Source organism: Maylandia zebra, linkage group LG7, assembly GCF_041146795.1.
Source record: "Maylandia zebra isolate NMK-2024a linkage group LG7, Mzebra_GT3a, whole genome shotgun sequence".
Lineage (NCBI taxonomy): Eukaryota > Metazoa > Chordata > Actinopteri > Cichliformes > Cichlidae > Maylandia > Maylandia zebra.
In genome coordinates this window covers 41,892,384-41,949,082 of record NC_135173.1, presented here as the reverse complement: position 1 = coordinate 41,949,082, position 56,699 = coordinate 41,892,384, and the positions used below count along the sequence as shown (strand labels likewise).

General features: G+C 39.5%; 2 protein-coding genes across 3 annotated transcripts; one reads left to right on the top strand and one right to left on the bottom strand.

Moving 5' to 3' along the window:
* Nucleotides 1-7,250: 7,250 nt before the first annotated feature.
* jak2a (Janus kinase 2a) lies at nt 7,251-48,517 on the top strand. Its single transcript, XM_004538312.6, has 24 exons — nt 7,251-7,627; nt 20,161-20,429; nt 25,763-25,886; nt 26,010-26,130; nt 27,626-27,771; nt 30,236-30,530; nt 30,691-30,810; nt 32,227-32,384; nt 32,483-32,594; nt 33,117-33,303; nt 34,888-35,012; nt 39,657-39,791; nt 39,894-39,981; nt 40,664-40,791; nt 40,977-41,115; nt 41,328-41,479; nt 41,775-41,925; nt 42,038-42,171; nt 43,570-43,759; nt 44,751-44,875; nt 44,981-45,153; nt 45,827-45,944; nt 46,206-46,319; nt 46,768-48,517. Exons 2-24 carry the CDS (start codon nt 20,165-20,167, stop codon nt 46,873-46,875), a joined length of 3,408 nt encoding a protein of 1,135 aa, XP_004538369.2. The 5' UTR covers nt 7,251-7,627; nt 20,161-20,164; the 3' UTR covers nt 46,876-48,517.
* Nucleotides 48,518-49,047: 530 nt separating this feature from the next.
* On the bottom strand, nt 49,048-55,204 carry rln1 (relaxin 1). 2 transcript variants are annotated; one of them, XM_004538315.2, is made up of 3 exons: nt 55,166-55,204; nt 50,059-50,207; nt 49,048-49,654 (listed from the first exon to the last, which is right to left on the bottom strand). In XM_004538315.2, exons 2-3 carry the CDS (start codon nt 50,204-50,206, stop codon nt 49,293-49,295), a joined length of 510 nt encoding a protein of 169 aa, XP_004538372.1. In that variant the 5' UTR covers nt 50,207; nt 55,166-55,204; the 3' UTR covers nt 49,048-49,292. The 2 variants fall into 2 exon arrangements, with proteins under 2 accessions (XP_004538372.1, XP_004538371.1); XM_004538314.2 differs by lacking the exon at nt 55,166-55,204 and having other exon boundaries at nt 50,059-50,465.
* Between the last annotated feature and the right edge of the window lie 1,495 nt (nt 55,205-56,699).

The following is a 56,699-nucleotide window of genomic DNA, read 5'->3' as shown; positions in this document are numbered from 1 at the left end:
CCCATTCCCACACTGGTGATGGCAAGCTACATTGTAGCCACAGCCACCCTGGGGCGCACTGACAGAGGCGAGGCTGCCGGACACTGGTGCCACCGGGCCCTCTGACCACCACCAGTAGGCAACGAGTGAAGTGTCTTGCCCAAGGACGGGGCTCGAACGGGCAACCTTCCGATTACAAGGCAAACTCCCAACTCTTGAGCCACATATGGATCCTGTATAATTTTAATTATAAGACCAAAGAAGCTACTTTTCCTTAATATAATTACTCTCCATCAATATCTCTGCCACTACTCATCCATCTTCCTCGTTGTCTTCATCCTCCCTGCTGTTTCTCTCTTAGCATCTCATCCATAATGGATGTGCTCCAAAACCTTACATACATGGATTTTATTTATGTGTGCAGTGGTGTGTGCAAACACACATGCCTGTATAAATTCTGACCTAGTTCATGGAAGCAGCACTGATTGCTGTTGAAGAGAATTTCAATCCCTTCTCAGTGAAACAATCACATGACTATTCATGTTATTACACTTTAAGATGTTTTCCTTATGTTCGCTTTCTGTTTTTGACCTATAACTCACAAGATTACTTCTTTATGTTGATGTTTTTTCGGACTAAGTTGCTTTATGCAAGTGCAAATAGGTAGATCAATGCTTGCTTAATTTTATCTTCAGCTATATTTATGTACATTCTCTGTCTTCCTTGGTCACACACAAACGCACATTTGCATGAATTTCTAAACTGAATACCTACACCAAAGCCATGCATTCACTGTTTGTCTGCACACAGTGCCAGTGGCATCTGAGGCGCCCACTGGCTAGTGTTCCATTCAGTAAGATGAGTGACAATGACATTTCTGGGCCAAAAGGATAGCTGAGGGATAAAAGCAGACATGTGTAGGGAAGGGATGGAGTGAGAGAGCATGGAAACCCACTTGCCGAGTCATGTTCAGTGAGCTGTACACAATTTCTAGAGGGTCAAATGGTGAAGCAGTTGCTTTTCTGTGAGCTCACTCTACTCATGTTTTTCAGAACAGTAAAGACTTTTATTTGCTCCAAGTTTGCTCTTCAGTTTGTTGCAATTGAATAATTTTGTTGCAATAAAAGGCAGAATGCAATGATTTGCATTTTCCAGAAACCCACATTGTATTCACCATAGAATGCAGAAAACATATCATATCATAATGTTTAAACTGAGAAAATGCCCGAGGACATTTTGAATTGGATGGCAGTGAATTCATCTCAAAACAGTTAGGGAGAGGGTCATATTTACTGCTGTGTAGAGCCCCCTCTTCTTTTTAAAAACAGCCCATAAACATTTGGGAACTGAGGAAACTAGTTGATTAACTTTTAAGAGAGAGATGCTGCCCCATTGTTGACTAATTGGCTTCTAGCTACTTGACAGTCCTGGGCCTTCTTTGTGTTTCTACAAACAAAAAACCTGTTTTGTTTTTTAAATAATTGCATTCTGCTTTTGGTTGCATTTTCCACAGCATTCTAACTTTTTTGGAATTGGGGTTGTAAATGAGCAGGGAAGATAATAATAATGGACAGAGATAAAAAATAAATAAATAAAAACATAATAACAATAACAATGAAAAATATAAGTAACTATAATTTGTGCAACCGTGCAATTAGTTTCAATTGTATTTTTGTACATTTAACAACATTTTCTATTGTGATGTATGTATTTCTTCATTTAATTTTTGGACCTCCAGGTCGTAAGCAATAATTAAATAACTATGCTAAATCTTCTATTTTAATGGCAAACTCACATTTTGCAGCTAACTGTTGCCATAACTCTCCCTTAGGTGGCACCAGAGGCCTGGCATTTGGTGCTGTAAGCACAACAATGTATACTCAAGGGGCTTCCTCCCATGTATGGAGATTGAAGTGGTGTTGCAGCATGGCCTTCTGGGTAAATGTCATGTGGCACAGAGGGCATCTGAAAGGCTTAAAACCAGTGTGGATACCAATGTGAGTCAGATTATTCTTCTGAGAAAAGACTTTTCCACAGACCAAACAGAAATACTGTCTGTGTTCCTTCAGGTGGCCCACATAGCTCTCAAAGTGCTGAAAGACTTTGTCACACTTTCTGCATAGGTATGGCTTTTGGAACACTACTGTATCCGAGTTATCTGCAGCAAAATGAATCTTGGACAGAGGTGTTTTAGGGTGGCAAAAAAGACTAGAGTTCCCTAGCTTTCCACTTTGTTGCAGTTGATTTGCCTTTGGCATGTACTTCTTTTCCTCTTTTGGTGAATCTTTAACATCTTGTTCGTGTTGGTTTTTGGAACTATTTACCAGTTCTGTGTCAGCTGCAGAACTGATCATGGTGGCTGTGGAAGACATTAGGTCATGTAAAACTGCAGAAGGGTGTGGATTACCTGCAGTGTGAGGAGCATGAGATAATGGGTTGCTTGTGTAACATGGCAGAGCATCTCCTTCTTTGCCCAACTTCAGCATGTCAAGGCAACATTCTGCATCTTGAGATAAGTCAATTTTGGCTTCTCTGGGTTCTCTCAGTCCTATAGTATCCACCTTGGCTTCTTGGCCGGCTGTCAACCTGGGGTTTACCACGACTGTTCCAACTTCCTTGCTATTTGTTTTGTGGATGATAGCGTCGGGCAGGGCTGCATCCCTTTCCTTCGGATTATCAAAGCTGGAACCAAGCCACCTGCTGCTGAGCTGCTGGGTTTCCTTCTCCTCTGAGAGTCTAGTCAGATTCAAGAAAGGCGTGGTGGGACTGAGGTACTGTGAAATAGCCTGGACACACTTCTCCACCACCTGGCTCATCTGGAGTACACTGGCTGCAGTCAAGTAGCTCACAAGTTCTCTCTGAGGGACCTGCATACCAGCAATGGATGAAGCAACAATGAATATTAAAGAAACAGCACCAACCGTAAGAAAAAGAGGACTTATTATACTTCTTTGTGAGCTTCTGAGACCGTGAGTCATGCAGAGCTACTATAATAGAATGTAAGAATAAAAATATGGATTGAAAAATTTGTACAATAGGTTCCCCTTTAAAATAATATTCCTCTTGTTCACTTTAAATATGGATCTATTATAAAACTATATCTAGAACCTTTCATTATAGTACAGAAATGAATGATTATACAGTAAAACAAACACCTCAGCTCAAAAGACTTTTGATATATGGCCATATTCAGCTCTGTGATTACAGAAACACTAGATCTTGCACCTCTAGGAACCCTGTGTAGCAGGACAGGAGTAGTGTCTTGGCAACCTTCACGTTGGAAACAACAGCCACACTCAGCTCTGATCGGCCTTTGTGAAGCAGGAACTGATCACGCAGGAAGTCTGAGGATGCTGCAAGCACCACTCTGTGACCTTGGAACTGGAGAGGATGGACAGTAGAGTCCTGTGGCCTGCCCAAGATGAGCGTGATGTCACAAAAGCGATGTTCTTCTCTAAGATCATTCATTTTGCTGAGGATGGAGTCCCCGTGGTTGGGCAAACTAAACTGCAGAGTCTCAGAACAGCCTGGCATGATGGTCTGTCTATAGTAAGAGCATAGTTCTGTTATCATATGGATGCAAGTGTGAGCTGCATAGATTACCCTAATTTTTCATGTTTATTAAAAGGCTCCAAAATGTGGATAACAACCATGTTTTCATTTTCATTTTTCAAATAGGTTTTGGGCCCTGTGTAGGAGTGAGTATACTGCATGTGTGACATTTAAACACTGTAAAGGTTTTGGCATTGTTGGAGATACCATAACATTAGCCCTAAATAACATGATTTACTGGCAAATTCAAACATGTCATAATCAGTCAAATCAATATCTAGCGATCCAGCCCCACCTTGTACTGCAGCGTCATGCCGTGGTAACGGTTCCTGGGTGAGGAATGGATGAGAACCCCAAATAACTTTGAGGAAACACTGGCCTCTCTATTCACCTGATCTCCTTACGGGTTCTGGCGTTCCTGAGGTTTAATTAACGCTCTGCAGATGTGGAAGGATTTATTTCGGTAAAGAAACAGGCATCCTGACTTGCAGTGGCTCTTTGCTGAGGAGGCTTGTGGCAGCAGTGTGTGTGTGGGTGCCTGCGTGCGTATCCACGTTATGCAAGAGGGCATGAAGTAATTAACCCCTTCAGTGCTTTTAGTTCAGCCTTTATATATATATATATATATATGTATATATGTATGTGTGTGTGTGTGTGCGTGCATGTCTATATATATATATATATATATATATATACACACATATGTGTGTGTGTATATATATGAAGAATTTGTTGTTCTGCAATGATGCTCAAAGCAAAACACAAACACACTTGGTTCATGTCCTCCTTGACTTCTCAGTGTACATACCTATAAGTAAGAGCTTTATATGGTCGGGACCTTGAAATTAAACACATTTGGTTTACTTAAAAAAACAAAACAGTTTTAATGGGCTGTGTTGGTATTCACTGGTATTCACTGTCCCACCACTTGCAGCCTTGGAGCAAATTGAACAGGTGGACTCAAATTGTAATGTGCAGCAGACTTATCATGCTTTTTTTATTTTCTGTAATATTTTCTCAGTTTGGTCACCTCAAACGTAGAGCTCTGGCCTTGTGCACGGAAGACCCTCCCACCTTCTGCACGTCAAAGAACTATTCTTTGCCTTTGAAAAACATGAAGCAATGATTTAGAGTAAACTGCAACTGAAATACACACTATCAAGGGTTTATGTATTTCAATAATCAATCATAAAGAGAAATATGGTTGGTATAAACTGAATGCATTTTAATCAAGTATTATTCAATTTCATTCGATCAAATTCCATTAAATTTTACATTTTAAATTGTACTTATGTTACGAAATTACATGGAAAATTAACATGTAATTAATTTATGTAAAGTCAGATATTAAATTTTTTTTGTGTGTATTCAAACCACCTTTTTGCCCGGGTTAGGCAATTAGATGAAAATCTGTCTTAAAGGGAGGGTGGCCTTAAAGTAAAAGGTGCTAAAACACCTTGTTTCAAACAGTGTAAGATAAACTTTGAGCAGAGATTAACTTGATAATTAGCACAATAGAAACCCTTTAAGGCAGAAAACTTCACTAATATAAATGAAGAGCTTTTACAGTCATAGTACATAAACATGTTCTATCATCATCATCTGTTTGTATAATGCACAAGCTTGAAGACCCAATATGATGATTGTCTTGTTTGTCTTGTTTGTTTTGCAAGTTTATTTTAGCACAAAATGTATCTCTATATATCTTGAAAAATATAGATAAATTGTGTGGTCAGCTGTGAAATGCATTTGACTTTTTTTTAATAATGTGTGGACAGAGTTTTGCATTCCAGTGGTCATATGATGGAAATAGATTGAAGTTGCTGATCTATGCGAACCACCTCAAGGCGTGGATTTGGGGCTGCACACAAAATGTGTATTTATTGAGTTAACTCAAAGAAAAAGCATGTGAGGATCATCAGTGGCAGGGTCAGGTCTAAAGAGCTAATAAATCTGAATGGTTGCTACACTGCTCCAATTTGTGCCAGAGGATAATATTTTGGAACTTTTAAAGTGTTCCAAAGGAGATGAGAAAAAGAAAGGATTTAATCCAAAACAGAATCTTGGAGAGACATCTCTCTTTTTTTGGTAACAGAATGTCTTTGTAATATCAACCATTCATCACAGAACATTTTGTTCAATCAGGTAGAATTTGAATTTTACGTATACATATGTTTCCCTGTTGCAAATGGGCCAAAAAGTGAGGCGCAACAAGGTTATTGCTTTCTGTTTGACCAAATCTTCCCAAAGTTCCTGTCACCTGTGGTTTTTAGGTCACCACTCATCCCGTGGTTATTTCAGTCAACTTTGTGGTGTAGAGAAATATTTCCTTGCACTTTTATTTATGTAACCATGTTGATTTAGACATAGACATGGACTTTATTTAAACTCACACTGGGGAAATGAACTTGTTGCAGCAGCACAAGTGACAGGAAAAAAAAAAGGCGAATTAGACATGGATTAGAAAACAATGTGTCATTTAGCTAAAAAAATAATGTGACTATGTGAGCTTTTGTAGCTGAAGTCTCTCTCTTATATCACTGCCCCCAGTATACTGAATAAAATTTAGCAAAATTTGCAGTGCCAATAAATCTAATAAAGCAGTGGTTCTCAAACTGTGGTATGTGTACCACATGGGTTCCCTCTAATGGTACGTGGGAGGACTCCCCCCAAATTTTTAAGATTAAATAATATACCATGTTCTTTTTGAGGGATTTCTGAAAATTTTAAATGTACAGCTCTGCTATCACTTCCGACATAAATGAAGACAGGAAACTAAACAGCAGTGGCGTTTGTAGGGCTATGTGGTGGCAACACAGTCATTAACATACTGCTGCATGGGCTGAGCTGTAGTTACATCGTAAGGTTTTAAAAACTGAGCTTTAAAAAAAACAGTGGTAATGAAAACCGAGAGAGGCCGACAGTGATCACCGACTGTTTTTAGGGGCTTGTTCAGATTAAATAGAAGAAGATACAAAGCTTTAAAACATGTTAAAAACACAACAGCCTTAATAAACGAAGAGTAGTTTGGACTCAGAAGCAGGGTTCATAAGTCATCATTTAAAGACCGGATTAAAGACCGGTGAATGTTTTAATGCAGTGCAGTTGTTATTATTATCACTTGTCACATCCTGTTTATGACAGTTAAAATAAATAACATTAATTTAAGAAATAAATAAAACATAATAAAAAATAATTATTTTTAATTAATTAAAAATATACAGATACATATTTTCTATAGTTGTTTGATTTAACTGGATATTAGGCTCATCCAGCAAGGGCATTTATACGTTTTCTGATTTTTTTTTTTTAATTATTATTTTGACGCTTTGGTCCTCCATACATGGCCAGAGTGGCACTCATCATGGAGAATGCCGTTTATTTTACTGAACACCATCGATCTATAATGCTTAAATGAGTAAAAACATTTTAATGTCGTGGCTGGGAGGGATTTTTAGGCTCATGACCTTAAAAAAGGTCAAAGCTATAAAAATGTGTTCAAGGAAAAGTAGCCCACAGTATTTTCATATGAACTGAAGCGAAGTAGACCTGTAAAGGGGCCAAAAGTAAACACTGTTGCTGATGGCTGATATATCAACATCGTTTTTATTTTTATTTTTTCTACGTCAAACGCGGAAGGAGCTAGGGCGAGGGCAGAGAGCCAGAAGCGAGCTTAAACAGAAAAAAAGGGGCATTCTGCTCCGCCCTCAAACCTCCATAATCTGTCGCTGTATCAGTGTGTCCGCACATAACAGGAGGTTTCTACGGTGGAGGTTTCAGTCCGTGCTCTATTTGACCTTAAAGCAAACATGTCGGGTTAAAAAAAAAGAAAATACGGAGAGCTGACCTACAGTGTAGTTAGTGTGGAGAGTAAAACGAAGCAGTCGCAGGGAAATATGTAAAGACCAACAGGATGGCGTTTGAGGGAGAAAATAACGAAGCAGCGGGTACTTTTATTGACAGCTATGGTGAACATTCAGGAGCCGTCGTAGCTTAGCTGTAGCGCGAAGTTGACCCAGCACTGGACTACACGCCGACCCGCAGACCCGAGCGGACGGAAGGGAAGCTGAAGCAGCCGTAACCTAAAGGAAGGAGAGTAAGTGCGAGCGTGTGCGGGTGATGCTGAGAGGAGTCATTGTTGCTATGAATTTAATCCTGCTTATGGTTAGCGCAGTAACTTAGCTAGTCGAGCCGGGCTTCATCAGTTGGTGTGTGGCAGTCAGACTTGCTAAACTTTGCTTTTTTACAGAAAGTTTTTGCTGAGCATGTGCCTGCCATACTTGTGTTTACGTGGTAAATATAGAAACGGCTGCACACAAGAAACTTACTAAGAAAATCCATTTAGTTAGATTTTCACTGCAGTCCACTCTCAGTTTATCAAACATGCCCGTGTAAAGAAAAAGACTCTAATGATCATTGATTTGGATCAGGATTTTATTACAGCCTATATGTACTGCTGTGCCCATCTGCCATCAGCAGTCCGTTATCAACCAGTAATTCGAGTTTTGAAAACCTGAAGAGGCAGCACTTTTACAGACCTTCAGAAAAAAGCTGACCTTCATGAAGACCCCCTCTGCAGAGCTTTGCATGTTTGTTGACGTGAATAAAGCGATGTCAACTCAGCGATGTCAACAGTTTACATTTATTTATAACTAGTTTAACCCTTTATTACCAGATTATATACCTACGTACATCATTAAAGTATGATGCTATAATACATTATATACTGGGACATGGCATTCTAATCTGGCATTCCATTCTATACCACGATATTCCACACCTTACTGTAATGTTCTGTTCAATATGACATTTCATTCTATGAAATTCCTTTCTATATTATGACAATCCAATCTTTACTATGACATTCCATTCTACACTACGACATTCTACACCTTACTATAACGTTCCTTCAATATGACATTGCTTCTATACTATGACATTCCATTCTACACTACGACATTCTACACCTTACTATAACGTTCCTTCAATATGACATTGCTTCTATACTATGACATTCCATTCTATACTACGACATTCTACACCTTACTATAACGTTCCTTCAATATGACATTGCTTCTATGCTATGACATTCCATTCTATACTACGACATTCTACACCTTACTATAACGTTCCTTCAATATGACATTGCTTCTATACTATGACATTCCATTCTACACTACGACATTCTACACCTTACTATAACGTTCCTTCAATATGACATTGCTTCTATGCTATGACATTCCATTCGGTGTACAGTCAAATTGTCTATTAAGCTGAACTGTACAAACATATTCGATTGTGGAATTGTATAAAATGTTTGTATATGCCATATACGCATCGGCACTCACAATGTCTCATCAAGATTGGTTCACTCGTATAGGAGGAGATAGGGAGCATACAAACATGTATAGTATGATTTCTCTATTTTGTTAAACTTTGGGTGTTCAGGAACTAATTCACTGGGGAGCTGCATCCTAGAATTATTAGTTTTCTATACTCTTACTTGTTTTTCCTTCTTACCTCTGAGCTTTATCTTAGGAATTTGATTTTTTTCAGTTAGCACCCAATGAGGATTTAGCATATTTCAGTTTTGTCTTTATGGTCTACAAGCGTGTAGTTTTAGTTTCGTTTTTATTACTTTCTTTCTTAGTTTTATTTATTTATTTATTTTTTGCCATTATTAGGATATAGAGACTATTCATTAGGAGCATGTATTTTAGAACTTGAGAATAATGCAATTTTTAATGGCACTTGATTGATGATCATATAGAATAGTAATCCCAAGTCTCACCAGGACACAAATGCATGTCTCATCAAGTGTGTTGTGATGTTGTTACTTCCCATTTTTCTCATAATTCTTGTCTTTATTTCTGTTAGTCTTGCTCATTTAGTTTTGTATTTTAGTTTATTCTTAGTTAACTCCACTAACCTCCCTGTTACTGGAGTTATAGCTTAAATACATAAGCTGTAAAATGTATTTATTTATGTAAATAAATACATAGCTCAAGATACGTCTATCTTGAGTGCAAACTACACAACAGGAACACAGTCTCTAAACCGATTTAAGGCTTACATTAGTGTGTCGTACAGTTCCTCATTACAGACTGTCTTTGATAAGGCTAATTATTATAGAGGCCTGTAGACTGAACTCATTGTCATGTTGGAAACGGCTTAATTGTATTGCATGACATATTCCTGGCACCACAGTACAGAACTCACTTTAAATTGGTGTGAATAGCATGTCTAACTAGTCTAACGATTCAAACAATGGGGATTTGTCCAGCTGCTTACTGCCTTCTTCCAAAGTCTCCCCTGCCTCTTTTAAATCAGTACTTTAGTGAAAATGTCTGGCAGCTCCTTCCATATTGTAACAGATTTTATTTGCTGAAGGTTTTTAGACAGTAATCATATACTGCTTTTAGATCACCAAGGAGAGGCTCCTTGGAAACCTTTGAATGAAAACCACTAAGAACAGGTTGCTTTATTTAATGCTTGCAAGAGCTCGCAGCATTCAACACATATAAATGCAAGGTACAAAAAATAAATCAACCATTATCTTAATCTAAATTCGTGTCCTCCCTGAAAAGGCATTTGTAACAGCTTACTCTGATTTTTATCAGTAAACGGGAATACTTTAATAACTGGAAATATTTGTTGCTCCAATTGAAAAGGATACAGACCAGTTGAACAGGAGAATGATCTTCTTTATGTCGTTGGAAAATGAGCTCAAGTATGAATAAACTCCAGCGATAAGGTCGGTTGCACAGTATTAGACCGTTTTGGTAAGATGTAATAAAAGGGGATTCCCTCATCCCTTTAATCAACAGCGCTCTCAAGAACCTTTGACAAAAACCCCAACTTTGAGTCTTCATGGGGGTAGGGTTTATTACAAACCTTTTACATTACAAAGCTGCTAGATTTATGATTTGAATGGATTCTTTATAGTAGTGATGATTAATTTTGCAAGCCTGTACTCTTGAGAGCAGTCAGTTTCCAGTTCAAGCTTTATAATTTTTGAAATGTTTGAATCATCTGTCATCAGTAATACTAAAAAGAATTCTTATTCTGACTGTATGCCATTTGAAGGAAAGTGCTGGTGATAGAATAAGGTCCACATTTATCACAACAAGGATATACTGAAGTAGTATAAGTATGTTAGGTTTAGATCTGACATATATACAGTTTGCCACTGCTGTCTTATTTTAGTTGTAAAATAACCACTAATAGCCTTGGTAATGTTTCAGTTGTGTATGTAGGCAGAGCTGGCACAGTTTTCAAAGACAAATAAACTGTTTTATTTACTGGAAGGACAACATCAGTGACACAGGCATTTTATGGGGAAAGTACATTATTCTTGCATCAGTGTGTGCAAGTTTTATCCAGGTCATGTACAAAGAACCGCACTGTCAGCTGTTGCAGTGGAGAAAAATTAGTTGAGTGGTTTAAAATGGAACAGCACGATAAGAGCTTCATGTTGTTTCATATCACAATTTTCTTTAAATAATGTTTATGACCCTTTTAGGAACCATCACAACACAGAGAGACTTGTGGCTAGATTAGAGCAAGGTCCAAGGAAGTAGGGTTTAGTGTGCAATGCAAATGTGAAATTGCTCAATTAATTCTGACCCTGAACTTTATTATTTTCAGACAGCTTAACAGCCTTCTTCACTTGTGACTGAAAGTCTGTGCCAGAATGCTTCACAGTTAGCAACTTGCTGTGTGTTGTTGTTTTTAAATAATGTACTCGATGATTTGCTCGTCACCTCTTATCTGCCTCTTATCTCTTGCTTACCACTGCATTCTTTATATTTTGGTTGATTGACCATCACTGACCATTCGCAGGAAACAGCACTGGTGTATTTTTAGCCAAAAAGTCACATTGGGTAAAGTTCCAGCTTACCTCTGTCTCTTTCTCTGTATCTGCTGCATTAGATAACCATAGATGCTATAAAAGATGGATGTAGTCACTGCGATGTCACCCACTTGTTTTCGACTTTCAGAGTTGAAGTCTTTATGCTAACATTTGGTGTAGGAAGTCATATTTGGCGTACACGTCAGCTTATTACTGTTTAGTAGCAGAGTAATAGCAGTCTAACAAAACAGCACAAGCTTATTGGCTTGGCTGCGTAACTCAGTGAGCCCTTATATTTGTCAAATGATCCATTAAAATGATCCAAAGGGCATAGAGTAACATAGATACAGTGAAGAGGTCCAGTTCATTAACTCCAGTTAGAAAATGTGAGGCACACCACAGCATCAAGGTGGATGAGTTATTAAAGCCTACCTCTTTACCCTCTTTTGAGTTGTTGTGAAAGAAGGGAACTCAAATCAGTTTGTACCAGCCTGTAAACAGGCGTTTTTTTAATCTTCTAAATGTATGCATTTCAACATAGGAAACTATGAAGGTGTCGCCTTCATTTTTCTGTTGCTTATGATGTTACTTGGCAACAGATCTGGGGTAAACAGCATTTTTCTACTTATGTACTTTGAATATGAAATAGCTAGTGTAAAGAACTAAACGTATACATGGTTATACCTATAATGTATATCAATACCTAAAGCATCATAAAGAATGTGCTGAAGGTGGTCATTGTCACTAGATGTTGTTGTTTTATGTGGTTACTACTTGATCCAAGAATCTTGTGTAAAAGAGCTGGTACTTTCTGATAAAATATAGTTATATATTAATCACGTAGGGAAATGCCTTGACTTTTTACAGTTTCTATTTAATATTAATACCATGACTTTGGGCTTTCTGGAAATATCGAGTACTGATCTGACACCAGTGTTAAATTAATTATATAGAATCCTTATTGTGAGATTGAAAATCCCTTTTAATGTATAACATTAGTGTAGACTTCTAACATGTATGATCATCTACTCTAAAGTCACTGACTCTGTTTTTAAAGTGCATTTTCCTTAAACAGTTTAGAGACGGTGTCCCTGTTGTGTAGTTTGCACTGATTCCAAATTACACATCATGCACTAACAATACAGTCCAGTCTTCTCCTCTTAATGCCAGAACAGTTCGTCTCGGGTATGTCCCCAGCTAATAATTTGATCAGCTAATGGTGAAAAAGAGCAGATCCTTGGTCCATTCAGTCCACCTCTCTGCATTCCTGCCACAGCTAGCAGCAGAGCTAACATAGCACAGAAGAAGCGAATAGCTGAGGGACCGTATTTTGGACGTATTTCACGCTTCTGCTTGTATGCTCGCAAAAGTTTTTAACATTGGTCAAAGTGACCTGATAAAGTGAGCCCTTCTCATCCTCGTCATGTTTGGTCAGTAATCTTATTTAAGAACATGGAAGGACGTGGGTTTTTGTGTAACTCTTAGTGGTGAGCCTTTATTATGCCAGGCACGATTATTTCTCTTCACCTGTTTACTGTCAGCTCCTTGTCTGTGAGTGAGGAATACATATTCCTAATTTCACCGATCTCCTATTGATACTGAGTATCAGCAGATAACCACAGCCAAGGTATTGGAACCGGAAAAAGCTGGATGATATTGGATCATGTCTAAATTCTGTAAGACAGCATCAGTACTGGTAATAGTATTTACGTAACCTTCACCAGTTGTGAGATGTCTCTTGCCCACCAGAGTCATTTGTTTTGGCTTCATATTTGCGGTGCTGTGCAGCTGCATTTCGCACATACCCCTGTAGCAAAGAAGCATTTTTTTACTCAGTGAGTCACAGTGCTCATTTGCAGCTGGTAAAATATCATGGACATGAGCAAAACTCTTCCAGTATGTATGGCAACTATTCCTATTCAGCAGGTCGACTAATCTCTTGCTGAAATCAGATTTTTTTTTCTGCTGTTTTCCTTATTTGCTGTTTTTTTTAGGGTTTTTTTCTCCTTATAATGAAGAGAATTGGGGTGGGGTGATAACTCTTGACGTTCTGGACCCTTTTGAAGCCTCATAACCCAAGTTATCAAATATCGTGCTGTGCTGATTACAGTGACTCAGCTGCTAATGATGAATATGTGATTCCAGCAGCCAACCTTCCATCTATCTTTTTTCTTTGGCTCATCAAGCTCAGGGTCACGGTGAGACTTGAGGCTTTCCCGCTGTCATCTGGCAAGATGGAGGATACACCCTGGAAATGTTGACAGTATAATTTCAGCTCCATGCGAGAGTCTTTGCCACATACAGTTATTATATGTGGTGACACTAGGTTTTTTTGCTCTTTTGAAGCTTTGAAGCTTCTCACAGTTTTACTAAAAGATGGGTAAATAATAATAATCGAGTTTACAATTTGTTGTGTTACTGCATGCGCAATATTAGCTTTTCAACAGAAGGAGAAGCCGACAAGGGAGGTGTTTCAGTCTTGTCTGCTCTCTTGATCACCATTTGTGTGTAACTCAGAAACTGTTGCAAACATATAAGTAAATGGTGTTGCAGTTGTTATTTCTCTTGGTTTGCTTTTGCTTTTGCTGTTGTGTGTTCTGGGTGTTTTCTTCGTAATGTAATGGGAATAGTGTTTTTTTTTTAAGATGTTAATTGTATAAGAAAGGGCAGTAATGTTTTATATAGCACAGCCTTGAGTGTGGGTTTTCATTCCTCCTCTTCACTGAGTTGGAGTATTTCTACATACATAGCAACAGAAGTAATGTAGGTAAACATGGACTGCTCTACTTCAGTAGAAAAAAAGTGTTTACTTATATTTTCCTTTCCACAGAGTATGTGCAATTTCTATGTTTTGTGCATGTTTTTGGGGAAGTGTCAACATGCTAAAACAAACACAGTGTTGTGTCAGTATATGGTAAATGGGTTGAATGTGTTTTTATGAACTTTAGCCACAACCCTGTTATGGCTCTGTTTGCTCAGTTACTAGTGAAACCAATCCTTTCCAGTTGCAGTCTGTTGGTCTCTATTCTGATGTTGTTTTCTTTTAATTAGTTTTCCTTTCTTCTGTGGGGGAAAAATCATTAAAATATTGTGATATTTTGTCAAAAGACAAAAGGGGGATTTTTACTTGTGACCTTTTGAGAGATAACAGCAGCGCAGGTTATTTTAACAGAGCAGCGTGTGTTGACTTGTCAGAACATAACGATATAGTTTCTTTATCTCCACTGTGCTGCAGGAGCCCAAACACTAAACACAACCGATTAAAAAGTACCTTAGATAAAGTGGATTAGCTCGGCAACATAAATATAATATGACAAAATTAAATAGTCCAGACAGTCAAGATAACACAAAAGATGGGGTCAGTGAGTAGAAATTTAATTATAATACGATAAGAAGCTTGATAAGTAAACATGTAAAGAGCTGATTGAGGACTTGGAAATAAAAAATTAAATACACCTCTAGGACCAAATAGTCAAGATTGTTACACAGGTCAAACAAGCCTCTGTATAGCTTGACATCAATAGTGATTCCAGAGTGTCATACAGCACCAACAGTGCATCAAGCAAGGAAGCAACCGTCTAATTGTGAAGCCAGATTAGTTTCTATAGATAGCATCGGTAATGGTAAGTAGGGACTTTTGCTTAACTAGATAGTTGTGCCGGTTAGTTGGTGTTTGTGAAATCATTAGATGTTTTCCTTTCATCAAAGTCATCAGTTTTTTTGTATCTGTCTGCAAAGCTCCTGAATAAAATTGACATTTTTACAACCTCTTCTAGAACTAGTGAAAGATTAGGATTGAGAGAAGTCCAGCTGGCCACTGTGATTTTATTTTCTTCTGTTTTATCCTTTTGCTGTGTATTTTATTATGAGGGTTTTTTTTGTTTTTCAGTTGAATTGGGGTGTGGTGCTAGCTGATAATGTTTTGGACCTGTGTGAAGCCTCATGAATAAAGTTAGCAAGGAAGTTGTTATACTGAATACTAGGAGTCTCTCAAGTGTTGCAGTAAACAATAGTGTAAGCCAATCCAGCTAACAGCTTTTTCTCATCCATCTGTTTTCTTTTGCTTATTCAATTTAGGATTGCAGTGAAACTGGAGCCTATCCAAGCTATATTACATTTCTAAGCCATTGTGGAAAGCCTTGGCAGGACCTAGAGCAGGGATGGACAACATTTTGAGCCACAGTAGACAGAACAAAGACAAGAACTTTCTGTTAGAAAATGATACATTGGTCAGGCAAAGTTCAACAGCTCCACTGTCCTGGCCTGCAGCTGTGCTTTGAAGATGCTCTGAAATGTGGAGTGCAGGTTCAAGTGTCACTACTCCAATCTCACCAAGACTGCAAAGACTACCATCTCATAGTGTGGTTTCTTGCTGAATTTAATGTGTAGCTGAGCCTCCTTTGTGTGATTTTTTATTTTTTTGGCAGGAAGTGGTTTAGTTTAACTTTCAGTACATTCAAGTCATGGTCAAAATTCTTAATGAATGGGAATTACTCTGTTATAAAGCTGTGAATGGTAACCACTAACGTTTTATGCTCTGTGTCTATAAATCGCCCCTCATTCTGAGTTGTGTTGACTTAACAGGGTCAGCTGAGGTCTCCATTGCTGTAGCCTGCTTCTGTGGTCCTGTCTGCACATAACTAATTACTTTTATGGTGTCAGAACTGTGTTAAGTTACTGCTGGAAGTCGTATCCTTTCCTGCTGTTTTTTTCCTCAAGTGAACTGGCACAATTGCAGCTTTTTCTTAATGTTTCAGCCATCAATCTGCTTTTCAGTTTTGTAGGGTTTTCTTTCTCACTTAAAATGTAACTTTGATGTATTTGCTGTGATAATGTCACTAGTCACTTATTAAAAAATATTACAATATATTTCATTCTGCAGCTGTTTAGCCAGAACATGTTTTCCTGTAGCTTCCAGTATTTTGTCAGTAAGTTTTGATACTATTTTTATTAAGATTGTTATTTAATAGTGTTGATTCTGCGTGGAGTAATTTTGTGCCTGCACACCTTTTTTGTAAGTCTATTTCCAATTTGTGTATAGTATTTAAAGCAGTGTAATTATATCTAGTCTACTTATGCTATAGCTGTTATACAGTAACTACTAATCCACTTCCAAAACAGCACATGCTAATTCTGTAATTGCTCTGCCAGTCCTTGTATAGATTACCCCCCCCTCCACCACTGTAGTACTAATTCTTCAACTTTTATCAGCTTCTACTAAGTCGAGATCTATGTAACATCTATGTAAAGAAAATACACAAAAATTAGAGTTTTGAAGTTGTTAAAGAGCAATGCAGACAAATAAAACAGTTTAGATAAAGGAGGAATTCATTTTAAAGCTGGATTTTACTGGCTCTGTCCAGTAGAATGAAACAATCTATTCTGAGATGTGTTTGAGTGAACCTGGAGAAGTTGGGACCAAAAACAAAAAAAAAATCCCAAACAGTCTGTTTTGTTTAATAAAATATAGAAATATATATAAGCATTAGTTAGTTTCAATAAAATAAGTTGCCAGAACAAGAACAATGATAGAATGGAGAAAGGGTTAGGCTTAGGTGTTACAGTAAAGGTTAGCTTTAGGTTAGAAGACCAAGGAAGGATGAGATAAGTGGTTTAGACAAGAGAATAAACTACTTAAAGACATTTACAATTAGATGAAACCGAAAGAAGGATTGCAGCGTAAGAGGAGGCTGCAGTAAAAGCAAAACTTAAAGAGCAGCTCAGATCACGAGGACCACCCCTGGAGAGCAACTGGGTGGATATCCACAGTTCACAGTGGAAAGAATATTTTAGTTTGCAGAAAAGTTGCTCAGACAGGACAACAGTCTGTACAGAAGGATCTGCAGATAGGAATGTCCACTGGAAATTTGCACGGTAGCCTCTGGCAGGCTTCCAGCCCAGATAGACTTTAGTCACACACAACTTTTTCTGTGGTCAGCTGGCACTGCAGCCAACAGTCTGAAACTCAGAACCATAACCTTGAAATGTACAACAGACATTCAGCTTATTTTAAGATCGACTGCTGATGGTTATTTTAATTGTACAAAAAGCACCTTTAATCCTGACTTTTAATGAAGTCCAGCAGTCCAGGCTGAATGAAGAGCTGGCGTTGTAACCAGAAGTGAAACCAAAAAGTCATAAAAAGTAAAATGTGTGAGAGCTGATAGCTCTGACCTCAACTTATACCAAGGCCCTGATAAGACGGAGCAAGGAACTGGTAAAACTCTGTGTGTGTGTGTCTGCTGCATGATAAACGTTTTGGGTGTGTAAACAGGGCTGTTTTTCTCTCTCTTCTTGTACAACATGTAGAATAGTCCCCAGCTATCGAACAATTATAATAACATCAATAGAGACCTGAAACAATTGGAAGAATATTATTACTGCAGCATTTAGTGAGCTGCTCTGCCTGGAACTGTAAAAACAAAATGTGCAAGTCTCTCTTTTGTCATCAACTTTATACCTACAGCTCCCATTGTTTTAATTAGCTTGACTTTATTATTGTTTTATTCTGCTTAAACTATTACCGGCTATTACTGTCGTTTAAAGTAAGACTTACATCGAGCCCCTGCTATGGTGAAGCATGTGCTGAAGGGCAGTGGCCAGAATACGAGTACCACTAGTAAACAACGCTTGTTCAGTTGTTTGATAAATTGAATCTGTATCATTAATTGGAGTAATCGGTTTAATCCAGAGCCGCTTACACCCCTGCTGGCACAATACTTTGACCCAGTAATAAAATAGGAAGTACCCATTAACTGAATTTAGGTCACCAAAGATTTAAACGTTAAACAACAATTTCAAAAACATTTTGAAAGCATGGCTACTCAAGTATTGTGAAAACACGCAATTCTCTTGTCTGCTGAGGTTTGTGCAGCAAATGAGCACTTAGTACTTGTACTCAATGTATTGGAAGCAGCTCTAAAGACCTCTGTAACCAGGCAGATATCCATGGCCAGACAGGGGTCAGCGCCTATCTGAAACAGGAAGGCTTATCTCAGTCAGTAATAATGCCTACCTACTGACGGTTGTCCAGAAATATTATCATAGTTTTATTTGTATTGCACTATTTTTCAAACACACGGCTAAACAATGGATCATAGTTTTAATAAAAAAGTTAAAAGAAATGATAATAAGCTTTGCCAAAAGGGAAAGCTCAACTATAAAAATGTTTTCAGAAGTCATTTAAAAGTTACCGCTGACTCAGCTGATTTAATAGGACCGACTTATTTAAGTTACATGACGGCGTTTCACCTCATCAGTGTCTTTCCCACGACGTTGGGAAAGACATTTAATTAATTTTCATGAAATCCATTTTTGTTATCTCTCCGCAGCACTTGTGCAGTTTTTTTATGTGTTGTTTGTTTTAATATTGTTGCACTTCCTCTTTGTTTTTATAAGTCAGTAATAACACCTTTGTTTGACACTGTTTTGTTGCTGCTGGCATTAAGTTGAGGGCGTAGAGTTTTTATTCTTTTGTTGGGATGACTGTAATTTCCAAGGAGAGAGGTTGAACGTTTAAGTCAAGAAGCTACACTTACCACTGTGCACTTCAATAGAGGTCATTCTTCACTTATGAGCTTCATCTGATGCTGTTTACCCCAGCACACATTGAAAATGCGAACTGATCAGAGTAGTCCTAAATGTGTATTCTAATGTTCCAGAGGAACAAGGCTCTCCAGAGGAAAATGCTAAACAGACACACACATGTTGCTATAAAACAAGAATAAGTCTTTCTACTGAATTCATCAGTGGAGTGCTTTCATGGCGTAATGGTTTATTATTGTGACCCCCCTGAGCCCGGGCTCAGTGGGTCACAAGCTTATATCTGCATCCTCAGTACAACCCGGATGTAGTAAATTGGAGGGCTGTTTGGGAAATGGCATCTGGCTTAAAGGTCTGTCCCAAACCAAACATACAGATCCTACCTAGCACTGAATTGGTCTGCAGTCTATCTAATGTTCTGGTATTACAAATATACACAAATCAGAGACTTCTGAGTGAGTCATTCCAAATACCTGTGGCTTCCATGTACCAGTGTAGTACACAACAATTAAAGTGCAGCTCTATTCACATTTAACTCTAGGTTTCTAGTTTGTGCACAGAAAGAAGAGCTCTTCTTAAATCAAGAACTCTGCAAGCAAAGGGCGTTTTAGCTGAGCTACACCACACAATGCTGACTACAGATATTACTGGTATATGGATATATTTTCAAATAAAGCACAGTGAGACAGTCTTGTTTTTATTAAGATCGTTCAGGTTGTTGTATTACATAAGCCGCTTCATTCATATAGTGTTTTTATTGCACATTTTTGCATCTCTCCTCTCTAAAAAGTTTTGTGCAACCGTGTCGCCACTAACTCAGAAGCTCACTTGCAACTAAAGTTCTTATCTATATACAGTACAGGTGCCGGAAGTGCTCAGTGTTGTCAAGTTAACAGAGGTCAGGATATTATTACAGACAATGACACTGCAAAGTTCTAGTTTTCACTGCTTGTAACTGTTACTGATGAAATGCAAAAACAAAACAATTCTAATATGCAGAACTCCCCCCCCCCTCCAAAAAACCCCCTCAAATCCTTAGCTTCTATCCAATGCAACATGTACTGAATGGTCAGTTGTAAAGTAGTATTTATTAGCAATTGCTGCAAAGCATAGGTTGAATACACCCCCGCCCCCACAAAAAATAAAAAATAAAAAAATATCCTTCTCTGCAGCAGTGCCTCCTTTCACTCTAAGTCGTTCCTTTCTCATTTTATCTCTTCTTTTTCACCTGACAGGTGCATGTCTTTTTTTAAGCGGCACATGGCTTGTATTCTGCTGACAAACATGGACCCGCCCACCACGGAAAATCAGAACGGCCTCCTGCCAAATCTAGACTTGGCCACTGGACCGAAGCAAGACAGTAAGGCCACCTGTCTGAGCGTCTACCAGTACTGCGAGAAGGAGGGAGGAGAGGGCGGGGCAAGTTATTCAGAAAGTGTCCTCACGTTTCCACCTGGAGAGTACGTAGCAGAGGAACTCTGCATCTCTGCAGCGAAAGCGTGTGGTGAGTCACAACTGTGTTTCAGTTCACGTGTTTACCCACACATGCAGTGTATAGTTTCATTTACACATCTGACATTTTTTGGTTGAGCCATTTTCTAACCTCAGCTTAACAAAAAACATTTGTATAAAGAAAACAACAGCTGTTAACTGTGCATTACAAATAATGCATACATTCACGCTGGAATCCTCTTAAAAGGTGACTGGTTTCTTTATAACACATTTCTTTCTGTAAGAAGCCACTTGAACTCTAAATAGGTCACAGTACAGTTAAGGATTTTTTTAATTAAGCGTTTATATCAATGAAATCTAAAGGTTCTTCTGTATCCACATATTCTGGCAGTGAAAGACCCACTCTTAACCAACAAGACATTTTTGGATTACAAATTTCACTTAGAAATGTCCCATAAAAACAGCACTGCTTTCACATTCAATGAAAATAAAAGGCTCCTTTTCGTTCAGCTAAACTTGGTGAAGCATTAAATCAGCAGGCACAGCTTTTAGTTTTACATTGTGCAACATTCCTGCTATTTAAAGCACATTTGCAGAAGATAGCAAAATATATCGTTTCACTGAATTCATTATACCTGAATAATGGATGTTATTTACATTATTTCAGGATGAATAGGCTGATGCATTGTACAGCACCTGAGTTGATGTTGGATATTCGTATTAGCAACCACTGTTTTGTTTTTCTTATCCATTTTAGGGTGTTTTAAGGCAGTTGAATAAGTTAGCTGTGTTGGCGTTTTTGGGGAAAACAAACTTGATGCACTCTTTGAATATGATTTGTTCTTGGTTAAAATTGCTCTAAATTGGAATTACTTCTGCTTTGAGATGAATACTCTTTGCCCTGCCAGAACAATGTGAGCCTGTAATCTGGTTTGTTAACCTTTTTTGGACTGTTGTTTCAGTGCATTTGTTTTAGACATTAAATACCATACCTTTTTCTTAATCTTTCATTTATTCTTTGTAAATGCAAGAAAACCCCCCCAAGAAACACCAACACAAAAACTGCCAGACAAAAAAAAACAAGACTGCATTTTGAACAGAATTTCCTAGGGAGGGGAACTTCATGCAGTAACTTTAACGCCATTCTGACAAGAAATTATTTGACTCTAAATTAAAGATGTCTACATTCCCAAACTACTCACAGATGATTGCGCATAATTATGGTAGACTAGTGATAATGGTTACTTGAACTGTCACAAAAAACAGCTTTTTAAAAATAAAACCTAGGCCCTAATTATGCAGGCCTCAAGATTGGTGAGTGACCTCCTGGCAGCCATCGGTCACTAAGAAAAAAAAATACACTCCCCAACGTTAACGATACATGAATAAAAATGTGAATTTCAGCTGTTTGGCAGATGTTGCAGATCACTAAGACACTGGGTTACTAAGGGCTAACTGACCAGTTTAATCCTCGTAAAGGTCGTAAAGGAGCATTCAAGCTCTGCAAGGTTTAGATGCACATTTTCTTAAACTGTCTTTTAAAGTAAGACCAGAATTAGATTGCTTAGGCCAGTTTTTAGTCGTGAAAACAGAACTAAGATAGTAAGGCCACTTTGTCATCGCCTCTTTCTAGAAAACTCAGATCAGGAAGTTGTCTCGCTGTGTGTCTGTTTTCCCCTATGTGCACCCTTCCTTCTGGAACGGTTGAATGAAGTCTTTTTACCATGAGCTGTTTTTATATTTCCCCATTTTTCAAAGTCTTTGTTTCATTTTTCATTTCCACCTCTTTGTCAATTCTTAAACTTGTACTTTACCTTCTGACTGTCTCTTAGACTGTTTCTTTTGTTGGTTAATTGCAGTTGAATTTAGCTGAATAAGTTGAGTAGTTTGTTACTAGGATATTATTTATTAGAGAATCATTAATATTCATTTAAATGGCTAGGGCAGGACAACTTGCTACCAGACTGAAGTTAATTATGGCCTCCTTCTTTGCAGTCATCCCTAGTACAATTTCTTCCTTTTAGTCCTCATGTAGAAATAAGTTAAAAAGTAAGACACAAGGATGTTCTGCTTGATTGTTCAGTTTCTAAAAAAAAAGCATACAAAGTTATTAAATCTAACATGCGGTACAAATCTCTTAAAATGTAGAACTACAGTATTTTAGTCTTCAGTGTATCTTGAACTTTTTATACTGTTTTGATTGTAATACATATCACACGGTAGGAGTTGTCTGTACATTAACCTTGTTAGCACTTTGACTTTACTTCCCTTGTTGTGGTTGAGCCCATTTCCTCCTCGGCAGCGCTTCTGTCCTCACTCTGTTGCTTCACATGTGTGAGGGCTTCCGCATGCGTGATGACATTTTATGCCCTTTAAGTTCAGTTCGAACACTGATAAAACACCAGTTGTTTTCTTCATGGCACTTTTTATGCCTCAGCATTGTAGACCGCCGTGGCCTGACCCAGTCCAATAAAGTTCATCACCCATGCCAAGGAGCTCAGTCAGGAACCCGCTATCTCAGGAGCATTCAAGGGAAAGTTTTTCAGATTTGGCAAAAACATTCATTTAAACTTAACTGGTTTTCCTAGTTCAAGTTTGGTCTAGGCCACTGTCCTGGTGTCCGCTGTGTTCTTGTAAACATGGCAGAGTACATCATCACCACGAAAAGCTGGAGAGGATTTCTTTACATGGGGCCCAGACATGAACAGGATTCAAGGATGAACTACAGGGAGTGCAGAATTATTAGGCAAATGAGTATTTTGTCCACATCATCCTCTTCATGCATGTTGTCTTACTCCAAGCTGTATAGGCTCGAAAGCCTACTACCAATTAAGCATATTAGGTGATGTGCATCTCTGTAATGAGAAGGGGTGTGGTCTAATGACATCAACACCCTATATCAGGTGTGCATAATTATTAGGCAACTTCCTTTCCTTTGGCAAAATGGGTCAAAAGAAGGACTTGACAGGCTCAGAAAAGTCAAAAATAGTGAGATATCTTGCAGAGGGATGCAGCAGTCTCAAAATTGCAAAGCTTCTGAAGCGTGATCATCGAACAATCAAGCGTTTCATTCAAAATAGTCAACGGGGTCGCAAGAAGCGTGTGGAAAAACTAAGGCGCAAAATAACTGCCCATGAACTGAGAAAAGTCAAGTGTGCAGCTGCCAAGATGCCACTTGCCACCAGTTTGGCCATATTTCAGAGCTGCAACATCACTGGAGTGCCCAAAAGCACAAGGTGTGCAATACTCAGAGACATGGCCAAGGTAAGAAAGGCTGAAAGACGACCACCACTGAACAAGACACACAAGCTGAAACGTCAAGACTGGGCCAAGAAATATCTCAAGACTGGTTTTTCTAAGGTTTTATGGACTGATGAAATGAGAGTGAGTCTTGATGGATGGGCCCGTGGCTGGATTGGTAAAGGGCAGAGAGCTCCAGTCCGACTCAGACGCCAGCAAGGTGGAGGTGGAGTACTGGTTTGGGCTGGTATCATCAGAGATGAGCTTGTGGGGCCTTTTCGGGTTGAGGATGGAGTCAAGCTCAACTCCCAGTCCTACTGCCAGTTTCTGGAAGACACCTTCTTCAAGCAGTGGTACAGGAAGAAGTCTGCATCCTTCAAGAAAAACATGATTTTCATGCAGGACAATGCTCCATCACACACGTCCAAGTACTCCACAGCGTGGCTGGCAAGAAAGGGTATAAAAGAAGAAAAACTAATGACATGGCCTCCTTGTTCACCTGATCTGAACCCCATTGAGAACCTGTGGTCCATCATCAAATGTGAGATTTACAAGGAGGGAAAACAGTACACCTCTCTGAACAGTGTCTGGGAGGCTGTGGTTGCTGCTGCACGCAATGTTGATGGTGAACAGATCAAAACACTGACAGAATCCATGGATGGCAGGCTTTTGAGTGTCCTTGCAAAGAAAGGTGGCTATATTGGTCGCTGATTTGTTTTTGTTTTGTTTTTGAATGTCAGAAATGTATATTTGTGAATGTGGAGATGTTATATTGGTTTCACTGGTAAAAATAAATAATTGAAATGGGTATATATTTGTTTTTGCCTAATAATTATGCACAGTAATAGTCACCTGCACACACAGATATCCCCCTAAAATAGCTAAAACTAAAAACAAACTAAAAACTACTTCCAAAAACATTCAGCTTTGATATTAATGAGTTTTTTGGCTTCATTGAGAACATGGTTGTTGTTCAATAATAAAATTATTCCTCAAAAATACAACTTGCCTAATAATTCTGCACTCCCTGTAGTTGGATGTGACAAAATACAGTATTGTACCAAATACAGTATTATTCTCTTAATATTTTGCTTCCATTGTGCCAGATTTGTTCTAATTTGTATTGACGTTTTGAGCAATACCTTGCCAAGCTTTCTGAAGGTCTTTCTGAGGTTTTCTTTGGACACTGGTGTCTTTCAGAGGAAGGTTTTCTTTTTCTTTTCTTTTTTTTTAAAAGACACTTAACACTGACCTGTGAATCATTCAAGCATAAAAAAAGCACCGAAGGAATGAACAAGTATTTGATCTACACATAGCAGGCAACTTACCAACAAAACAGAGCCTGCACTTCAACATCATCGAAGCAGTATAAGATCGTCTTGACAGAGATTTGGACAATAGGCAACCAACATCCAAAGAAAAGCTTTAGATTTCCTTGAAGAGGCCGGGAGAAATATTCTTGACGAATGCTTATAAACATTAAAAGAAAGTCTAAGAGTCATAGTAGTCATACTAAATACTGACCTTATTCGAGCTTTTTAGAATTTTACAAACTATATACTCTATTTCCATGTATATATATATATATATATACACGTTTCAACAAATTAATTTCACCATTTCCTACAAAAATATAAATACATGACGGGTTATCAAGCATTTTACGTAATACTGTACAAATGCTTATTACTACGGATGTATATGAAGTCGTCCATCCATTGTTAGCCTATATACATCATCATCATTATCATCAGACTTCTAGCACACAGGGACTTTCGATGTGGGGGGAAGCATATCGACCAGCGGTAACTGAAGATACACTACACGAGAATATTTGGTTGTTGTTGAGCATGTTAATGCAGTTGTTTGCAGGCTGCAGTGATGCCACAAAGCATCCTGCATGTGCGAAAAAAATTCTAAATATCAGCAGTTTGTTTAGTGAAATTGTTTTTTATATTTACGAACTGGTTATTGATGTGTGCAATTAAGTGTTTACTGAAGTGACCTTTAAATAGGGGATGATGTTAGACACTGTAGGACGAAGTGATTGGAAGATAGCTGCTAACGGAGTAAAACTAACAGCACCTTAAACATTTAAATGACTTAATTAATTTAAAACAATATGTATATTTATTCTTTTTCCAGGGATTGGTCCAGTGTACTGCAGCTTGTTTGGCCTAATGAGGGAAAGTGACCGAACATGGTTCGCCCCAAATCATGTCTTTAAAGTGGACCACTCATCCTGTGAGAAACTGCACTTCAGAATCAGGTAGACAGTTATACTTTTTAGTTTTTTTTTCTGATTTCCTTAATCTGTTTCAGATTTTTCAAACTTTTTTTTCTTCTCTTTTTCTCTTTTCTCTTCTTTTCCATGATCACCCCTCTTGTCCAGATACTATTTTCCTGGCTGGTACAACAGCAGCAATTTATCATACGCACATCGCTATGGTTTCTCTAAAGGGATGGAAAGCCCTGTGATGGATGACTGTGTCATGGCATACCAGTTTTTTCAGGTTAGTCTTAACGCTTTATACCTCATAAAGAACAGTAAGACGTCATTTTGTTTTTGTAGCGCCATAGAGTCTGCAGAGTCTGTTTAATGCCTTCACCCTTTCTTTATCGTCTGCGCATGTGGTTTCTTTCTCTTTTTTTTAGCACTGTTGGGTGGGAGATAAAATGTGCTTGTTTCTCTGTCTCTCTGACTGGCTGCCAGTCTGTCTGTCATGTCAGCCCATTCTTTGGTACAAATTAAGAAAACAGGAAGTGGGGTAGTGAGAGTGCTCAAGAAGCACAAAATGGGGAACAGGTCCAGGTTCTTTTTGTTTATGTGTATGCATGTTTTTAAAATAGCTTCTGACTTTTTTTTTTTTATCTTGTCATGTTTGTGCTAACCTCACTTGAAGACACTGTCTGTTGAGTTTTGTTTTCATCACCATTGCCACATTGACACCCCGAGCTGTGTGGCAAAACAGACGGGTTTGTTTTGGTGGACTTCTGCAAGAGTTCAGCCACGTAGTAGTTTGCTGATGAAATAATGGATAAAAAGAGTTGTGCATTAAAGTTGTGCATTTTCTGTCAATGCACAACTTTAATGCAGGCTTATGGAGGCTGCCCCTCCATAATCCTGCTTATGGAGGGGCAGCCTCTTCTTTATATTAACATTAAAATAGCTGTTCTCCTTAAAAGATGCCGTATTTTTCGGACCATAAAGCGCACCAGATTATAAGGCACACTGTCGATGAACGGGTCTGTTGTCATACAAAAGGCGCATTTAGCGAAACAAAACAGTCAAAAGTCAAACTTTACTCGACTCATCCTTCTTGCTTCCTCCACTTCCGTAACATTTATTCAGTAATGTTGAATTCACTTGCAGCTGCTCTATTCCCAGGTTGTTGCAGTATATTAATGACTAACCTCGTATTGCGGATGGATTATCTCAGCTGTTCTCCTGACTCAAGTTTGGTCCCTTTAGACCCTTTCCTGCCATATGATTGCATTTGTCCCTAACCATTGGGAACCCTCACCTGTCTTCATTTATTTTTTATGTATGTTTATATATATTTATGTACGTTTTAATTCTTTTAGAAATCTCTCAGTCAGAACATGGTATATCATGTTTAGGTGGAAACTAGCGAGCTAACTTCCTGGACCCATATTACTCTGCGAGGCTCCTGACTACGGTAGCCATAATGCTACCATCAAGTGGTGTGGCATTGTAGCTTACCGAAGTCGTACTAAAACGATTTTTGAGCGCTGTGTACCACTTAAAATCGGTTCGAGGTCAGTAAGCACAACCAGAATTCATATATAAGGCGCACCGGATTATAAGGTGCACTGCCGATTTTTGAGAAAATTAAAGGATTTTAAGTGCGCCTTATAGTGCGGAAAATACGGTACTTTCTGTTTACCCTGCTGCTCCTAATCTGATTAATTTTTAGCTTTAGTCATATTTACTTTTTTCTTTGTGTATTATTCATCAGTTTCCTTTTGTTCATTTTCTTTTGCCAGTGGCGTAGTGACTTTCTGAATGGCTGGGTTGATATTCCAGTTAGCCATGAAGCGCAGGAGGAGTGCCTGGGCATGGCTGTGCTGGACATGATGAGGCTCGCCAAAGAGAGCGGGCAATCAGCAGTGGACATCTACAATGACAAAAGGTAGCTTGCCGTCTGTTTCTTATTTTCCAATCTGCTCAAAAAAAATAAATTAGGAAACAAAATCTTAGCAGTCTTTTATAGTTTTACTTACCTAATACCTATTAAGACTTCCTGGATTGTTTTTTTAGGGCCTGAGGACACGAAGTGTGAATGCCCTGTTGTATCTGCTCCATTTATCATTATTATTATTATTATTTCATGTCTTTGATCACTTTTTTCAGATCTTTCATGAAATTTGGCACATTTTGCAATATTTGACTGGTCACAGTGTTACCTAGTGGGAACAGGAAATGTCATGTTTTACTGCTTCAAGGCAGTTGACCCCAGAAACCCCAGGAAGCCCTGAAGGAGTTGGTTTTAGGCTCAACTGAAAAAAGAGTTTTCATCAAAGGGCGTGACCCTGGTGGCATAGGGAATTTCGATGTTTTGTCATGAAGGATGAAATTGCTCTAACTCAAAGACATCTAAACTAATCTTCTGCAAAAAAAATTCCTAAACATTTAACCTTGGATCCTGTAGATCTGGCAATGTGTGAAGGAAAAGCCTTTCCTTGAGTGTTGCAGATAATGATATAATCAAGCTGTGTTAAGAAATAGAATCATAAAAAAAGGAAATGGAAATGAAAATGGGAAAATGTCCTGTAAAATGAAAAAATACTATCCACTGGAGTGGAGTGGATTTTTTTCCAAGTTGCTTAAGGTTTTAGACATTGTGGGGCTTTAGGGGTTAACTTGCCTCTGCAACATTGCATGGAAGCTGGCAACAGTGTCCTTGGATTGGCAAACTACGGTGGTGCTTTTTAGGCTGTGCTCCACCTAAAGGTTTATCACACCCCGTACCTGGCCAGAACCAGCCCGCCAGAGCCAACCTGAGGAAGGGCATCAAACAGGCCAAGGAGGCCTACAAGAGGTGGATAGAAGTAAGGAAGGATAGAGGGCTTCCTCACAGGCAACAACCTCTGCCAGGTATAGAGAGGCATCCAAGCCCTCACGAACTTTAAAGGCCAGAGCCCCCCAACCCCCGACAGCAGCTTCAAAGTTGCAGAGGAGTTCAACACCTTCTTTGCCTGGTTTGATTCTTGTGGTGCTGCGTTCCCGGTCCTTACTGTACGCCCGGTAAACACATGACTGTACACCAACCCAAACAACCAACGTCATGGTCAAGTATGAACCACCATAGTCGGTCTCATCTCTGATGGAGATGAGACAGCGTACAGGGTTGAGGTAGAGAACTTGTCCTGCTGGTGCTCAGAAACCTGAAGCTGAACGTCCTCAAACAAAAGAACTCAAAATAGACTTCAGGAGGCACAGACAGGTCCACTCCACTCTTATTATAAACAGAGAACAGGTGAAATCTGTCTCCACCTACAGGCTTCTGGGCACCCACATCTCAACTGATCTCACCTGGACTCACACACTGGTAAAGAAGGCCTAACAGCAGCTGCACTTCCTCCGTGTCCTGAGGAATAATAACCATGACCGAAAGCTGCTGCTGGCCTTTTACAGCTCCTCATAGGAGATTGTGCTCTCCTATTGTCTGGGTGTTTGGCATGCAGGGGCCACAACTGATTTTAATTAACACGGGCCCCAAAAAAGTGTTGGTTGCCCTCTGCCACCTTCGTCCTAGTCATGGGACACAGGACTGGGCCATCATCATCTTAAGGATAATCAAGGATTGTTGGTAGTTCGCTCAACTCAATTGGTGGACTTAGAGAAGGCATTCGAAGGTGTTCCTTGTGGTATCCTATCCAGATTTCTTAACAAGTATGGGTTGTTGGGTCTGTTGCTGTATGCTGTTCACTGTTACTGTAGTGAGAGCTTGCTTAACATTGCTGGCAATAATTCAGACTAATTCCCTGGTGGTATTGAACTGCCAGGGCTGCTTTTTATCACTAATTGTGTCCATAATCATAAACAGCCAAAGAGAATGTGAGGTAAGGTTCAGTGATCTGGTGAGCTGCTTAGGTCATTAGACTAGAATGTGCAACAGGAAAAAAGACCTTGGTTACACCCAGAACTTCCTGGAAAGAATCAGAATCAGAATCAGAATCAGAATCAGAATGGGTTTATTGCCAGATGTTGAGGTTTACAACATTAGGAAATTGCTGCGGTGCTTCAGTGCAGGTTATATATCTAGGCTAGCGTTCCACTAGAAGACCTGGAATAGGTGGTTGGGGAGACTGATCAACGCATGCTTAGACCTGTGGCCTTGCAACCCTTGTGGAAAACTGTAAAATAGGGCTGGATATCGTCACTGATTTCTAGAATCGATTCTGATTCACAAGGTCCTGAAACGATTCGATCCACAATTCGATTCAATTCGATTTAAATCTGGGGAATTTTGCAATATCTATATATATATAAATATATACATACATATATATTTCTGCCTAACTAATCATTAGGATGAATTATTTGTAAAGATTTTAGACAGATCCTCCTGAATGACCTCTCTGTTCTTTTAGCTACAAGTCCTTCCTCCCAGTGTCCATGCGAAGCCGCATCCAGGAATATAACATTTTGACTCGGAAGAGAATCCGCTATCGCTTCAGGAAGTTCATCCAGCAGTTCAGTGAGTGCAAGGCCACTGTGTGTAACCTCAAGCTCAAATACTTAATGAGCCTTGAGATGCTGTTGCCCTCTCTCTACTCCGAGCACTTCCAAGTCACAGACACCTCCTCAAATGAGGTTACCATCATTGTCATGGGAAATAAGGGCATCCAGTGGTCTAAAGGGAAAGAGGAGGACAGAGCAGAGGAGGTGAGAACAAATATATTACAAGTGTGTTGTTGTCATGGGTGTGTCCTATCATTGGTGCTTGTGTGCATTGATTTAAAAAAAAAAGAATACAAATAACTATTTTTAACTGTTCGTGTGTGTGTGTGTGTGTGTGTGTGTGTGTGTGTGTGTGTGTGTGTAGGAGCTGCAGACATACTGTGATTTTCCAGAGGTGATTGACATCAGTATCAAACAAGGCAATAAGGAAGGCTCTGCAGAGAGCCGCATAGTTACACTCACCAAACAGGATAACCAGATCATGGTATAGTAAACACGTCTGCTGTGTTATTGGTCATTCTCTGCTGTTACTGAGAAATTTTAATTACAGTTCACTTTGGTTTAAAACTATTTAACTTTCAGTCATGTCTGTTAACCATGTTGCAACATATGTTCTTTATTCATTTGAAAGAAGTATTTAAGGATATGAAGATAAATCGTTTCAATGGGGCCAACATGACTTGAACACATTATCCTCCTCCAGATGCCCCACATAATGAAACCATGCCACTACCAGAAATCTTAGGAGCTGACACAACAGACCAACAACTAGCTAAACATAACATCTAAACACACAAGCTAATTTGGATTTAGTTAAGAAAATGTGGAATTAAATTAAATGCAATGAAGCAGGATCCCCACACCCTAAGATAATACAGAGAAACTCCCGCAATCAAACATCCATCTATGAGCAAGCGCTTGGTTCCAGGGCGAAGGAAATACTCCCTTTTAACAGGAAGAAACCTCCAGCAAAACCAGGCTCATGGAGGGGCAGCCATCTGCTCCGACCTGTTAGGGGTGAGAGAAACAGGACAAAAGAAACACTGTGGAAAAATAAATTGTTTTCCTACCAGTTTGAAGTTCATTCTGCATCTCCACATCAGTTTAACGACCTCAACATCAGTTCCAGTACCATGATAGATGCTCAGCAGTTCAATAGATATGCTCTGTGGATAAAAGTACATGTCTACTCCTCTTAATCTTTGAGTACAGGTATTTTTAGTTCAATTGATACAGGTGTATAAAATCAAGCACCTCACCATGCAGTCTGCCTTTACAAACATTTGTGAAAGAAAGATGGGCTATTCTAAAGAAGACACTGAATTCATAATAGGTATCACCGTTTCAAGAAAGCAGTTCCCGAAATTTCTTCTTTTTTCCTACAGTCAGCTGCAAATAGTATTACTGCAAAGTGGGAACTTTTAGAAACTCATTTACCAAGTGGCAGACTACATAAAGTTACATGGTGAGTCACCGAGTACTCAAAGCTCTGCTGACTCAATATCTTTAGAGTTCCAGACCTCCTGTGACATTAACGGCAGCATAAACACTGCACCGGGAGCTTTGTGGCATGGGTTTTCATGGCGGAGCAGCTCCTGCAGGTGTAATGTACTTATATTTACTTAAATTATTTAGTAAATATAGTGTATGTATTCAGACAGTTGAATGAACGCTTAGTACTGGCAGCAGATAACAGGCACGTGTCACCAGTGGCAGCCATCATGGATCAAGATGGTAGCAGTATCAACTTGGAGACTCTGGGCTGAACTCTCACAACTAAATGATGTTAGGTTGTCCTCATTTGCTCGTGTATAAGATACTTTGTTGCTTCCAGCACGAGAAAATAAGTAAAATCCTGCATCTGTATTTCTGTATGCCTCTGCATTGACTCACAATGAAGGAGCTGGAATTTCGCTCGCTCTCAGTGGCCGTGTCATTCGTGTCACTGATCGATGGATACTACAGGCTGGTGGCCGATGCCCATCATTACCTGTGCAAAGAATTAGCGCCGCCACGGCTTCTGGAGTGCATTCAGAGCTACTGCCACGGCCCTGTGTCGTAAGTATCACACGCATGCATATCATGCATCACGTCCCACATGCACAGTCATGGACAGATGAAATCAGCAAAAAACATTCTGTCCCTTTTGATCGCAGGATGGAATTTACGGTCAGTAAATTGCGGCGCTCCGGTAACCATCAAGGCCTGTACATGCTTCGCTGCAGCCCCAGGGATTATGATAAATACTTCATGTCTTTTGTGGTGGGGGTAAGTAGTGTTAATGTTTGTGGGGAACACTCGATTTCCCACATTACTGCTATGCAATGTAACTCGCTTCTTCAGCTTATGACTGCATACATCCAAGCAGATATAAAATATGAAGTAAGATGTTTAAAGTCACTACGATGAAATTGCACAGCTGTTTCTCAAAGTAAACCATGTCCACTGGTTTTCAAAAACCGGAAACACACCTATCTGCACATGATTTTGATCACATTTTCAGCCACTAGAGGGAGCAATAAGGTTTGGTATCTACTTGCTGCAGGCGGTCTATATCTCCCAGCAGGTCACCATACTGTGACTTACTGGATGTGTGTTCTGTGTTTGACTTTAAGTGTAACTTAGACTGTTTCAAGTTTGTATGACTGAGGGAGGATTAAAACAAGTAAAAATGACCAGTTTTCAGACCGTGTATGGCTGACTGAAACGGCAGTAAGGAAGGGACACAAGGAGCATCCTTTGTAACATTCAGCACAACTCAGCTGTGGAAACTTTTCTTTTGATTTTCAGTATGAAACGATGGTGGACTATAAGCACTGTCAGATCACAAAGACGGAGTCAGGAGAGTACATTCTAAGTGGAGCCAAGAGGAGCTTTGGTTCACTCAGGGAACTTCTGAATTGCTACCAGAAGGAGGCGCTCCGCACTGATGGGTACACATTTCAGCTGATCAGGTGCTGCCCACCCAGCCACAAAGGTCAGTGTTCACATCCAGAACATGTATGTGATGAAAACGAAAATGAAAACGTGAAATACAAGCTATTTTCTCATTTCAGAATTGAAGGCACAGTAAAATGCATTTCCACATGCTTTGAGTTTTTTAAAAAATAAAAGCATTTTAACATTTAATGAAGCTATGAAAACAGTGAGCAGCGTGCGTTGTTTAGCTGTGAAACATTAGATGACAGTGATAAAATCAGCAAATAAAATGTGGTTTTCCAGTATCCTCAAACTTGTAAATTGTCATGGTCGCTGTGTGGCAGGCAGGATGGGGACCCAAAATGCAAACTCACGGACTCAGGGGATAAACTCAAAATGCAGCTTTATTGCTGACAGGTGACAAACGAAAGCAGTGATACCAAAGCAATACAAAACTAAACTAAACTACACTGGGAAAAGCTAATTGTAACATATACCAGAAGACACGGGGAGAACCACACACAGCATGAGGGAGAACGCGACGCCGAACAGAGGGAGACGCAGACAGAAATACACAGAGGGTTAACGAGGAAAGTGGGAACACACGGGGAACACAGATGACACAGATAACCATAACGAGACAGGGTGGGGTGAACATAACACTGACGGGAGACGGGCAGAGTCAAACAGGAAGTACGGAGGTTCAGACAGGAGGAGAGAGCACGGGGAGAACACAGACATAACGGGCAGGGGAAACATGGAATAAAACATAAGGAGAGACGAGGGCTCACAGATACACAGAGGGGCACACAGGGGGTAAAAGCCACGAAGGGAAAACACTTAGGGAACAACACAACAGGGCAACTCAGGAAACATGGCCTAAATAGGGAACAAAATACAAACATACAAGAAAACTAAGAATACTGGGCCAACATGGCCCAGGACCATGACATAAATCCTGTTTCAGTGGCACTGATGAATCCTATGTTAGCACTCCACAGAATTTCTGGGCACTTTTATGTCACTGTTATTTTAATTTTGTAACTGTTTATTGTTTACTGTTATTTTGTAACTGTTTATGTGTGAAATCCTTTGTGTCCCTGCTGCAGTCAATTAATCATCTTAAAGCTTCTGCTTTTATTAGATACTTTAAAAACATCTTAAGAAAATGTGTTTATTGGTACATGTGATTAGACTATAAGCCAAAGAACAGATCATACAAAGGTACTGTGTTGGTGTTACGAAGAAATGGTTACTGATAGTATGGTATCAATAATGATTTAGCTTTGCATGCATATAAGAAAAGAAATTAATGACATTTTTATTGGAACAAAAATAAGTTTTTATCGCCTCATAAAAAACAAAACAAAACATATGTGTGTGGAGAAGTTAGAGATGAAAGCCAATGATTCAGTAAACTATTCCAGGTTTTTAGGTACCAAAACTTTGATTTATGGTTTATGGTGAAAAATATAAAAACACACAACATAAAGTTTCATATCCACGATAAGAATTCTGAATGTAATAATCCAGGTTTATAATTGCTGATCAAATTCAATATTTAACAGTGTGAGTCATCAGTGTCATTGTCTAGTTTTGGTCAGGTGTAGTGTGAACCTTGTTAATCTCTACCTTTCTTCAGATAAGTCCAACCTGCTAGTGTGTAGAAGCAATCAAGGGGCCGAGATGCCCATATCTCCCACGCTCCACAAACACAACATCAGCCAGATGGTCTTTCACAAGATTCGAAAGGAGGATCTCATCATTGTAAGTAAACCTTCTCTGGCTCCTAACTTCAGCCTCTCCTTTGACATGAAAACGCCAGGATTGCACATGCTGTTTCTCAAACACACTGGAAATACCAAACAGTGTTGAAAGTCCTCTTTTCTTTCTCCTGAAGAGATATAATTTAGATTTAAGACTTCTGAACAAGGCAAGGCAAGTTTATTTGTATAGCACAATTCAACAACAAGGTGATTCAAAGTGCTTTACAGAGACATTAGAAACAAGAACAAATAAAAAGCATGATTTAAAATTGATTAAAACAAGCAAATAAACTAACTAACTAATTAACAAACAAACAAACAAACAAACAAACAAACAAACAACAGTATATAAAATCAAAACAGATAAAATCAGAGCAGTAGATAAAATCAGTAGTTAAATGTAAGTTTTGAAATTTAAGCTTAAAGTGTGGATTTGGTGCTTTATTCAAATGCAGCTGAGAACAGGTGAGTCTTCAACCTGGATTTAAATAAACTGAGTGTTTCAGCTGATCTGAGGCTTTCTGGGAGTTTGTTCCAGATATAAGGAGCATAAAAGCTGAATGCAGCTTCTCCGTGTCTGGTTCTGACTCTGGGAACTGATAAAAGACCGGATCCAGATGACCTGAGGGATCTGGATGGTTCATACTGGGTCAGGAGGTCATTGATGTATTTTGGTCCTAAACCATTCAGAGCTTTATAGGCCAGCATCAGAACTTTAAAGTCTATCCTCTGACAGACAGGCAGCCAGTGTAAGGACCTCAGAGCTGGACTGATGTGGTCCACTTTTTTGGTCTTAGTGAGGACTCGAGCAGCAGAGTTCTGAATGAGCTGTAGTTGTCTGACTGATTTTTTAGGTAGACCTGTAAAGATGCTGTTACAGTAATCAAGCCTACTAAAGATGAACGCATGGACTAGTTTTTCCAGGTCCTGTTGAGACATCAGATCTTTTATCCTTGATATATTCTTGAGGTGATAGTAAGCTGACTTTGTTATTGTCTTAATGTGTTTTTCTAAGTTTAGGTCTGCATCCATCACTACACCCAAATTTCTCGCCTGGTTTGTGGTTTTTAGATGTATAGATTGAAGTTCTCTGGTGACCTGTAATCGTTTTTCTTTGGCGCCAAAGACTATTACCTCAGTTTTGTTTTTGTTTAGCTGGAGAAAATTGTGGCACAACCAGTCATTGATTTCCTCAATGCATTTACCAAGAGCCTGTACAGGGCCTCGGTCTCCTGGTGACATTGTGATATATATTTGTGTGTCATCTGCATAGCTGTGATAGTTTATTTTGTTGTTGTTTATAATCTCGTATTTTAAAGGCTGGAGCCTTTGTGAATGTAAACTTGAGTGAGAACACCAGAGGCAAGAGAACTGTTGTGGGATCCGCCAGGATGAACAGTCTGAGCTGGAACAATGGAGTCGGTACAGACTACATAACTTTCTGCACCGACTCCATTGTTCCAGCTCAGACTGTTCATTGTTACCCAAATAACAAGCCGTGGGTGACTAAGGACATCAAAGCCCTCCTCAACAAGAAGAAGAGGGCTTTCAGAGGGGGCAACAAAGAGGAGGTGAGGAAGGTCCAGGTGTTACTAAAGGACAAGATCAGAGAGGCTAAGGACAATTACAGGAGGAAGCTGGAGTGGAAACTCCAGCAGAACAGCATGAGAGAGGTGTGGAGGGGCATGAAGACCATCACTGGATTCAGGCCAACCAACAGCAGGGGAGCTGAGGGAGGTGAGAATAGAGCCAATGAGCTGAATCTGTTTTTCAATAGGTTCGACACCACAGTGTCTGCTCCCACCCCCACAACCTCACCTGCAGTCAGCCTGGAATCCAGAGCCACACCACTGTGCCAGCCTCTCTCTTCACATGTTGCCTCCTGTGAGATTCCTGACACCCCTCCCCCACCCATCACCTTCACTCAATACCAGGTTGAGATGCAAATGAGGAGACTTCACTCAGGCAAGTCTGCTGGACCAGACGGAGTGAGTCCCCTTGTCCTCAAGGCCTGTGCCCCCCAGCTGTGTGGAGTCTTTCATAAACTGTTTATGCTGAGTCTGAGTCTGCAGAGGGTCCCGGTGATGTGGAAGACATCATGCCTCGTCCCTGTACCAAAGACGCCTCGTCCCAGTGGCCCCCAGGATTACAGGCCCGTGGCATTGACCTCCCACATCATGAAGACCCTGGAAAGGCTCATCCTGGACCAGCTGCGACCCATAGTAAGACCACATCTGGATCCCCTTCAGTTCGCTTATCAGCCTCGTCTCGGAACAGAGGACGCCATCATCTACCTGCTCAATCGTGTCTACACCCATCTGGACCAGCCGGCGAGCACTGTGAGGGTCATGTTTTTTGACTTTTCCAGTGCTTTCAACACCATCAGGCCGACCCTCCTGGGTGATAAGTTAGCAGCGATGCAGGTGGATGCTTCTCTGGTGTCCTGGATTGTTGATTACCTGACAGGAAGACCACAATATGTACGTCTCCCACAGTGTGTGTCTGACAAGGTGATTAGCAACACAGGGGCACCACAGGGGACTGTCCTCTCCCCCTTCCTCTTCACCCTCTACACCACAGACTTCAGCCACTGCACAGAGACCTGCCATCTTCAGAAGTTTTCTGATGACTCTGCGGTGGTTGGATGCATCAGCAGGGATGATGAGACAGAGTACCGGGCTGTGGTCGACTCCTTTGTCACGTGGTGTGAGCAGAATCATCTGCAGCTCAACGTGGCAAAGACCAAGGAACTGATCGTGGACTTCAGGAAGACCAGGAAACACTTGACCCCTGTTTCAATCCAGGGGGTCAGTGTTGACATTGTGGAGGACTATAAATACCTTGGAGTACACATTGACAATAAACTGGACTGGGCTAAAAACACCACAGCACTTTACAGGAAGGGCCAGAGTCGTCTCTATTTTTTGAGGCGACTGAGGTCCTTCAACATCTGCCAGAAAATGCTGAGGATTTTCTATGAGTCTGTGGTGGCCAGTGCGATCCTCTATGCTGTTGCATGCTGGGGGAGCAGGCTGAGGGTCGCAGATGCCAACAGACTTAATAAACTGATCCGTAAGGCCAGCAATGTTGTGGGGATAGAGCTGGACTCCCTCAAGGTGGTGTCGGAGAGGCGGATGCTGTCCAAGATAAAGACAATGTTGGATAACACCTCCCACCCACTCCATGACATGTTGGTCAGTCACAGGAGCTCGTTCAGTGAGAGACTGAGATTACCGAAAAGCACCACTGAACGACACAGGAAATCATTCCTGCCTGTGGCCATCTCCCTGTACAACGCATCCACTTAACACACTGTTTGCTGCTACAACTACACATGTTTCTTTTCCAAATATTTATTTATAAGTGACTTATGTATGTATGTATGTATATATATGTATATATTGTACTATTCTTAGTTAGCGTATTGTCTGTCTTGTCTTAATGTTGGTTTAAAATGGAGCACTGTAACAAAAAATAATTTCCCCCAGGGATCAATAAAGTATTCTGATTCTGATTCTGATTCTGATGCTAGATACGGTTAACAAAAAGACTCAATCTGCTGTCTCTGTTTTTATTTTATTTGAGCATTTAAAGTTTTGTTGGACAGAACTGTCATAGGAAAACCTCACGACTACAGGCTGTTTATTTAGCCAAGCTTTAACTGTAGCTTGCCATCACCAGTGTGTGAATGGGTGGATGACTGGTTGTGTAAAGCGCTTTGGGGTCCTTAGGGACTAGAAAAGCGCTATATAAATACAGGCCATTTACCATTTTACCATTTAACACTCCTCCTGCAGTATTGTGCTTGTGTTTGTGCTGATGTGCTGGGCAGTGCATTTGATTAGCAGCACCTGACTGCTAACCTCTTATTTCCTATGAAACTAAGTTGTGTGCTTAGTTTTTAGGGCTGTATAAACTGAATGTATTTTTTGACTTTCTGATTTGCACTTGATGTTTTTATTAAGTTAGTTAAGAGCTTTGCTAGCAGACCGCTTGAAACCCCAAAAGATTACTCTATCTTTCATTACAGAAGAAAAATATTATGTTCTGACAATTTGCCTGGAAATGATAAGGCCTGATGATATTGCCAATATATCTGATCTTCAATAAATCGGATCCAGGTGGTCGATAACGTTTAACTGCCTGGGTCACAGCTCAGCCAGACAAACATAATATTTCATTTAGTTCCCAGGATGAATGTGTGGAGGCTTGGAAATGTATTGATATAGTTCGTGACTCTTCACTTCAGAGAATCCAGAAGATCTCAGCTTTAACTACGAATAAAAAAAGGCAGGAGTAAAGATTTGGATAAACATCTGTGGCAACTTTGAGTTTTCATTAAGAAATGCTAAAGGAATTGGCTCTGATGGATGTTAAAAGTCAAAGTTTGTCATCTTTTTTGTTTCATGCGTCTTACTTTGGATGATAAACTATGTATTTGTCTGTAGTTTTGAGAATACTGCTCTAAACAAAAAACCCTGCATTTCGCTGTATAGGCTGTTTTGGTTGCATGACTGTATGACTCCTGCTATTCAAGCTAATATATTTTGAGGAGTTTATGAGGAGAGGACATTGCCTAGGGAACTGTTTAGAGTCAACTAAACAATGTGGTTTTTTTCAATAAACCAATAAAACTGTGTTTCAGAAAGAGAGTCTGGGTCAAGGAACGTTCACCAAGATCTTTTGCGGTGTGAGGAAGGAGCTTGGAGACTATGGGGAGACACATCAGATGGACGTTGTTATTAAGATTCTGGACAAGGCACATCGCAGCTATTCAGAGGTTAGCTTCTTAAGGAAGAATTTAGGTGACTGTTAATCTTATTGATTACTCATGTTCATGGACTCAAATTTAAATTCTCATCTCTCATTTTTTTCCTTGCAGTCATTTTTTGAAGCTGCAAGCATAATGAGCCAGCTCTCCCACAAACACTTACTTCTCACTTATGGCGTGTGTGTTTGTGCAGATGAAAGTAAGTGTACAACACAAGCACAACCTTTACTGGATGGTTTAAGATATTTAAGATGTAGACAAAATGAGCAGCAACACACTAATTATACCAGTCATGTGGTAGGTCCACGAGGAATAGGCTCCCAAAATAGAAAAAGAGACCATTCACACATTAAACGAGCACCAAATAATGTCAAACTGTGTTCCTGTGGGCAGCTGAGACGATCAAACAGAGAGGGCAGAAGGTTTCTGACCCTTCGTTCAGACTGGATTAAGCCCTTGGGATCAACAGGTCACTAAGGGGCCACTGTAGTCTTTAAAGCAGCACACACGTGAAGTAGTGTATCTGGGAGCTGTTGTCAAAGTCTTTCTTCTTTTACATGTAATGGATGCAAAAAGTCAAGTGTGTGCATGTGGGCTGAGGGAAGTGTTTAAGTGAAGAAATGTCCGTTCAGTTTTATGAAATATATATAAACACCCCAAAATCACTACAAGAGGTAATCTCTGAGAATTTTACATGGTAACAGGGGAAGACTTCTGGGTAAGCACATGTGTATTACTACTCAACACAATCTTCAGTGAACCACAAACTGGTTAATTTAGTGCTTCATTTCATAGAGCTTTGTTGAAAAGATTTTCTTCATGGATAGAAGTAAATAAACAGATGAGTAAGTGAAACGATCTAATCTCAATCTCCCGGTCAGACATGATGGTGCAGGAGTACGGTAAATTTGGTTCACTGGACACTTACCTGAAGAAGAACAAAGGCTGTGTTAACATCACCTGGAAGCTGGAAGTGGCCAAACAGCTGTCCTGGGCTATGCACTATCTGGTAAGACTTACCAACTTAATGCTGTGTGACCCATATAGATTTCTTTTTAAATGTAAAGATTATGGACACATTTACACATTTTGAAATGAAGGGAAAAAAGAAACCAACATGGAAATGAACCTTTCATTGGGACTTTCCTAATGCTACGTTGATATTTATGTTGTCCCTATTGTAACTGAACACAGGAGGATAAAAACGTCATTCATGGGAATGTTTGTGCCAAGAATGTCCTTCTGATTCGAGAGGAGGATCGGAAAACAGGCAGTCTTCCATTCATCAAGCTCAGTGACCCCGGTATCAGCATCACCGTGCTGCCCAGAGAAGGTGAGAACGCCGACATCGCGGTCCCGAGGCTTGCACCTCACACCTGTGTGATGTTGGAATGATGTTCACTGCATGGTTTTTCCTTGGTGTGATTGTCAGAGATACCTACGAGGACATAATTTAGTCACCTTTTGCTTCCCTTTTCTTCATCTTTGGTCTGCATTTCCAACATTTAGTATTTTCCTGCATCTCTTTACATGTCTGACCTGCAGTGCTAGTGGAGCGTATCCCATGGGTGCCTCCTGAGTGCATTGAAAACCCTCAAAACCTGAGTTTAGCTACAGACAAGTGGAGCTTTGGGACCACGCTTTGGGAGATCTGCAGCGGAGGAGACAAACCTCTCAGCACACTGGACAGCTCAAAGGTCCAAAAAAACCAAACATGCATTGATACATTTTGTAAAATATTTAACTTTGGTTTTGAGACATAATTAGATAAACGGGTTCATTAGAGCGGCTTAGATTTGAACTAATTAGCTGTACAGATGTGAGGCTGGTCAGTCTGTTACAAAAAAGATACATTTATATTCCTGAACATGTGAAACTCACTAATTTCTTTTGTGAAAAGACAGGTTTAAAATGTTAAACTTTTAAAAACATGTCTTCTTTTCCAAGACAAGAACAATCAGGTACTTAATTTTGTTCTTTCCTGTTCTGTAGAAAAACTTGTTCTATGAGGACAGACACCAGCTGCCGGCTCCTAAATGGACAGAGCTGGCCAATCTGATAAACAGCTGTATGGACTATGAGCCTTTACACCGGCCCTCCTTCAGAACAATAATCCGAGATCTCAACAGTCTCTTCACACCAGGTAGGAACATGAATGGAGTCATGTGTGTCAGAGAAAGACCACCATGCATCACTCCAGCACGCTCGTTATTTCACCCAGATGTTGTTGAAAGTGACACGGCCGTTTGTTGCAGACTATGAGCTGCTGGTGGAGAGTGACATGGTGCCCAACAGAGCACGAGGCTTCGGCTTCCCGTGGGCCTCTGAGAACCAAGATCCGTCACAGTTCGAGGAGCGGCACCTCATTTTTCTCAAGCAGCTGGGCAAAGTGAGACATGCTCTATGTACACATCACTTATTTTTAGAGTTTGACTACTGTAATTTCCGCACTATAAGGCTCACTTAAAGTCCTTTAATTTTCTTAAAAATTGGCAGTGCACCTTATGTGTGAATTCTGGTTGTGCTTACTGACCTCAAACCGATTTTTTGTGGTACACAGTGCGCAGAAATCTGTCAAAAATCTATTAGTACAACTTTTTTTTTTTTTTTTTTTTGTTAGTCCTTTATTTATCCAGGTAAAAAAAATCTCATTGAGATTAAAAATCTCAGTTCCAAGAGAGACCTAGCATCATGGCAAAAAAAGTCAAAATACACATACCACATAAATATATAACATTTAAAACAAATACAATATCCCATACCAACATCCCAACTTTGTTAAGCCATGAAGGCGCACGGCTTAATGGCTTACCGGAGCATTACGGCTACCGTAGTCAGGAGTCTTGTAGAGTAATCTGGGTCCAAAACTCCGTCCCTTCAGGTCCCAAAGTCAAACAAACACTGTGGCATCACTGAGAGTTAAACACTGTCTAAATTCTTTCATCTTTAATAAAATGATCACCTGAGGTGTAACGATTAAGTTTAACATCAAGGCATCCATGAAAACAGAATTTATTAAATTTAATGGCGTTAGAAGTTAGCAGGATGTTAGCTCACTAGTTTCCACCTAAATATGATATAGCATGTTCTGACTGAGATTTCTGAAAGAATTAAAAGGTACAGCTCTGCTATCACTTCCAACATAAATGAAGACAGGAAACTAAACGGCAGTAACTTTTGTAGGGTTACTGAAATTGGACTAGCTGGTATATAATGATGTGCTACGTGATCACTAGCGACACAGCTATGTTAGCATAACATAAACACAGTGAAGCTAGAGGATGAATGCTAACTTTTTTCCACTCGATAAAAGCTAACTTGAGGATTCCTGATGGTTAGCGACAAATGCAATCGCATGGCATGATGCTATAAACGGACCAAACTTCAGTCAGGAGAACAACAGAGATTATCCATCCGCAATACGAGGTTAGTCATTAATATACTGCAACAACATGGGAATAGAGCAGCTGCGAGAGAATTCAACATTACTGAATCAATGGTACAGAAGTGGAGGAAGCAAGAAGAATGAGTTGAGTGAAGTTTGACTTACCTGACTGAAAAATACAGTAACTTTTTCATGTCATTAGAAATGTAATGTATATAAACAAAATCATTTCTAAACAGCTTTTATAGTCAATTATTATTTTTCCACCGGCTCATCATTTCCTTGTTTCCATTGGTGAAGATCCAAAAATACTATTATGTGCTAATTATTTATTATAAATGGAAATGATAGCATTTCTCTTTTAAAATGTGTTTTTCTTGTCTGTTTCATCTCACACTTCAGGGGAACTTTGGCAGTGTGGAGATGTGCAGGTACGACCCGCTGCAGGACAGCACAGGGGAGGTGGTGGCTGTGAAGAAACTCCAGCACAGTACAGCTGAGCACCTCAGGGACTTTGAGCGGGAAATTGAGATCCTTAAATCACTTCAGCATGAAAACATTGTCAAATACAAGGGAGTGTGCTACAGTGCAGGTATGAGCACATTGTTTGATCTCTATGGTGCTGTGAAACATTAAGTAACCACTTTCTGATTTCTTAGATTTTATTCGTCACACTTAAATGTTTCAGATCATCCAACAAATGTAAATATTAGACAAAGATAACCGTGCACTCTTGGAGTAATTTTGATAAGTATGGCAGTCCTGGCGAGGTCCACCACTGATCCATTTCAACATCGATAGACGTCAGTGGTTTTGTTTCGTAGCTGTTTTTAAGGGACGTGTTGCTTTTTGAGCTGTTTCAGCCAACCTCAATTCATCTTCTCAGTGTTCCAAAAGATGTGGTTATTTAATTAATTAATAAATATTTCCACACAGGACCTGGTACTGTTGGATAGCTTTTCTTCCATAATCATTGAAATCATTATTTAAAAGCTGCTTTTTGTCTTTACTCAGGTTATTGTTGTGTAATATCAAAAAGTGTTTGATCATGTGGTTTTTTAAGTTTGACAAATATTGTAGGCAAAAACTTAAAGAAATCAGCCGTGTGCTTTTTCACATTACTGTGCACTTGAACTTGTATTGCTCGTCATCTCCTATGACTTGGATAAACTGGATTACAGTAAAAACATTAAATGCTGTTGGTCCTATTTCAGCTTATAATTAAAGTTACTAAATGTTGCTGTTTTGGTATAAAATATTGTTTCTTTTGTATATTTATGTTATGTAATTTTCCTTAATAATGTCAAGACGAGAGATTCACTTTTTTCTTTTTTTTCTCTTTTATTTAATGCAAACTTCCGTGAGCTGCTTGTTTCTTGATTTAATATTCCCACCCCGGCACATTTTCTAATGCATTATGCTGTTTTCCACACATTTGCTGCCTGGGGCGTCAGTGACCATGCCCAATGAAACAAATAAATCTGAATTAGCTCAGAAAACCCACTTTAGGCGAGGCCTCCGCTCCACCGCTCACATCGTATTCTCTTTCTCTAGTAGCGAACTCAACTCCCTTTTTTCTGCAGGACGAAGAAACCTACGGTTGATCATGGAATATCTCCCCTATGGCAGTTTGAGAGATTATCTCATCAAACACAAGGACAGATTTGATTCCAAGAAACTGTTGCACTACGCGTCACAGATTTGCAAGGTAACACAGTGCTATACAGAGATTCTTGCAAAACGCTTCTTCACAGTTCTTCTCGGAGCTGCTGCAAAATATATGCATTTGGTGTAACACATGAATTCCTTCCAGGGAATGGACTACCTTGGCACTAAGCGTTACATTCACAGAGATCTGGCCACAAGAAATATTCTGGTGGAGAGCGAGATGAGGGTTAAGATCGGTGACTTTGGTCTGACCAAGGTGCTTCCTCAGGACAAAGACTACTACACTGTCAGAGAGCCTGGGGAAAGCCCCATCTTCTGGTGAGGACCACGCTTAATCCTATCTTAATATCTTTTGCTTTTACTAGCTGTTACTTCCTTTCTTTAAATACTCTAACAGTTGTGAGATTTAAAAATTCGCAATTAAGTAAAATCATGATCCACACGGAGGCAAAGATTAGAACTCGTTTTTATGCATCCACTTTAAATGGTCTTCGGTCAGAACTTCATCTCCGTTTGATTGCGTTTAATAGACAGCTGTGTTTTTAAAAAATGTTTTTATGGATGTGACTTTCCGATCTGCCTTAATTGAACATAGTTTTTTTCCCGATAACTACCAGCTGGGGGCGACGCAGAATCAAGTCTGATTGTATAGAACTCTATGAGAAAACAACACTACTGCTCCTCCTGTATGACCTCAATAAACATTTTGCTCGTGGTTTAATGGTCTTTATTTAAAGTTTAACATCATATTGTGATATTAACTTTGGAAATTAACTGGAGTAAAAGACAAGATCAGAGAATCTCTATGGTTTGGCTACTTTTTGATTGGTTTGAGCTTTTGATTTGAGCCTGCAGTGTCCTCGGTTTCTGTTTCTAGCAACATCAAGTTGAGGCTTTAAATTTGGTATAATGTCCGTCTTTTATATGCAATCTGTGTATGGATTGCGTTATATATATGCTTGAGTCTTGAATGTGCTGCGGTGTCTTGCAGGTACGCTCCTGAGTCGCTGACAGAGAGCAAGTTCTCTGTGGCTTCAGACGTCTGGAGTTTTGGGGTCGTCCTCTATGAACTCTTCACTTACAGCGACAAGAACTGCAGCCCACCAGTGGTACTGTGTTTTTTTTTCTAGTTCTGCTAAGTGTTTCCCTCATTTTACTTTTAATTTCTTGGTCACTTGTCTCAATTGCTCAGTTGATTTGGAAAACAACTCACTGTAATTAGGCTGCAGCGTGGCTTAAAGAATCAGTTGATTGAGCACTCCTCTCTGCGTGATGTACTCAAAAACAGGAACCACTTCATTTTTCTTTCATGTTATTTGAAACATACTGCTTCTTCTTAACCAGACCAAATGAATTTTCTTCTGTTTTAGGTCTTTATGAATAAAATGGGCAATGAGAAGCAGGGCCAGATGATTGTCTACCATTTGATTGACCTCCTGAGAAATGGCTATAGGCTGCCTGCTCCTGATAAGTGTCCTACACAGGTCTGTTACTTTCTTCACCATAAGCTGCTCATTGTTTTGGTAAAATGTCTTGTGGTTCAAAGACAACAGAGATATAACTTGCTTATGATGTTTAACAACGTGAGTCTCACATAAGAAATTCATGTGGAGTAAAGAACCTATTAAACATAGTCCTCAGTGATCCTGAGAGGATTAAGATCAGCTAAGATGAAAATCATATATCTCAACAACACTGAACTAACCCAGATGACCGTGTAAAATGAAGCTTTGAGTAAGATGCACACACAGTTTAGCTTGTGTTCAACAGCCATTTTATTAGATACACATTGCTGGTAGTGTGTTGGAGCTTTTAGCTTCCATAGCTCACCCCTAAAACTGCTGGGTTCTTACAGAAGGCTTCATTAGTAACACTTAATCTCTTTTGTTTTCTTAGAACTGTGTAAATAATGCTGTCCTGATGCCTCCCCAGATTCACAAGATTATGATGGAGTGCTGGAGCAATGACCCTAAACTGCGGCCTACTTTCAAGACATTAATCCATAGTGTGGAGACTGTACGAGATAGCGAAGAAAGATGAGGAGCATCGATCCGTGAACCTTTGACCTTTAGGCGTTGACTCGCGTGAGTCAGTCCTCTCCGACCTGAGCAAAACAACAAAGCATCTGATTTACTGCAGTTTGGAGTTGAAGTGATGGTAAATGGTAAATGGCCTGTATTTGTATAGCGCTTTTACTAGTCCCCCCCTAGGGACCCAAAGCACTTTACACACCCAGTCATCCACCCATTCACACACTGGTGGAGGCAAGCTACAGTTGTAGCCACAGCTGCTCTGGGGCAGACTGACAGAAGCGAGGCTGCCTATAAGTGATGTCAGTCTTCTTCCTATGGTCGCATGAAGTATTCACATGAACTGATGAATGAGTACACTACACTTCCGGTGCTTTCAGGAAGATTTCACCCTGGGACCAATTGTTTTCTTTGATGTGTTTGCACGTGTTGCGTTTTAAACGTCGAGAGAGGCGATAAAAAGTTTCAGTGTGATAGTCAGTATTTTTTCCAAGAATGTGAAAAGAACAAGCACCAACAAGCAGCAGTTACTGTGTACCTTTAAAGATGTAAAATAAGCAGGAAAGTCTTTTTTTGCATAAGCAAAGAGACTATGAGGGAACAAAGGCTCTGCAGTCTTCACATCACTGGGCGTAAATCACCAGAGCTGAACCCCAGTGCACGTGCTCATGAGCAGCTCTACTTGAATGAGCAGATTTCTTCCTGCCGATGCCCATATCGATTTTTTTTAGGGTTTTTATCCATGTCTGTAAGGACGGGACCCGCCATCGCGATCTTTACGAGATTTCTGCTTCTACAGTGGAAGTGACAGTTTTGAATGTGTCTGTGCTGAGAACCTGTGAGGTGACTGAAGGAATGAGCCGCCTCCTTGTTTATAAGGGGCAGGTTATGCTATTTCATTGAGGTCAGAGTTAAAATTTCACAAGGCATTGGGAAAAAACCCGCAAACTATCATAAACTCAGTGTAATTTTTGTTTCAGTGAAAAGCAGCCATTACTTTGTGAAACCTTTATTAATAAACAGTTGTGTTTTAATAATAGGGTATGAAGTTTTAAGCTTGTGCAGTTTGTAGATATGTAAAGTGATGTAAAGTTGATTTTTTTTGCACCTGGAGGGAAAGTAATGATGGGAAGTGCCTTTATTTTCTGCAGGAGACTTGTTGCCAGTCGTGCTTTTTATTAGGAAAACTGATTCGATTTTGTGGTCACGTCTTCGTTTTATACTTCGACACCTATTTAAAGATCCAGCTTGTGTGTTACATGATTTCTTTTTAGGTTTAAGACTGTCGGTGAATGTTTGTGGAAGACAGACTCTTTTCTCTTTGTTTTTAATCCCAAATGCTCTCTTTTCAAGTCGTTTTCTGGTGTGAAACTCAAATAAATGTATTATTAGCAATGAGACAGTGTACACTTTAAATGTGTGTGCGTTCTCCTGTGTTTTAACCTCCTATTAGGCACCCTGAATATTTCTTTCATGATACTTGACGATTGTCAGTTTATTCTGTTTTTGTTTTTTTTAAATTGCAAAACATTTGGGAGTTATCTTTTTCCATACCAGTATTATTGTGATGTATGTATATCAAATATGATTCCTCTGTGAAGTGTGTATCATTTTGTATCCAAAGATTTTCATAAAAAGCTCCAAAAATTCAACTGGTGTTTCTTTTTCCTTATTTGTTTTTAATTGTAGTTTGTTTCAGACAGGGTTAAGAAAAAGCTGCCATTTAAACTGTGCTCTGCTGGTTTACATGTGAATATCTGAAGATGTGAAGTTTATATATGTAAGGTGTTTGTGCTTTTTTAGTAGACAAGTCATACAGTAGCCGTAGCTCCATCTAAGAGCGTTTTTTAATGTGAAGTTAATGTGTAAACTCCATGATTGCCAGCAAGAGTTGAGATATTTTTATGTTTATTTTATTGAGGCTGAATGGGTTTAGGTGGGTGCAACAGTGTTAAAAGGACAAAAACCCTGCTCCTGTGGAGTATTATCCTCGGGCTGTTTAGAGAAAATCATCAGGGTGTTTTAATGCTGTGAACAAGGCCAGCAATAAGTTCCCGGCCTCCTAAATGACATTAATGTACAATACTGTCCAGTGTTAGTATGAATGCATTTCATGAATGTGGTCTGAGAGTCGACAGGCCAAAATATAGACAGAAAAAAATCTGATGCTGCTCAGTATATGTCATATATTACAGTATTTAAAATTTATTGACAAAGATAACATATAATACGTACAGATGGATTAAACAAAGGAGAGAGGAGAATGAAGACGATGTGAAGCTGGGGGAATGTTTTTCTTGTACACTACAGCACGAGTGGGAACAGCTTAATCAACACCAGACGTTTTCTGTACACTGTCCATTACTGCTCATCATAATGGCTCCATGATCGAGCTCGTGCCATCACCCACCCACCCTGCTTCCTGCCTCAGCACAAGCGTCCAATATCATTCTTGGTGCAGCCCTGGTTACAGCACATCCCTGCCACACCACGTGAAAAGTTCCTCTTCTTCTTGCTTGGTAGGATCCAGTCAGCTGAACCCGGGGTCCCGTCTTGCTCACCTGCAGCTGTGGACAGATGGGAGTCCCCCAGAGGGGCGGGAAGACTCAGCGGTGGCTGCTGCTGCTGTCTGTCACCTGTGGACCCGTAAAGAGCCAAGAGGTCTGCCAGGGAGTAAGAGGAGGCAGTGCGGAGAGGAGAGTGGTTTTCTGCGAGGTCTGCATCACGTTGCCAGGTGTGCTGGCTCTCCTCCACTTTAACATCAGGGAGGGAACTCCACGGGAACAGATCTAGAGATAGAAAAAAAAAAAGATCAGCGACCTCAAATGCAATCAGGAAATTAGTGCAGGAAAGTGTACTGTAGGCCAGAAAAGACAAAGAAAATAGGAGAATAATGGAGAGTATTCACTAAAAGGAGCCGACTGTGGTGCTGAACTGTCGTGCTATACATGTATCAGGCATCATCAACGAACGAAAACAGCCTGAACTCATTCCAAAGTGCCATAGGTCAAAATTTAACAGGAAGTCTTTCACAGTCCTCCACCTGTGGAGCATCTTTGGTCTTAATGATAAATAAATACCTCACACTCTTCACAGATCTCCACCATTCACTGTAGTTTTAAACACGTCTGCATACATTTAATTAGTGCACACAAATGAAACAATTAGTGAAAGTGTAGCAGCATTAACTCACCCAAGTCTCCCTCCGTGGACCGTCTCCACCGGGAGCCACCACAGGTGAAGATGACCGCTCTGATGAACTCTCTCCCACACAGTTTCACCCCATAGTCCCTCGGTACGATCAGTCTGTTCATCACATCAGCATTCTCACAGCTGCACATGCTGCCAACACACACCACAGCCACGGCGAGAGTCAGTCTCCAGAGCATTGCTCACCTGTCCTGAAATTAAACTGCCTGGTTTGAGGTGCACAGGTGGGAGTCAGCTGGGCTCCGGTCTGATGTGTGCTGCAGATCCCGCTCGCTTCCTTGTTTCTCTGTCAGGAATATGCTCTTGCAGACTCTCAAACTGGGAAAGCTGCTTCTATCAGTCTGCTTTGTGTTCTTTTCTTCTTCGCTCTTTGGGAGTGGACCTTATATAGCCCTAGACACTAGTTCACCCAACAACCTGCCTCCCTTCCTCTCACACGCGTCATCGTCTTTCGGATTGATGATGATGACGTACGTGGAGTTATTTCTCTTGTGCAGTAATATCAAGTTTGAGTATGCACTCATTACTCACACATTATTACAGAAGACAAATGTTTAACATAGGCAGCAATTATTATCGGAAAACTTTATAAAAGCACTGAAAACATTTGGTGTCTTGTAAGATTGTAAGTGCTTTAGGCTGATACTAACATAATTAAAAAACAAAACAAAACGAGGTAGGTTATTGACTTTGCAGCATTGCATTCAGGGGGTACATTTGCTGCAAGAGAGAAACTGAGATACTGAAGTCCTTTAAATATCTTTTACCGAATTCACGGCTATTTTGTTTGTTTTACTTTATTTGTATACAATACAGAAAACAGGACAAGTTAAAATAAACAAGATAAAAATGACAGATATTGAATTTAAAGCTTAGATTTTTTTAAACTTCCACTCTATGCTACTGTTTCTTTTTCTGCCTTCCCTAAAAATATCATAAAAAACACATTTAATGGGTTGTAATTACCATCTTCATTTATTGATTTTTATTTTTTCTTTCTTTTTCATACTTAATGTTAATTAACGGGTTAGATCTCTAAATCATCACAAATAGTGGTGTCGAGGCGATGTTTGATTTTACTTGGGCTCATCTTTAATTTAAATCTGATTATATTTGGTTTTTCTGGTTATGGATGCATTTACGCTGTCATTCAGTACTAGCAGCTAGAGATTTCATTTACCATTTCTATTATGGAAATGTGATTTAACCTGGATGCAAACACTGATGTGAATAAAACATATGAGAAAAGCTTATTTATTACAGCTAAGAGTAAATCTTTGGGTAACTCATTCAGCCTTCTTATAGATCAATAGTAAGCTATTTTTAGTGCACAGAAATGTCCTAAATGTTCTTAATTTCCTCAGTTTGCAGATTTTAAGCATGCATGGAAATTAAAACTGATGTAAAAAAAAAAAAAGAAGAAAAAAAGAGGCAAGAATGAAAAGAAGGAAGCAGGTGGAGGACAAGCACTACTGGAAGAGAAAATTTGAGATGAGAGTCTCTGTTTTTTTTGTAGCCTTATTTGTCATTCTTTAGACAAATGTTCCCTAGGTGCTGTCAACCTGGAATCCAAGCAGGAAGCATATTGGAAAAATAGTTTTTTCTTTTAATGGCCCTAAAGAAAAACAGTGATAACGAGAAGACAATAATTAACTGTCAGCAAGCGATAAAAAGATAAATAAGAGCACAAGACTGAAAATTATTCAAAGTTGAATGAAATGGAAAAACAACAACATAAATACTGCAAAACATAAAATGCTAAAAGCTTAAAAGCCATTTAAATGCCACCTGTAGATGACTTGTGGCATTCTTTTAGCAAGACTGTAACCTAAACTTTATGCGTCTGCTTTGTCTAACACTTAAAAAATGTCATATACTGACCTGCTCTGGTAAAGGTCAGTATATGACATCAACGGGTGATTAATTAAATAAAAATGTTGTGAAGATTCGGCTCAGTAAGTTTCACACTTTGCAGGTGTGTGTGTGTCTGTGTGTGTCTGTGTGTGTCAGATCATCTGACATCTGCGAGGTGTTACAATCTCACCCTGCAGTGATGCCCACTGTGACCGCTGTGAACTAGGAGCGATAATATTTGAAAACTTCACTGCCACACACAAACGTAGAAGAAAAAAAGCAGATAACGTCATCAGGCATAGCAGGCCTTTAAAGCTAAATAAAGTATGGACACTGCCTTTACAGTAGCTTCATTGTACTTTATAACAAATTTTTTTATTCTTATAAAACATTTAAATGCCGATATCGGCACTGGCCTAAAAAAATAAAGGTTAGTCTTTGTTTTCACCATAAGCTGGAGATATGAAAGGTGTGAGACAGACAGAGGGTGAAAGGGAAAAAGAGACGGTCAGTCCAGTGTCACAAACACTGCGTCCGCGCTGATTAACCTCAGCCACACGACTCTTTTGTCTGCCGTTCCTCATGTGACACGGTCTCACATCTGCACGCACACAAACACGTGCGCAGCATAACAATCGCTGCAGAGCACGACTGAGTGACATTCTCGTCTAAAAAGGCCTTTATTCTCAAAAAGTGCGGGTGTCAAAGATGAACAGGAAAGCGGCGTGACCTCAGTGATGATGAAAAAAGCATAGTTTGACAGATTTGATATGTCACAGAAAAAACTAGTTTGAATTTCATTTTCGGCTCATTTTTGCCAAATAATTGTGTGTATCTGTCCTGATATTTGTGGAGATGTGTCACTGGAGCTGAATTAATACGTCGGTGGAAATGGAAAACAACTCCTCAAACTGCTGTTCTCTTACCAACCAATACGTATCATATTCTCAGGCAGATACACTGTTCCCACCAGCAGGCGACCGAGCTTTTGCTGTCAGGGCTCCTTGGTTGTTGAATGACCTCGGAAATACACTTCACCTCATTAGTGTCTTTATTATGTTAATATATATATATATATATATATATATATATATATATATATATTTTTTTTTTTTTTACCTTAACTAAACAAATATTTTATGATTATTCCTAATCTGCTATCAGGTTTTGTCATTACTGTGAACACAGATTAGAGAACATCCATCATTCAGTGCAATTCATTTCACTTTTGTTGAGTGACAAACTGTTGCAGTTTCCACATGTTTATTAGGCTGTGGGAGAGTGTAACAATGAATCTGAGGCAATGTGTCGAGTTTATTTTTTTACCTTGTGTTTGTGATCATCAAATCACAGAGTTATCGCAGCAATTTCCTAATGTTGTAAACCTGCTCAACATTTGGCAATAAAACCCTTTCTGATTCTGATTCTGATTCTGATTATCGAGGGTCTCCAGAATAACTCTGTTTTATTTGCAGAACAACAAAAGTACTGTATATATTTTTTTTAAATAATTTTTGTACTGCTCCTATGATAATGTCTGATTTGAGTAGGTGGTGCTCAATCAATCCATTTTGTGCAGAGGAAGAGTCAAATTATGTGAGCATGCTCAGTGTGTGAATCACAGGGGCTGGGTTAAAGAGGTTCCGCGTTTTGCAAAGACAGCTAATACAAAGAAAGCCTGGCTTTGTTAATCAGAGACATGATGTCCCTTCTCAAGGTCTCCACAGAAAACAGAAAACAGGATGACTACAGATGGTAACTACTCAGTTAGCTTGATAGGTCCATATAAAATAAAGGCAAAGAGTCTGTGTTACACTTTTTGAAACAAATTGTTATTCATCAGCTATCAAACTGATTGATGACTGTGATGACAGGGTGTATATGTGCAGGCGGGGCTGTGTAAACGTCATCAAAGGTCATTTGCCTTAAAGGCGTGAATAGAGGTTTCCAGGACAGATGGGGGGCTGTTATATTCCATATTTATGTGTTGTACCTCGTTCCTCTCCTTCAGGGAACAGAGGTTTTAGACAGAACTCTTTAGTTTCATGGCACAGACCCAGCTTGTAAGCGTAGTGCACAAATTTTCAAAAATGTAAATACGTCATGACTTTAGGAAGGCCATTCCAGAAACTTAATATTAGCCTGCTTTATCCATTTTAAAACCAATGTCTAGTGCCTAGCTGTTAACTTCAAGTGAAATTAAAGAATTTGGAGATAGTCCTTTTTCATTCCTCCATCCACTTTCATAATGTACAGGTACTAAGGGCAGCAAAACAGCTCTAGAGCACGATGCTACCATGACCATGCTTGAAAGTGTTCTCAGGTATGAAAGTCTCAGGTTTATCCAAACACCCCTCGTGTCATTGTGGCCAAATAGGGTAATGTTTGTTCGTCTGATCATAAAACTTTTCTCCAGGAGACCTTTTTTCAAACCACTGTATATTTCTACCATATGAGCACACAATGTCCTCTGTTAGAGCCCCCAGGACTTGGGTTTACAAAAAAGTAGAAGGTGGTGAGAGCCAAAACGTTCATTACGGATCCCGATTCAAAACCAGTTCAAAGAGTAATGTCTATTGTGTAAGTCAACTTAACATTTCATTTAATACTAAGACGATTCATTAAACAATAACTAAAGTGAACATATGTTTACTACAAAGCTACAAATAAAAGAAATCTGATGCAGTCACGTCTGTATGGTTCTATCGAACAAAAGTAATAAATCCCCAAATCAGCCAGGATGATATACAGAGTAGCAGCCTCTTTGTGAACAAGTCAGAGCCAGTTTAACAGCATTTGTAAGGGAGTTGGCTACATATTGACCAACTCCCAGATTAAAATGTGTTTAACTTATCAAGCAGGATGAAGAAATGCAAGCATAATCAGTTAGTCTTCCTTAAGAGCTTGACAGTAAGCAGGAGAAATGTTCTCTGTCCTGGCAACAAGTCATCAGCGGAAAACCGATGATCAGTTGTATGGCTGGAATAATGGTCCTGTGACAAAGTGGGTGAGAACACCATTTGTCCATATTCTTAGTTGACATTCTTGTTTTGATTTAGCCATATCTCACATGTATTCTGTAATAGGCAAACATGTACTATCCCGGGTTTGTTTGTTTTGCACTTTTACAGATTATATAACATAACATCTGGGTTTAAATCAATTCTGACAAAGTTTGTTAAGTTAACATGGTATTGATTTTAACTGTTAATTGGTTTAATTTGAACTCATCTTACCTTTGTAAAGCCTAGTCCCCCATCAAGTTCCTGTCTCTGTGTTATGTTTCCTGCTTTACTTTGACAGTCTGTGTCCTATGTTGATGTTTTCAGTTTTGCTTCCCCTTGCTCTCATCATGTTTGATTACTCCCAGCTGTCACCCCCCCCCCCCCCCACACACACACAAACACCACCACCACACACACACACACACACACCTCAACATGGCTGCATTGTGAATAAAGTTTAATTGAATAACTGGTTGTTGCTCATCTTTTCTCTTTTCTCCTGAGTCAGGAGTTTGACATTAGTTGTGTAAATTCATCTATATGAGCAAAATATCACATGAGAAACATAAGGTGCATACTTATCATTTCACACGATTCTTATATGGGACTGTGTATAATAATGGCTATGATTCCTATGCAGTTCATGCAATGCACTTTTATTACACCCCTTGAATTAAAGCTGAAAGTCTGCATTTCAGTCATGCCCATTTCAGATTATTCCACTCAATATGCCTGAAAATCTGTGTACCATTGAATATTTCAATGGAAAAAATAGAAAAATAGCATAAATACTATAAAATTATCAGCCGACCTTCTGAACTTTGTCGGTAGAAACAGCTATGTTTAAATTTCAGCTGCCAAATAAGTCCTGAGGTTTTATATCCAGTCATATATAAGTCTACATCAAAAACCTTCAGGGACTATGTAAAATATTCTGCATCTCTTTATATTTTCAGTTTGCGCAGAATGACCGTGAACCAATAACTGCCAAATGGGGTTAGTGCCCAGGATCTGTTATTATACATATGTGATTCAAACTAGACAAACATCATGTCTATTGGTGGGAATATTGAAAAGGATAACCACTAGATTTTATTTTGGTGAGCTTGGACAAGCATTGGAATCTGATTATGAGACAGTCACTGGAAAAATGAAGTTAAGATGATGTGAAAAGAAGAAATGAGCCGCAACGCTCTGAAGGTGACAAAGTCAGAGCAAAACCAAGCGGGAAATTCACTGACATTTAAGAGAGCTGCAAGCATGTACACAATACAGGGGACTGCTTGAAAAACATACAAGCAAATCACCACAGTCTGCATAATGGAAGAAGGGAGAGAAGGGCACATATTACACACACATGATTTCTTTAATTGTTTAAATCATATTGTCCAAAATCTGAGCAAGATCTGATCTAATGTAAAGGATAACGTTCCTAACCGCACTAGCAAATCCACCAAGAAACGACTCGAGGAGAAAATATCAATGGACACCCAGAATGCCTCTTACTCAAATCTTTTCTTTTTATTTCTTTGAAATTTGTAGATAGCCAATATATGCAAGAAAGAATTTTGTAGCTTGGGTCATTTGAAATGGAGTGGTCAAAAATGTTGGAAAGCTGATGCCAGAAACTGAAGGAGAAATATGGAAGAAAAAAGTTAACCTTGCTAAGGACAACTATACCAACTCCTTTTTTTATTCCCGTGTTTGGTTATTCTACTTTTATCTCCAGACACTGTCCAAAAATTTACACAAGTTCTATTTTTTA

Coding starts and splice junctions, on each gene's coding strand:
- jak2a (XM_004538312.6), top strand. CDS start 20,165: ATGTCTTTTTTTAAGCGGCACATGGCTTGTATTCTGCTGACAAACATG. Junction 40,792..40,976: donor CCTGGGCTATGCACTATCTG/GTAAGACTTACC, acceptor AACTGAACACAG/GAGGATAAAAACGTCATTCA. Junction 41,116..41,327: donor CACCGTGCTGCCCAGAGAAG/GTGAGAACGCCG, acceptor TCTGACCTGCAG/TGCTAGTGGAGCGTATCCCA.
- rln1 (XM_004538314.2), bottom strand. CDS start 50,254: ATGCTCTGGAGACTGACTCTCGCCGTGGCTGTGGTGTGTGTTGGCAGC. Junction 49,655..50,058: donor GTCCACGGAGGGAGACTTGG/GTGAGTTAATGC, acceptor TTCTATCTCTAG/ATCTGTTCCCGTGGAGTTCC.